General features: G+C 44.6%; 1 long non-coding RNA gene and 2 other non-coding genes across 4 annotated transcripts; all 3 read left to right on the top strand.

Moving 5' to 3' along the window:
* The first annotated feature begins 42,799 nt into the window (after window positions 1–42,799).
* On the top strand, window positions 42,800–52,222 carry LOC102458315 (uncharacterized). 2 transcript variants are annotated; one of them, XR_332736.4, is made up of 6 exons: window positions 42,800–42,899; window positions 43,830–43,885; window positions 47,391–47,465; window positions 47,946–48,035; window positions 49,241–49,269; window positions 49,780–52,222. It is a non-coding gene; the product is annotated as an uncharacterized LOC102458315 (long non-coding RNA). The 2 variants fall into 2 exon arrangements; XR_332737.4 differs by having other exon boundaries at window positions 42,815–42,910.
* On the top strand, window positions 48,241–48,310 carry LOC112547494 (small nucleolar RNA SNORD50). Its single transcript, XR_003091229.1, has one exon. It is a non-coding gene; the product is annotated as a small nucleolar RNA SNORD50 (small nucleolar RNA).
* LOC112547493 (small nucleolar RNA SNORD50) lies at window positions 49,314–49,383 on the top strand. Its single transcript, XR_003091228.1, has one exon. It is a non-coding gene; the product is annotated as a small nucleolar RNA SNORD50 (small nucleolar RNA).
* Window positions 52,223–72,089: the final 19,867 nt, after the last annotated feature.

Raw genomic sequence — 72,089 nt, 5'->3', positions numbered from 1 at the left:
TCCGAGCTGGTCTCCAGCCTCCAAAAATGCCTCTCCAGAGTGGGGTCTGGAAGCCAGAGTGGAGCAGCCACAGCCACGGAAAGGGTCCCCAGGAGGAGCTCAGGGTCTAAGTCCTCCATGAAGAGGAAGGCAGCTGGCAGCAAATGCTGCAGGAACTGCAGCATGGCCATGTGGGGCCATCGCCTGTGCAGAGGCAGCTCTGGCTCCATGGTACACACAGGAAAAAGCTGTGGCATCCCCCAAAAAGAACAGGGCAGCTGCAGCAGGCACTACTGAAGCTTTGCTGTCCCTCAAAGAGGTCTGCAAGTACACAGCAGAAGCAGAGAAACGGCTGTCCGGGGGGTCTCTTTAAGCACATGTTTCTGTAAGGCTTCAGCACCAGCCCTCAGAAACAACTGATGACCTAAAGCCCTGGCTGAAGTGGTTCTCGGTGGCCTTTCATGCAAGAGAGCGTCCAATCAGTCTGGACATTTTCTTTTGCAAAAGCGCATCACTTTTTCAATGCACTTTTGTGTGTGGATGCACTCTTGTGCAAGACGGTTTTTTGAAAGATCTCTTCCGACAAAAGCTTCTTGTGCAAAAACCCTGTAGTCTAGACATAGTCTAAGTGAGCTGAGACTTTTATGTATGAAAAATTCCACTAGGTCAGTTTTATTATTGATTTATATTTAAATAGTACCTATTCACTGAGGGAAGAATTTTAGCAATGGCCTTATATGCTTTTAGTAGAAGCTCTGAGTACTTGTTTATTTGTCTTGTAAACAGATGTACCCAATTACACAATAAATCCAAGGGAGCTGTCTTTTTAAAGTCAGGGTAGGCCATTTCAAGTGAGCCCTTGCTGAGGCCTGGAAGCAGTTTGAGCTATTGTATTAAGATAGCTGCATGCAGCTGAAGACTGGGGAGGATAGCCTGCAAGAGATGAGTCATCCCCCCCCTCCCAAAAACAAAAGTGATCATTCATTAAACTAAAACCTAGTCTTTGAAGTTGTACAAATATATGCAGATATGTATCAGTTCCTCTGCTTACTGAGGTAGGTGGTTCACTAGATAGAAGCCTATAAGGTTCCTGCTAATCCTGATCAGTTCTAGTCCCCATTCTTCATTGAAAAGGTGACATATGTGGATAAGTAAAATACCACTGCTGGAAAGCTTGTGTTTTGATATTGAGTTGAAAGAAAACCCATAAACTTATCTTCAGCAATGTTGTCATCTTCCCTAGTTGTCTAGAGGTAATGAACTTGAACAGCTTCAGTAGCACATTCTGTTTCCTTCCTAAGAGGATTCTCTTCAACTCTAAAATAGGGGTGAATTGGAGGCAGAAGGTATACTCTGATAGCTGCATCTGCCACAGCTGTATAGAACAAAGTGGCATCAAAGATTGTATAAGTAAAACAGCTCTCTCCAGCTAGAATTTTATGCATTTCATGGAAATAAAAGAAGGAGGAATCAGTTACCTGATTCTGATCTCACACCAGTATAAGTCCATTTACTATGAGAGCAGGTCAGAAATTAATTAAATGTTTCTCCCCCACACACAGAAAAGGCTGATTCATTGAAATTGGAACAAATCAGCTTCAAATCGTTCATATTGGGGAAAAAAAGGCAGAAGTTTTAAAATCTATACACACACTTACTTTGACATTTTTGGAATTAAACATTTAGATGTTTTGTTTGAAGCAACTTTTTATTTGGAAAGCTTAGTTACTTTATAGTGATAGAAATGTAGCCATGTTAGTCTGGTGTAGCTGAAACAAAAAACAGGACTATGTAGCACTTTAAAGACTAACAAGATGGTTTATTAGGTGATGAGCTTTCGTGGGCCAGACCCACTTCCTCAGATCAAACAGTGTAAGAAAATTGGCACAACCGTATATACCAAAGGATACAATAAAAAAAATGAACACACATGAAAAGGACAAATCAAATTTCAGAACAGAAGGGGGTGGGGGGAGGTAAATGTCTGTAAACTAATGATATTAGAGGTGATAATTGAGGAAGCTATCTTTGTAATGGGTAAGATAATTAATGTATTTGTTTAGACCTAGACGTAAAGTGTCGAATTTAAGCATGAATGACAGTTCAGAGGATTCTCTTTCAAGTCTGGTGTTAAAAGGTCTTTGAAGCAGGTTCAGGTAATCAAGTCATTGAGACAATGCCTTTTCTGGTTGAAATGGCAAGAAACTGTTTTTTCTTTGTGATCCTGTCTAATATCTATTTTGTGGGCATTGATTCTTTGGCGAAGTGTCTGAGACGTTTGTCCAATATACATAGCAGACAGACACTTTCGGCACATGATGGCATAAATTATATTTCTGGATGAGCAGGAATATGTGTTCTTGATCTTATAACTTACAGTTTGATTTTGTTTTGGTAATTTCTAAACGTTAAAAAGTTAAATAATCCGCTTTTGAAAACTTGGAACATTATTTCTAAATCAAAGTGTTTCAATTGCCCCAAACTGAAACTGGAGAGGGCAGGAGTGTTGTGCACCAAAACTCACTGTTGTGACCTCAGTTCTCTCTAAGGCAGGAGTCGGTAACACACGGCACATGTTCCATAAGTGGCACTCAAGATGATTTTGAATGGCACACAGCCACCTCCTAGGTTGTCTGCAGCTCAAGCGCAGACCCCCTCCCCCACACAGTAGGGAGCCTGTGCTACGGCTCTAGCCTCGTGGTTGCTGTGCTGCATGGCGTACGAGCTGGGCAAGCAGGGAGAGCGGCACGATTCTGTGCTGGGCCCCTGCCTGGCCTGGGCATGCAGCTCCCGGGAGCTAGGGGATTAACACCCCCTGCCACCTACTACCGGGCTCTTCCTCCTGCCCTGGGATGGGGCAGATCAGAGTGGCACAACCAGTCACACACTGCTGCTGCCATCTCCGTGGGATACCAGGGCCTGGGTTAAGCCATTGCTGCTCCCCGCAGGCAACAAGACCTTGCCCCAGTGCACTGCAGCCAGCCCACCTTGGGTTCTGCCTGCCCTAGCCCTGGAGCAGCCTGCTGGTGAGGGGTGTGTAAAGCTTCATACACTACCCAAGGCTCATTATCTCAGTTGTGTTGTTTCTCCAACCTCCAATAATGAAAAGGCTCTTAGATCTTTTGAGCACAAGTGGTATAGGTGCAAAATCCCATACAGCAAACTTATGAAAGTAAAAAAATGGCAACCTTCAAATCTCAACAGCTATCAGAGGATATAAAAGTGTACAAGAGAAAGTGCTTAGCATCTCTGGTTCTTCTGAAAAGGGACATTTTAAATGAATAAACAAGAATGTAGAAAGTTTCTTCTAGAGTGCACAGGATTGATCTCTGGTGTTTGGTTTCTGGGATCACAGTTTCATCTACAGCAAAGCAAAAAACCACTTGATTAGAAAGAGATGTGTGGCTTCTGGGAACTAATTTCAGTTCAGATCACAAACTGAGCTGATACTCAACACAAGCTAACAACTTTATCTCAAAAGATTAAAGAACTTATTGTCTCCTATCAGAGAGAGCAGCCTTTCCAAACCAGAATGATGCAATAACTAAGGCTACAGATTAGATGAATATAGTTCTAGTATCTCTTGCTGATGCACCATATGCATTACATTTATCAGTGTCATTATATGACCTTTAAAACTAAGAGTTCTCACATTAAGACAATAATTTGGTCTTAATGGACGTAAGCATCTGTTTGGTTGGGTCTTTTCCTGCTGTTGGTTTGACAGAGATGCACTACTAAATAAATAGGCATCTGACAGTAGATACTAAGCTAATAGTGAATACCAGGACCAATACCAGGCCACAGAAAAGGATGGAATCTCTGAAGCCTTGCAGGCTGCTCCTCACAAATTAAGTTTTGACAACTTATAATTACCTTCTTCTTAAAGTGGTCCCCATAGTTTCAGTTGGAAAAATGTGTTCTTCAGGTCTCCGCCTTTGACTGGAGCAAAAGTTATTCAGCCTTGTCATTCTACCCAAGAAAGGGCTGAGTTTCCATGGATGGCAAGTTATCCCAAGTATTGACACAGGGTTGGGATTAGGTTTGTAGGCAACGCATTATTACTTTTTTTTTCTTTCCTATTTGATCTCTTACTTTGCAAAAGGTCTGGCCTATTTGATAGTAAGAGTGTTCAGCCTATCCCAATTGCTGGGAATTTGTCCCAGAAATGGGAGTCTTTGTCTAGACATGTTTGAACATGGCTACCTACTTCTTGGAGTCGCTGGTGCAAGTCTCATTTACTGCTGTTCATCCATAAGTTTACAGGAAAAGAAAGATTAATCTTTTCAAGCACCGAAGAAAATAAAATCCTAGCACTCTGCACCTGGTTTTCTGATTACATCTTTATAAGCAGGTTCCTGCCATAACAAAAGCTCACCACTAAACTCAATAATTCCAAGTCTATGGTTTACAGACATTTTGCTCCATAAAAGGGTGAGAACATAAGATCAGCCATACTGGGTCAGACCTAAGGTCTATTCAACCCAGTATCCTGTCTTCTGAGAGTGGTCAGGTGCCCCAAAGGAAATGAACAGAACAGGTAATCATGAAGTGATCCATCCGTGGCTGCTCACTCCCAGCCCCTGGCAAACAGGCTAGAGAAACCATCCCTGCCCATCCTGCATAATAGTCATTGATGGACATATACTCCCTGAATTTATCTAGTTCTTTTTTGAACCCCATTAAAGTCTTGGCCTTCATAATATCCTCTGGCAAAGAGTTCCACAGGTTGATTGCATTGTGTGAAGAAAAACTTCTGTTTGTTTTAAACCTGCTACCTATTAATTTCATTTGGTAACCCTTAATTCTTGTGGTATGAATCATTTTTTTACAATTACAAATTTCTCTTTATTTTAGCAATTTGCTTCTCTTGCATTTTAAATTAAAATATTTGAAATGTATTCTGCCTCGAGGTACTTTGAAATATTGCATTGTGTAATTTAAAGAAACTATTTTTTATTTAGAAATAAGCAATGATACACACGCTACCCTAGCACATATGTTAATGAAAACATAGAAGCATGGATGGAATGTCACCTACTTAACATAATTTTAAGCACTTGAGTATTCTCAATGCACTCAATGCACATGCCCTTGATTAAACATGTGCATAAGAATTTTGTTGGATCAAAACTATGTAATATGCATGCTGACTGGACTCTAAACTTCTCACCTTGTTGGGGGTTTTCTCAATGAATCTGAACATTAATACATTTCCTACAAAGGCATATTACAAAGCTTGTCTTTTTCTAAACTTGGTTCATGCAGAACCTTTGTTTTTTTGCCTTTGTCCCACAGAGTCAAGTGCTTTTATATTCTGGATTAGAGCTAATAAGGCTCACCTGGCCTGGATGACATGGAAAGTCAACAGAATACTGACTATATATGCGTCTATAAACTCTTGAGACCTATTAAATCCTATAATGGTATTAAATATGCATAAAAAGGAAATAAAAGTCCTTTTAAATTGTCGGGGAGCAATTACACTAGATTTTAAAGCCTGTACACACAGTTCAGATGAACAAGAGTCAGGGGGTTGGAAAATAAGCCTTTTATCTCCTACCATTTTGAATTGAGGCCAGGCAGACCATGGCTGCACTGGAGCCTCTGTGGAATGAATTGGAGGTCTTAGTCCTGGCAATTATGGATACCTGTAATAGGATACATCTCTACAATAGGTGTGAAGTAGCTTGATTGTTAACTGTCAGCTGCCAGTTCTGGGGGCATATCTGGGGAAATGAGGCTTGGACAAGAATCCATAGGTTATGCTGGCAATCCCTGACTGCTATAATAGCTGGCAGAGATTAAAGCAACCCTCAAAATATTCTAATTTCTTGTCAGGGACCTGCCTGGCTCTAGGAGAAAGGTGATGTAAGCCACCCATAACAGCCTACTATTCACCAGCACTAAATGCTTCTCAACTGCAGCTCAAATTCTGGGCCTGAAAAGTCATTCAGCAACCTACATGGACAGAGTATGGTGACCAGAGCAGCTCCAGGCAGGTGTATATAGCTTGAGCTTTGGGACTTAAATTGTAGATAAAAGAAAGCAAAAGAATCCCCATCTTTGATTAATACTTTTTATTCTATTCCATCATTATAGAAGATGAGTGCCTGTTTACAGAGGCTATAGAATATTTTGTCCAGTACAAGTTTTAAAAAGCTAGTGTAAAGTGGCTGTACATTTCTTTCTTTTTTTTTCTGCCCTTTCCTTAAGTCCCTATTTCGACGATTCAGTCCTGCATTTCAAACCACAGCACCACACAGCCTGGAAAAAAATCCAGCTATGCAGTTTCCTTAGCAACAGTAAGCACCTGAAATTTTTTGGCAAGTCTGTTCATTCCTGGTGAGGTTCTTAACACTTAGAGCATGTGGTATCCATGTATTGTGTCAGAAACATCTGAAATAAATGCTGATTTAGCCTTTCCAATCAGCAAAAGGTTGCTCTGGCTCTCCAGATTCTATGGTGCTTGGGCACAGCTCTGATAACTTTTAGTATCCATTCTATATTAATGATTCAGAGCTACATTTTAGATCAACCCTTTCTTTCATTCAGACAGCTAAGCTAAAATTGTGCTGGAAATTTCAATTCAGTGTCGCTAAAGGTATTTGCGGTAATTGAAAGCTATAATCGCTGGATCACATTTCACTGATAGCAATCTGTTTTATAAGCTTCAGAAGAGAGTCGGTAATGACATTATATTGACTTTAAAGTGTGTGTGTTTGTGTAGAATATGCACATTCTAATGAACATTCATATAAAGGTGACTTGTTATTAAATACTCCAGTTATATTTTTGTCTTATTGACCAATACTTTTGCTAGGATATCCATACAGACAACCTTTTTAACCAAGTCAGCTTCTTCTTTTCATAATACCCATCTTACATATAAAGTCAGAGTCAACAAAATATTTATTCTACTTATTTTTGCCATTATTATTGCAACTGTGGAAGCCAGATAAAGACAAATACACTGATCAAAAAGGATGCCAAATCAATTTCTTCAGAGCTAATTTTAGTAAAGTTAATTAGGGCCATCTTCTGTACAGAAGAAAATAATTTAACCTTATGGATAAAGTTTTCTCTGCCTTCACAGGAAATTATATGGCAGAATAGAGATACTGTCATTGCAGTGAGAGTCATCAGCTGACAGTTTAAGATGGTTCATTTCGAGCAACTATTTGTTCATTCAGAATCTAGGTAGAAAATGTTATGCTCTTATGAATACAATTCTGCATGAAGCCTATTGCAGAGGTGTGATGAACTGGAGCTTTTATTTATTTTGTTATGTTGCATGTGAGTTCTACTCTCCTATAATAAGATTGTATGTGTGTTTCTCAGGGCACTGCACCAATACCTAGATGGTGATGGGAATTTTGGATGTGGCTGTCCTTAAGAGAGGCTACCTCAGCTTCCATCTTGTACACAACTGCCAACGGCCTTTGTAACCTGAGCTTGGCAGGGGGTGTGACCAGGTGATACCTTTTGCCTGGGAAGCAGACAAAAGATGGAGGAGGGGCCTGGTTGCAAAGCTGGGACCAGACTGCTGGGTGCATGAGTTAGTCTTGGATATGTTGGGGTTCAGGGAGGAAGTCAGGGGCCTTGGCTCTGAGCCCCTTCCCAAGATGGATTGTACTGGCTGTCCTAGTTATTGTGCTAACAAGTCTGTTCTACACTGTGGCCCTGTTGCCTAATAAACCTTCTGTTCTACCTGCTGGCTGGCTGTTCTCCTCTGACTGCAGATGTGGGTGCAGGGCCCTTTAACTTCCTACACCTCAGTGACAAGAGGTAAAGTGTATTTCCTTTCACTTGGATTGTGTAGTACTCCCACACTGGGCACCTCTGAGGTAATATTTCAGTGCAAGCATTGTGTAGGTATAACAAGGAATTCAGCTTTAATTGGAGAAAACAATAATAATTTCAAAAATATGGAGACATCAAGTAAACACTCACCCATAATACCTTGGGCAGTGTCCTCAGTTTCCCACCTTTTGGTGTGAAAATTCAGACACACCCCACGCCTTTTCCTCTGCTACATTGGTCTCAGTTTGTTACGTCAGGTCAGCAAAGCCAGAATTCAATGATGCATTCTTGTAAGGTCACCTCCCACTCCTGGAGTGGATGCAAGTGGAATAATGCCACTGCTACCACTTGCTGCAGATCCCCACTGCCTCTGCCTGTTGATGTAATGCTATGTATGTTCTGAGGTCCCCCCCCCCACCCCACCTGTCCCTGCTTTTAATGATCTATGCTTTGGTCTACACTTTGGGAGTTTAGATCAAACTTAGACACAGGAGACAATTTTCTAGACAGTGAGTCCATACCACTAAGCCCGTTCCATCGACTTTAAAGGCCATTAAAGTCAATTTCTGTACTCCTGCAAGCAAACTTCAGAGCAGGCAGCACACCTGCCCATGAATCAGAGAATACAGCCACATTGTTCAGATAGGCCAAATCCAGCTTGCAGATTATCTACAAGTCTTTGGAAGGCTGTGGGAGCATTGTGCAGCCCAAAAGATAGAACATTAAATTCATAGAGCCCCACATGTGTGATGACGGCTGACTGTTCCTTGTCTGACTCATTCATCGCACTTGTCAAACCAGTCCCTGTATTTGCATTTTTGGAAACCTAATATTTCGACAGCAGTTTTGTAGGTTGTTTCCTTGATGTAGATCCAGTTCTCCTCAATAGTGGATGGCTGCACTGCACTGACTGAACGTGGCTCCCAGCACTGTAGCCCAATTTACATTGGCACTTTATTCTGCTGTAACTTGCTGCACTTGGGGGAGGGTTTGTTTGGGGTTTTTTTTCAGGTCCCTGAGCCAGAGAGTTGCAGCAGAGTAAAGTGGCAGTGTAGACTAATCCTAAGGTAACTCCTGCACGCTGTTCTGAGCGGGAGGGAAATAAAGTTCTGGCCACTGGAATGAGACATAAGTAAAAAGACATCTGACCTGGAGAGAAGGTCACAGGCTTGGGATGAAGGATGCCTATGAATAGTGCTGCCAAGATACAAGCAGCAATCATGAGGAAAGACTAATGAAAATAGTAGGCACAGCAGGCAGGTGCTTACAGGATGAAATACCTGAACTATCGGGAACTAATACTTCTCTGATACTAACAATCCCATTTGAGTAGGATTGTGAAGAAAGCCTCTGCCCTACTATTTTAGAGCAATGTGCATCTGAGTAAGCAACATCTACTAAATGCCTGCCTTCCAACAGAAGTTGGAGTCAGTTGATGAACTATATATTTCAGGAGACCCCAAACAGAAAGCACTAGAAAAAGTCTAATAATAGTAATTAGTTCTCTCAATCTGTGTGTGGCTAAAGTTGCAGAGACAAGCACTCAAAAGTTAATAAATGCAGAATTAAAGCTTCAAAGTACCCCTGACATTCAGTGCAGAGGAAGGACAATTCTCACCTGTGAGCAGCTACTCCATATTTTATTCAATAAATGGTGCCGTGTCTTATTTACTTAACACTATTCATACCCTATTCTGAGGTCAGTATTATTGATTTCCTTGTGGGGGTTTTTCTGCCATTCATCACCATAGTATCTGAGCACTTTAAAAAGATGAACATATCTTCAACAAAACCCCTGTGCAGTGACGGGCTGGCACCATTTTATAGATGGGGAACTAAAGAACAAACAAACTAGGGTCAGAAGTGTCCATTAATTTTGAGTGGCCAATTTGAAATGCCTAAAAGCTGATTTTTCAGAGTACTTAGCATTATATAGCACTTTCTATGTTCAAAACACAGTTCCCATTGACTTCAGTTACAGTTAACACTTCTGCAAGTCAGAGGCTGGATCTCAGGACAGGCAACCACAAAATAAGGCATGTGCAACTAGTTACTAGCTATGAAAAGTTTGGCTTAAGTCATGTAACTAGCACAGAGAAGGTCTGTAGCCAAGCCCACCCACGTGTGGGACAAAGTGAGCAATTGCCCCAGGGCCTGGTGATTCAAAAGGACCCACAGCTGCCATTCACTGTCACTGCAGCAGCAGCAGTAGCAACAGGCAGAGCCCCAGACCCTTTAAATTGATACTAGAGCACCACACCGCACACTTTGCATGGCTCTGAGATCTAGGGGAGGCTGCCCCAACACCGCCCCTTCTGCCCAAGGCCCTGCCGTTTCTGGGGTGCAGATCTAGGCCTCCCCCATCTTGTCCAGGGGGCCTGTGGTCCTGTCAGCCCCCCTGTCCATGGCCTAGGCAGGGATAGAATCTAGTTATTCAAGGAAGCATTCAGTTAACTGTCTTAACATCATGCTTACATTCTACAATAAATGAAGAAGGGGGTCCTGAAAACAGCTTTCTTCTCGACATCATTAGATTCATCTTCAGAATATGTCTATCCTGTGCCCTGAATGAGGCAGCTTCTGTAGGAAAACATAGTCTTTAATTATATGATCATACTATCATACTATGAGATGGCACAGGAAACCTTAATATTCGCACTTCCTAATTTTTGAAAGCATGACTATGCAACCTTAGCACTCTTTTAAGAGTAGTGTATTTGCCAAGGTTTTTTTAAAGTCACTCAAATTCCATCATATGACACAATATTGACACTTCATGCAGACCCACCATATAAGCCTCTGCCACTTGAGGCAAAAACATAGCATTGGAAATTTTGGTCCAAACAGTTTTGCAAATACAAAGTCTTATAATAGGAAGTGTTGAGCTACCTTAATAGGACATGTGACCAGCCCCATCTATAATAATGTAACCCTTCTAGGTTATACTTAGCACTTATATAACATTTTTGAATTTCAGTGTGCTGAATGCTTTTAACTAATCCTATTAAATCTATATGCAGCCTGCAAGTGCCTGTGTAGTTTGTTTCATTGAAATGGGTGGCAGGAGAGGAGACCAGAGAAAGTCAAAAGGAAAGCAAAACCAGTGAGGTTTATTAGATGAAGAAGTGCTGTGCTCTAGAGACAAAGGCTATGTCTAGACTGCAGGCTTCTTTCGAAAGAGGCTCTTTCGAAAGCATCTTTCGAAAGAGCCTCTTTCAAAAGATCGCGTCTAGACTGCAGGCGGATCTTTCGAAAGAGAAATCCGCTTTTTCGAAAGAGAGCACCCAGCGAGTCTGGATGCTCTCTTTCGAAGACGGCCTCTTTACATTGAAGAACGCCTTCTTTCGAAAGAGGAACTTTCGAAGGAAGGCGTTCTTCCTCGTAAATTGAGGTTTACCGCCATCGAAAGAAAAGCCGCATTCTTTCGAAATAATTTCGAAAGAACGCGGCTTGAGTCTGGACGCAGGGGAAGTTTTTTCGAGAAAAGGCTACTTTTCCCGAAAAAACCCCTGAGTCTGGACACGGCCAAACTGTCCAGTCTGCCGGCTCCCCTGAGCTTGCTTATCCCTGGATTCAGGGGGTGGACAAAGCTTATCTTCTGTCTCCTTTTATGCCCCGGCACAGCTTACAGCAATGATTTGTGTCTTGTTTGCCTTCAGCTCTTACTGGGAGGCCGTTCCAGAACTCAATCCTCTGATGGCTAGACACCTTCTAATTTTCAGCTTGAATTTGTTCATGGCCGGTTTATACCTATTTGTTTGCATACCAACATTGTCCTTTAGCTTAAATAGCTTTTTTCCCTCCCTGGTGTTTACTCCCTCAATATATTTAGAGAGAGCAGTTGTATCCCCACTCAGTCTTTTTTGCTATGCTAAACAAGCCAAGCTCTTTCAGTTTCCTCATACACAGTGCACCCTCCTGTCCCGTGATCCCTAGTAGCTCTTCTCCACACCTGTTCCAGTTTAAATGTACCTTTTCTGAACATGGATGACCATAACTTTGCACAGCAGTGATCCCTGTAACCTGGGCACTTGTGCAGCCACTCAGGAAAAATTCAAATGTGGCTCAGCTGATTTGCAAAATGGTCACAGCTAGGTTTCGCTTCCGGGTAGTGGAGCACATTTGCACATGCCTCAATACACATAAAAAAATTATCCTGTACAAGGATGGAAAAAATTAGAGCAGGGTTGGGGAAGCTCTTTCAGTCCGGGGCCATTGACTCAGAAAAATCAGTTAGGAGCCACTCAAAAGTGAGAAGCAACAAAAAATCAAACACCCCTCACTGGCGTGGCCCCCAATTGAGAAGCAGAAAGACACTCCCCACACTGCCTTCACACACCAGAACTTGGGGGGCAGGCTAGTAAATGTTGTGGGCCCTCATTTGCTCTAGGATGGGGCCAAAAATGAGGGGCTCAGTGTGTAGGAAGAATCTGCCAGAAAGTGGGCTTGAGAGGGTAGCAGGATGCAGGAGCTAGCTGGGGAAGGGAGAGCTCGGCTGGAGGTAGGGTGCAGGGGCAGAGAGGGGGTGCAGCAGTGGGCTGAGGCGCTGGCTCTCCAGTGCTAGGGAGGCGGAGAGGGGGAGCCTTGAGGGCTAGATCCAAGCAAGCAAGATTCTGGCCCCTGAATCTTAGGTTCCCCAACCCTGAATTAGAGGGAACATCTAGACCTCTGCCCTTCTCTGTAACTTTCAAATGAAAGTTTGTAATGTAAGTTATTATAAGATAATAAGTGCAAGACTGCACTTTGTACTAACAAATTTCATCCCATTTCTGTCACTCCAGTCTTCATGGTCATTCAGGTCTTCCTGTATAATATTCCAATCCTCTTCTGTAGTTAGGTCTCCCAGCTTTCTATCAGCAAGTTAGCTCCCATCCAGTAGGTTATTTTTTAACGCAACCTGTTTCCTTCTCCCGTCTGGTCAGTTCCTTAGCCACCTTACAACTCTTAATTTATCCCTACCTTCTTAATGTAATCGTTTCCCAATGTGGTACCAAGTGAAATGTTTTACTGAATTCCAAGTACATTAGACTAACTGTACTTTGAAAAAAAAAAGTTGATTTCTGTCTTTGAGGGAAAGAAAACTACCTGGCACAATCTACCCTTTATAAGCCCATATTGTATTCCATCCGTGTTACCTCCATAAATTTTTCTTTCCTTCTCAATTAGTAGTGAGCAAGTCTTTAGAGCAAACTTTAGCTTAACAGGTCTGTAAAAGTCCCCAGATTACTCCTCCTCCCATCCACACCTTTCTTACATATAGGTATAAAGTCAGTTATTCTGACTTTATTCCCTCTAAATTGTGTATTCCCATCAAATACCAAAAAGGGCACGAAAGAGATATAAAGATGGGTACCCAAGATGCAATCGTTGTTTGAGGCTGACACCATTTTAAGTGCCCCAGATTCCGTGCTGAAATATGAAATGCCTTCATTAAACAGTTGTGTTTAGAATCTAGCTAACACTCTCTAATTTAACCGTTACAATCATGCATATATTAAAACACAAACTAGTAAGTGGCATTACACCAGGCCCAAAAATTGATTCCCAGTTCTCTCACTAGCACTCACCAGCCTGTGCAGGAGTTGTTACTGTATCTGGTTCTGCTCTTTGGTGAACTGCAGTGTTCATTGTTTCTTTGCCATTGCTCCCACTGAGCCCCCTTTGTTCTTAGGGAGCCAGCTCCCAGGACCCTGCCCAGGGACAAAAGAGGCGTGCGCCTTCCTGGTCTGGTGTGGAGATCCTGGACTTCATCAAGGTCTGGGGAGAGGAGACAAACCTCCAGACTCTCCGCACCAGATGCAAGAATGAAGATGTCTATGGCTGGATGGCCGATAGCCTGGCCATCAAGGGCCACATACACACCCAGGAGTAGGTGCGAATGAAAGTAAGAGCTCAGGCAGGTCTATGCCAAGGCCAGGCAGCGCAGCTCCCATTCTGGGGTGGCACTGCAGGTCTGCCCTTACTCTACCCATCTCCACCACATCCTAGGGGATGGGTCAATCCCTTCCCCCCTCATTGTGGACTCAGGCTGGAGACACCACCCATCATCGCCCCCCTGGGGGGCAGAGCCAGTGAGAAGGAGGAGGAAAAGAAGGAAGAGGGGGAGCCAGAGGAGGCCAGCACCAGCTCAGTGCCTGCCAGTCAGGAGGTCATGCTCGCCCTGGAGCCAATACCCCCCACCCAGGATGTCTCCAGGGCATCATCCGAAGCTGGAGAAAACCCCTCAGGTGAGTGCCATTACTTTCCCTAGACACACATTTGGAGGTAGTGGGTAGCGAGGGGCAGCTGCATGCTCCTTGCTTGACCTTCTTGGCCTGGGAATCCCACAGCAGCCTGTGCATGTGGGTGCATGTGGAGCGCCCGTCCGGGACACACAGCCACAGAAGGCAGCAACAGAGGACCATTGTGCTCTGGCTCACAGAGTGTCTGGAGAGATCTGACTTACTCCCAACACGGGGCTGGGACAATCTTCCACCACAAGCCACCAGTGGAAGGAAGCTGGAGGCAAGGAGACACACACACAAATACACACACACGCTCAGGAGTGCCGCACATGGGCATGCCCACATTCTTGAGGCAGCATCCGCTCCTGGGGACAGCATGGCGAGGCTGAGGAGCATCTGCTATTCACACACACCTCCCTCCAATGCCCTGCCCTCCTCTCCACCAGCGGGCAGAGATACAAGTCTTCTCCCAGTGGGAAACTTCCACTACTGGACCCAGCATGTGCACAGCATGGAGGGAAGCTCAGCTGCCCTGTGACCCTCCTCCCATTCGCAGGCTCCTGGTCTAGCCAGCACCTTCCCATGCTTACTTGTCCCCAGGATGTGGGGAAGCAGTTGGGGAAGCCCATGGTGGCAAAAGTGGCAATGATGGGGTCCATGTTGCTCAGGTTGATGACTCTGCGCAGTAGGATGGTGTTGATGGCCCTCACCACCTGTAGAAGGAAACAAACAAACAGAGAATCACAGGGCTGCCAGGGCCCTTGGAAGGCCTCCCAAACCGAACCCCAACCCCCCACACCAGAAGCAACTCCAACTTGCCCCATCCCCTGTGAGGGGTTTATGAAGGCAGGTCTGAAAAACCTCCTGGGGAGGGGGCTTACACCCACCCTCCCCACTACCAGTCCCCTTCCCTAGGGAACCCCACTCCTGCAATTCAGTTCACCAACTTCCTGGGACAATAGCATGAGAGTGCCATACCTGCATGACCATGACCACGATGGTTGATCTCCCCATGCCAAACTGGCTCCCAATGATCAGTAGCTGTCTGGCGTGGCAAGCTTCTAGATGGCAATGGCAGCCCACTTCTGGAGGGGGAATGGTGGGTTTCATGTGGGTGTCCCATTGCTGGATGTAGAGGCGAGCCACTCACACAGCTCCAGAAAGGTGGCCTTCCACATACAGAAATTCTGGAGCCACTTCTGGTGGTCCCACAGCTCCTAGATGAGCCAATCCCACCAGTTGGAACTGGTGTCCAGTTGCCAGAAGTGGTGATGCATAATGTACAGGAGAGGGTGTCTGGGGTCAAGCTGCATGAGCAGCACCTGGAGGGAGGTGAGGAATTGCCCCACAATGAGCTGGGGGTCTTGTTCCTGCAGGGCCTGGAAAGCAGCCTGCAGAAACTGCAGCAGGAGGTGCACCAAGACATATAAGAGCCATTGACTACTCGGAGGCAGATCGGGCTCCATGGCTACAGAGCTGAGGTGTCCACAAGGGCAACTACAGCAGGCAAAGAAAAGGCTTTGCTGTCCCTCAATGAGATAGCAAAGAGGAAGAATCTGAGACACAGCTGTGCAGAGGGGTCCCTTTAAGCTTGAGCCTCAGATTGCCTCAGGCAGCAGCTCCAGGAAGAGAGTGCTGTCCTAATGCCCTTCCTGAAGTGCTTCCGGATGGCCTTAAATGCAATTCAGTGTCCAATGAGTGTGGATGTTCTATTTCGAAATAGTTCAGTGCTATTTTAATGGGCATTTGCTGTGTAGATGCATTATTTCAAAATAAGCTGTTTTGGAGTATTTCCTCTGAAATAGCTTATTCCGAAATAAGTGTGCCGTGTAGACGTGCCCGTAGGCTGCCAGAGCAGAAAAGCACTTTAGTTCATGTTGAGGAGTGTGACGGGGTGGCTGACTCCCACACCGGCAGCGCAGGCCCACCCACACTCCATGCACGTCAATCCCCATCCTGAGTGCCGCTTGCTCAATGGCCGTGGCTCAGCTTGGCCGCGGCAACAGCCTGGAGGTGGGGAAGCAGCCAGAAGCTGCAGCCAGGAGCGGCGGGGGACATGTGGCAGGGCCAGGGGTGGAGCTAAAGGTCGGCGTGCAGGGTCACGGACGGAGGGGAGGGGCCAGAGGTGGTGATGCCTGGCAGGAAGGATAAAGAGGGGGCACTTGGAGTGGACAGGGAGAGGGAGAAAGAAAGAAAGAAAGAAAGAAAGAAAGAAAGAAAGAAAGAAAGAAAGAAAGAAAGAAAGAAAGAAAGAAAGAAAGAAAGAAAGAAAGAAAGAAAGAAAGAAAGAAAGAAAGAAAGAAAGAAAGAAAGAAAGAAAGTTAGGTCAGGCCAGGGTCACTGAGGTGAGGGAGACGCCCGGAGCAGAGTCGCCTGGACCTGAGGGGGGTAGGAAGTAGCCCAGGGCAGGGCGCCTGTATTAAAAGTCTGAGGGCTGGTGCATTGCATCCGGAGCCCCACCAGTCGGACCAAACCGAGTGGGTATTGGTCCTTAGGGCCCTGGGCTGGCACCCATGAGAGGGGGCGGGCCTGGGTCCCTCTACCCTCCCTCGTGAGCAGTTTTCGCGGGAGGGAGATGCCTCTGCGTGTCGAGCCAGATTGGCCCAAGGGCCGGTGACTCTTCAGCCAAGGATCTAGGATGGGGGGGGAGGGTGTAGGAGGCATTGAGCAAGGGGTTATGGGAGAGAAACCCCTTAGAAGGAGAAAGTTAAGCATGCATTTAAGATATGCACATGCTTTGCTGGAAAGGAATGCATTCTTGGATGGGCGGAATGTCAGTATTTGCAATAGAAAGAAAAGGCAGCAATGTGAAAAATAGATTTGTCATTAGAATTGGAAGATTTCCTTGTTCAAGTAAGCAATCGTAGAATGCAGAGATTAATTACAGCAATTCAAGACGGGCATTAATTTATTAAATAGCTGGAAGAAGTTTATATTGCTAAAATAGTTTTAGGAATAAAAGATCAGGTAATTATGCAAATGTAGAATCAGATTTGTACAAATAATCACATGTATAGTTGTCTGATTTTTGAACTGATGATTTTAAATAAAACAAGTCCTAGAACGCTGTATTACAGGGTTACTCAGCTTTGGAAACTCCGGGGGCCACAATGATACTCACAACACATACTGAGGGCCGCAACTTAAGTGTGGTTGCAGATACATGCAAATATATTTGCAACTAGCTTCTTTCACACTGATGGGCATGAATACAAAGATTAAGACAAGACTACACAACATGCAGGCCCCATTTAAAACAGTTCTGCTGATATTAATAAAATGCAATATTTACCCGATTTCCACCCATATGACAGCACTATTAATGAGCAATGACAGTCCAGGAATTTAACTACTAAAACGCATATCAACAGAAGAATATTATATTGACTACATTTTTGTTTTGGTTCCCACCCGCAGGCCGCATGTTGAGCCCCACTGAAACCCAAACTTCACTGCAGGCTGCAAACAAACAGGTTGCGGGCTGCATGGGCCGTGAGTTGAGTAGCTCTGCTGTATTAGATGTATTTAAAAAGCTTCTACACCAGCATATTACAATTAAAGGGCCACATTCTCAAGTGCTGTAAATTGATGTATCTCTGTTGAAGTCAATGGTGCCACATCAATTTACACCAGCAAAGGATTTGGATTAAAAAGATTTTTCATTCATATTTAAAGTGTTTTTAAAAAGTTATTAATGAGGTATATTAAAAGTTTGTTATATATGACACCTTCATAATAACACAATACAGCTGTTAAAGAATATACTGCTATAGTCAATGAAGCATCTTCTTGTTAGCACACATGCAATGTGCTTCAGGTGCACATGACCAGGATTCATCACTGAATGTGGCCCGCTGGTCAAATCATTAGCTTTCACAGGATCAGTCATGTACTGATGGGGCGTGTGACGTGAATGTTTAACTATGCCTCACAATAAAGCATATTACAGTAAAGAGCAACAAGACACAAAGTATACTTAATCCAGTTATCTGCCACAGCATCAGATACAAAAGACAACTATCAAACAGTTAAAAAAAAATGGGACCTTATATGTGGCCATAAATCAAGATTTCTGTAGGGGATGTTAGATGTTGGGTAATTGAACAGTCATGTAAACCACATGAAATCTTGTGGTTACAAGACTATTCGATAGTCCCGGGAGGTGGAGCGACTAATCGCTCCCGGGGACCCCCGTTACCCTGCACTGCTGCCTCTGTATCAGTGTGGGATGGCAGGGGGAGCCAGTTTAAAAACCAGCTCCCCATACAGACTGGCTTCCTGCCACCCTACGCAGCTGCTTCTGATACAGAGGCAGCAGTGTGAGGTAGCAGCAGCCCCTGACCATGTAGGGGTCCGAGATCCCCATGGACAGAGGCTGCTCCACGGGATGTGGAGTAACCTGTGTCTGTAGGGATCTTGGACCCCACTATGGACAGGGGCTGATGCCGCAAAGCAGCCTCTGCCCATGGCAGGCCCAGGCTCACCATGGACAGAAGCTGTTCTGTGGGATGTACAGTCTCCCCTGCCCAGTTCTCCCCAGCACCAGCTCCTCCTTTCCTCTCCCTTGCTGCCTCTGATACAGAGGCAGCAAGTGGGGGGAAATGCATGTAGCCAACAAGATTAATCAGTTAATCGTATAGTCAACTACATGTTGACATCCCTAATTTCTGTTCCATGAACAATTTGAAGTATCGACAGTTTGTTTTCTCTGATGTGGAATGAAAATTCAACCATTCAGAAATTGTATATGAATGAACACAAAAAAATCCCAGCTTCAGAACAGCTAAAAAGACAAGTGAACAGGGCACTAGAACATAGGTATCCCATATCCCAGGCGAGTGCCTTAACCACTGAGAGCTATTGACTAATCTGCAGCTCTATAACTTTTGATGGGTAGTGGGGAGAAGGAGACAAGGAAGGTGAGAAATTCTATCCCAGATCTGAGAGAACTTTTCCAATGAAAGTGTTGACTAAAAACCTGATACGGTTCTACAAAATGTTTCAGTTTGGACAAATCGGCACTCTCCAACAAAAAGGAAATAATCAAAAAAAATTTTTACCAGCTCTACTTAAATGAAAAATGTGTGGCTTTTGTATGGAAAAACAAATGAAAAAACTTAAATGGCTTCTAAGGCCACCAGGAAGTCTGGAAATTGTTACTGAAATGGCTTTTAATTTACACTGCTCCACCTCTAAAATTACAACTCTTGTTGCAGAGGAACTAGTTCTGTTACACTGAGTTCTCTGTACTATTTCTAAGAAGAGTACACTAACATCTCACTCAGCACAGCATTATTAACAAAGAACAAGTTGATCTATTGTGAGATGCAGTGCGCAATGTGGTGTACATACGGACAATTAGCAATATCTATATCTGTGTGACGCTATTACATTTGTGTGCTGCTTGCAATCAAACAAACAAATCTTGGTTTCATCTTCTGTTCCAAACTTGACACTTAGCTCAAGTCCATCTAAAAATTCATGAGTCTTTAGAGTACATGGGCCCAAGATATCAATGCCAGGACAAATGAGAGGGTGAAAACAAGATTTCAACCATAGGAAATTGCTGGTGATAATTGTATTTCTTCCCCTTCATGTAATTGGTAAAAGAAGGTAAACAAAGAGGATTGAGAATAGGTGAAACTGTATAATCAGAAGAAAAACAAAACCTAAATGAACTGTACAGATCAATAGAAAAAATGAGAGAATTACCGTAACTACTTACTCCCCTCCCTACCTAAGTTAATTGTTGTAACTTCAACTAAACGATAAACTCTAACCCCAGACTGTAGTGAAAGGGGGGAAAGCCTATAGTTTATAGAACTCCCTTCCCTAGCTATCAAACTTCCACTGGAAAAGGAGATGGATGGATGTTACTAATAATTGCTTTTCAGTGTAAAATAAGAAAAAAGCTCAAATACAAAAACTGGAAAGGAAAGTAAGAGTCTCATTGTAGTTGCCCATGTGCTCTGGCATTCCTCAATCATTATGAAAAATGGCAAAGAGATGAATGATAGCCTTGATATGCTGTATATCTGAGGTTAAGTGCTGCCACCCAGTGCCAGACATTAGTATATGAACACTACCCCAAGAAGGAAGGCATGAAGACAATTGTGGCAAGTGAGCAGGAATTGCAGGTATTTTCTTTTTGAGGCAAGTACATCCTTCTTATGGGAAGTGTGTTGCTTACTGGAACCAATGTCAGCCTTGTGTGCATCTGGCTTTTGTCCGTTATAGTCCTCCCTGCCATTTTAAGCATAGCAACATGGCGTCAAAGTATCGGGGTGCTAAATGAGCCAACACAATTCTATCTTCTCTGCCCTCATCCCCAAGCTGTCTGGTTCCCTTTTAAAGCGACTCCTCCATGTATAGCAGGCTTTCAAGGTTCAGTGGGTTGTAGTCACTTGGGCCTTTAACCCTACTTGTGCCAGTATGGGGTTTAAACACCATCCTCAAAGGCATTAAAATATATGATATTCAAAATATATTTGAATATCTGTATTTGCCTTCTGGCTTTTTAAGCCTTAGGAGTCGTGTTTTCAAGTATATCTCTGTAATCACAAGGGCTGGAAACTTAGCTTTCATTTTTAAAAAAACCCAGAGATTGTTGCATTCATACGACCCCAGGACCTGAGACTTCAAGAAAACTGGGCACAAGGAAATGTATGTGTTTTAATACAGCTAAATGCAAATCTATGCTTCTAGGAACAAAGAACGCAGGCAGTACATACAGAATGGATAACTCTATCCTGGGAAGCAGTGGCTCTGAAAGATAAGGTGATTGTGAAAAATAATCAGTGGCACATGAGTTTCAGTGTGATGCTCTGGCCAAAACAGCTAATGTGATCCTGGGATCACAAACAGAGGAATTTCAGGATGAAGTAAAGATGTTATTTTACTTCTATATTTAGCATTGGTGCAACCATTGCTAGAATATTGTGTCCTGTTCTGGTGTTCACAGTTAAAGAAGGATGTTGGAAAGGATTCAGAGAAGAGGCACAGCAATGATTAAAGAATTAAAAAGGATTAGAAAGCTTTGCTCACAGTGATAGACTCAAGGAGCTCAATCTATGTATCTTAACAAAGAGAAAGTTATGGGGTGATAAATAAGGTTTAAGAGACATACATGGGGAACTATATTTAATAATGATCTCTCATTCTGACAGAGACAGTTCTATCATGAGCCAATGGCTAGAAGTTGAAACTAGACAAACTCAGACTGGAAATAAAGAATATGTTGGAAAAATAAGAAATTCATTGTTAGAACAATCATAAGCCTGTTTGTTCATAAGCCAACACTCCCAAGTTAAAGAAAAAACATGTTAAAAATGCAATGACCTGTTCATAAGCTGACTCAATATTGGCTGTTTGCAAACTTCCGGTACCAGCTTGTCAGCATAAGTCGCTGGCATGTCAGAATATTTTGTTTACCTGGAGAGTCTGTAGGCATGGAGTTTTGCCACTCCCAGGCTATGTCTACATTGGCATGATCTTGCGCAAATACTCTTTAAAACAAGAGTTCTTGAGTTAAAGTATTTGCACAAGAGAGTGTTTACACTGGCATGTGCTTTTGCACAAGAGATATGCTTTTGCGCAAGAGCATCCGTGCCAGTGTAGACGCTCTCTTGTGCAATAAAGCTCTGATGGCCATTTTAACCATCGGGCTTTCTTGCACAAGAAATTCATGTTGCCTGTCTACACTGGCCTCTTGCACAAGAACAGTTGCACAAGAGGGCTTATTCCTGAGCGGGAGCACCATAGATCTTGCACAAGAAGCACTGATTTCACAAATTAGAACATCAGTGTCCTTGCACAAGAACTCCCCGCCAATGTAGACAGGCAGCATGTTTTTGCGCGAAAGTGGCTGCTTTGGCGCAAGATTGCGCCAGTGTGGACACAGCCCCAGTGTCTGTGGCTTGCTGTTTCTGGCCAACAGGAGTGGCAAGAAGTGGCAGCCAGCACATCCCTCAGCTTCCTGAAGTTCCCATTGACTGGGAACAGCAAACAGTAGTAAGTGGGAGCTGAGAGGTTCCATGCCTGCAGACTCTGCAAGCAAACAAATCTCCCAACATGCCAACAGCTTACCCTAACAGGCTGGCAACCAGAGTTTACTGACCCCTGTTGTAGATGCAGTTCAGGACTTGCTTCTTTTTAAAAATTGTATTTTTATTTAAATTATATCCACATGAAATGTGACCCTTTCACTTCACAAAATGCTAGACCTTACAAGATAATCAGAAAAATACAATGAATGATAGCACTATGGCACTGATATTAGTCTGCTACTGTATAATTTGATCTCTTCATGCATGTTGACCAATGGGACTCCTAAGTCTCTAGGCAATCTGAGAATATAATGCATAGAATTGATGAAATCTTTAATAAAATTTAAATAGCCTGTTATCACTACAGACATGCCAATCTGCAGGGCTTCTTTGAAATAGAAAATAATTTATAGATTTTATAGAACTTTATACAGGAATGTCATTTGCTTTATCACTGTCAAATGGTAATTGTTCTTTTTTTAAGATTTTCATACTACTATTTACAATGAACAATGGCTGGGCTGGAGAAAGATCTCAACGATTTGGTTGTTGAATGTTGACAAAATGGGTACCTTATCTCTAGAATTGGAACTCATCTGCATGCCATGCAAATTTCAAAAAATGACAAATACAAGTCAGAAAAGCCATCAGTGTTTGTTGTACCAAAAGGTTGGTGTACTCGCTTCATGAACCATCATGGTCTCTGTCTTTGATAGCAAACAACGTTATCACAAAAGCTGCCGCGAGACCTGGAAGAAAAAATTGAATTTTTCCAACAGTTTATTATAAAATATCAAAAGGAATATGCATTTGAACTGTCACAAATAGGAAATATGGATGAAACGCAGATGGCATTTGATCTCCCAAGCAACAGAACAGTGACTGGCACTGGTGAAAAAACAGTTTTAATTAAAACCACTGGCTATGAAAAAATCCATTTTATAGTGCTTTTATCATGTTTGGCCAATGGATCAAAGCTCCATCCTGTTATCATTTTTAAAAGAGAAACCTTGCCTAAATCCATGAAATTTCCTGTGGGTATCATTGTACATGCACATGAAAAGGGATGATAGTGGGACTATTGAATGGCTGGGAAAAGTGTGAAATAAGAGACCAGGAGCACATCTCAAGAAACTGTCTATGCTTGTTTGGGAAATGTTCAGGGCACACAGGATGGATGTGGTGAAACATGTGGACAAAAAATGAAAACTACTTAGGCCATAATACCTGGAGGATTAACTTCTGTTCTACAACCACTTGATGTCTGTCTGAACAAACCCTTTAAAAACAGGCTACGCAAAATGTGGTATGAATAGATGTGCCCAGGCATGGTGAAGTTGACAAAATGCACTTAATGGATCAGAAAACGATGCCATATTTGCTGACGACACAATGGAGGCTGATGATAAGGAATCAGAGTCTGAGGATGACATTGCTGACATTTATGATGACAATGCAGGAGCAGTTATAAATGAAGCTGAGTTTAATGAACTATTTGGTGAATTGGCGACTGATTCAGAGTTTGAAGGGTTATAAATAAGACTTTAAATAAGTGCATTAGAATATGAGATGTTAAAACATGAATTATAATTTTGAAGGTATGTGAATACACATTTGTTCAGTTATTATAACAGGTATTTTGTTAAATTGCTTTAAAATAAATCTACTAAATCTTGTGTTTCTTTTGTCTCCAAATTTTAAAATGCAATAGAGTTCACATCATGGCCAGTTCCCAGCCCAGCAAGGCAAACTGCTGGAGTACCGGGATGTTTGTGTACTTGGGAGCATCTGCAGACATGAAGCCTGTCAGCTCCCATTGGCTGCTGTTTGCAGTTTCCAGCCAATGGGAATTGTGGGAAGCAACGTGGGCCAAGGGATGTGCTGACTGCCACTTCCCACCACTCCCATTGACTTGAAACACTGAACAACAGCCACTAGGAGCTAAAGGGCCCCATGCCTGCAGACACTTCAGGTGCTTAAAACATCCCAGCGCCCCAGTGGTTTGCCCTGCTGAGCTGGGAACTGACCATGCTGCAGACTCTGCTGTATTTTAAAAGTTTGTTGACTTCCCCTCAGTTAAAAAAAAAAGTAAAATGCAATGACCTGTTCATAAACTGACCCCTGCTCTTTGCAGCGTGATTATTCATCACAAAAATTTGGCTTATAATCAAGTATATACAGTAAACATTTTTACAAAATGACTGATCTCTAAACTATTGACATTTAAACAGCCTCAATTTTGCTCATCCATACGGAGGAAACTATACAAGTAGGGTGTTTTTTCCAAGACTACGTCTAGACTGCAAGCCTCTTTTGAAAAAGAGCATCTAGACTACAACCAGTACTTTCGAAAAAGCAAGCTGCTTTTTCAAAAGAGAGCACCCAGGCAGTCTGGATGCTCTCTTTTGAAAAAGCACAGTTTGCATTACATAGCACCTTTTTTCAAAAGAGCACTTTCGAAAAAAGTCGTTCTTTCTTGTAAAACGAGGTTTTCCGCAGTTGAAAAAACTGCCATGTTCTTTCAATTTACTTTCAAAAGAACATGGCAGCAGTCTAAATGCGGGGGAAGTTTTTTTGAAAAAAGGCTACTCTTTTCGAAAAAACCCAGTGGTCTAGACACACCCCAAGTGTAAAAGATCAGGTTTTAGTTCAGTTTGTTCCTCATGACAGTTATTGAGAACATAATGTAATTCTCAAAGATTGTTCATCAGTTTACTAATAACCAGGTCTCTTTTCCACATTTGTTTGTTACATGTGTAATGTTCCATGGCACTATGTATCCCAGATATCACATTATGTATTTATCAGCAAACTTGATTTCAAATCAGTTTGAATTCATCAGAGCATTTATTTTTGTCATTAAATTGAGTTTACCTGGCAGGAATCTTCCCTCCTTATGAGTTAATACAGGCTGAATTTAATTAGTTCATCTAAAGCATTGTGGAGTTGTAATAATTAGAATTGTTTCCTGAACCATTCTTCAAGCACACGGATAAGATTGCCAAATGAACAGTAAATTGTTTAGACCCTTACCACAAGGAGCCAGTGTTAAATAATTTAGAAGGATCTTTCAAGGGATTACAGAATTTAAGATCTAATTCTCTAAATACTTCACACAGGACTAACATTACATATGTAAGTAAAGCTAATCACATGCAGAAGGCTTTTCAAGACAGAGAACTGTATGTGTAAATATTAAATAAATAATAATAATTAATAATTTTACTTATGGCCCTGTGAAATCCCATTACAATCTCCAAGAGCATGGTTGCCACACGAGACTGAAAGATCTCTATTGTTGAGAAGGGGGAATTTCAGAAAGCCTAGTGTGTTTTTCTGGAGCTATTGAGAAAGACTGACATCTCCCTGCAAATATGGATCAGCTTTTGTGCCCTCATAATCCAGGAGAATATTGCAGAGCTTTCATGAACCAGCAGCCCCAGAAACTAACTTTGGCTTGATCAACTCCTTTAAAGGAGAAATAAATTCTTCAGCATCTGCTGCAAAAACAGTTCGTTTTCCACTGTACCCTCCCATCCCTGCCTATTCTAGATGTCGAGCCTATCGGCTAACTATTATATAGCTTGTGTTAAACTGCCCTCCAGAGGTGACAAAAACTGATAATACTAAAAATCAATACAGACAAACAAATAACACATTTATGAAAGAACTAGTATGAATAGGTAATTGCACCCTGTAGGTATTCATCTATATTTCTTTTTCTAGTAATTGAAAAAGAAGTCTAATCGTTCAATAATGCTGTATTCTATTTTGTCAAGAAAATAACTTTTTCAAAATCAGATAATCTGATATCTATCTATCTACGTATTATATTTTTATATCCACTACCTCTTCTTGTTTTCCTCCCTCCTCCCATTTTTTTCCTTCTTCCTCCCTCCCCCCCTATTTATTTTAGTTCTGGATATCCAACACTCTGGTCATCTAAAGAAGTGGGCTGTGTCCTCAAAAGCTCATGATACCATCTACATGTTTTGTTAGTCTTTAAAGTGCTACCGGACTATTTGTTGTTTTTAAAGTTCATATATATATATCCATATATATTAGAGTATGTCTGTTTGTTCAAGAACTCCTCCTAAACCATAAGAGTTAAGAGCACCAAATTTGGTATGGAGCTTCCTCTTATCCTAATTTAAACCAAGCTCAGGGTTTGGTTGTGCCTGGAAAACATGAAGTGCCAGGAATGGGACTATTTCCCATAACATGGAAAGGGAGGAGGCAGGAATGTGAAAGGAAGGAGCACAGAGGGATGTAGGAGAGTCCCTGGCGGGGCTGCCTCCAGAGACTCATCCCCTGCAGACAGCCTGCGAGTCTTGCCGGGAGGGGGCGGTGCTGCAGGAGGGGGCAGCCTCCATAGCCTCGCCTCCCCCCAGATAGCCTTCAGGCCATGGAAGAGGGAGTTCTGAAGGGGTGGCAGCCTCTGGAGCCTGGTTTCCCCCAGACAGCCTGCAGGCTGTGAGAGCAGAAGCCTCTGGAACTTGGTCCCTCCTAGACAGCCTGCAGGTCACGGGGGAGGGTAACTGGAGGGTCTGCTGGTAGGAGAGTTCTGCCCCAGCCCCTTGGGAGGAGTCACTGACGAAGCAGTGCCACCCTCAACACCATGGGCTGCCCCAGTAAGCCCTCCCCTTCTTCCCAGTCCTGAGTCCCCTGCCCACCTGCCTTGACTTCAGCGCCCTCTCCCCCTGCTCAGGGCCCCCTCAAACAACCCTCTTCTGTGCCCTGGCAAACCTCCCAATCCTCTAACCTAAGCCACCTACCCCCTGCCTCTCCTCATCCCTGAATTCTCACGCCAGCCTTCATTTTTTGAAATATACAATCATTGAAATAATGCATGTATATTTTTCATTTTCTCCCAAAAAAGGAATTCCTTCAGTTACAGACCTGAGCAATGCTGGATACATCTGATAGTGCAAAATAAAAATCAGACATATTTTCAAGATTAGACAAAGCTACATTGATCTAAGGTAGGTAGTTCAATCTGTACTTTCTTCAGCCAACTGCACAAAACAGTAATAATTAACTTTACAGAGGTGTCTAGATCAAGTAACTCTGATTAGGTTGACCTTAGATGTTTTTACCCTTATAAAGCTGTTTCACCTTGAGACAATTCTTTAAAGATTTAATGTGTCTCCTTGGATCTGTCAATGGACAACTGGCATTACAGAGGTAGTCCCCAAGATAAAAACAACCATGAGATATTTATAGCTCTTTGTTTCTGTATCTGGAATGTATCATTTCTGTCACAATTTTTAAATGGGTTTATGAAAAGTTTTTTTATTTGAAATAATGAATTAGCCCTCATTTAGATCTTTACAGTGTTGTGTAATCAGATTGTCTGCATGTATCAAAAAGAAACTAGCATCATGAAAAGAAAAGATGCATTTGGGAATAAAATGTTTTCCATTTGTAAAAACAGCCTTGTACTTTCAAGAAGAAAAATGGAAACCACAAATTTCACTGTTTTGCAAACCTTTGAAAAATCTTTTTCTTTTCTAGTTTCGTTGTTGAGAAGAATTTTGTTTGAGTAGGTCTAGCTGAGGGTATATACTACATCTAGGAAAAGGAACATTCTGGTTAACGGGGCTAAAGGGACCACAGAATGATAACAATTATTCATAGACAGCTTGGGCAAATTCACCCCTAATGTATGCTTGCTGCTTTGGGTTTACACTAGGGATGAATTTGGCTCACTTTGTAAATCACAAAGGTGCACATTGTTAGATAGGCTAAAATAAAGCATTAGCCATTTTTTCTTACATGAAGCAAAGAACTCTATCAAACTATCTAGCACACAGGAAGTTTCTTCATAACTGTACCAGCTTGTAAATTTTAACATGAGGGTTTATATTCCTGTCTTTAAAATTCTATTTATCCTAATAAAATTCTTGCTATTCCCTTGATCTTTAAACCCTGTTAAGCTGCTGACCTGTAAACCTGGTAGCAATGAATTCCACAGTTGATTGTACATTGTGGCATAAGAAATACATCTTTTGTGTTTATATAATACTTACCCCAATGAAGCTCCAGTTCTGACTGAAGTGTTTTGAAACAAACATAATACAAAGTTATTCGTCAATGAATAATAATTAACACAGCACTATCTTTTCAAGTATCTCAAACAGTTTATAAGTATTAGTTAAACAATTAAGTTTCACATGTTCACTCTGTGGGGTACATACATCCTACCACCATAGGTAACCTGAGAATATAGATATTAAAACGCAGATTCTCAAAAGGTATGTAAACATCTAACAGAGGTGGAGAGCCGGTCAGCCTAGTGCTTGCAGAGCTTGATTTCCTACCCCCTTCTTCTGTGGCTGAGGTGCCTTAGTCTTTAAGGCAGGGGCGAAGAACCATTTTTTGGCTTTGGGGGCATTGACCCCCAGAAAAATCAGTCAGGGGTTGTGCAGGTTTTTTTTGCACGAGTGAGAAGCAAAAAAAAAAGCCCCTTACTGATGTGACCCCTGACCTAGAAAGAGAAAGACACTCCCCATATTCCCCTTGCATGGGGAGATTTTATGTGCTCCAGCCCTGCGGTGGGGAGGCAGGGGACTGGAGTGCCAGTGCGGGCTCCCCAATGCTGGGGTGGAGGGCCAAGCTTCAGGGTTTCATTCAGAAAGCTGGGAACCATATCCAGCTCCCAGCCCTTGGGTTCCCCACTCCTGCTTTAAGGCAAAGTGGTGCGGGATCTTGGGCCCTCCCACTCTACCAGGTCCCAGCCCAGAGCACTGTATAAGTTAAACCCTAAGTTTTGAGGAGCTCTCAGAGAGGAGACTACGTTCACTGTCCTGGGCTACTTCCTACTGTTGACTATGTAGTTTGGGTCATGGCTGCTATGGTCAAATCTGTAGTATTTTGTCTGTAGTAATTTCAGAGAGATGTTTGTAGAAGGCTATAATTTAGAGACACTCCCTCATAAACAAAGTATTAAGCTATGCAACTGACATAGCTCAAGTTGCGTAGCTTATTACGGCTTTAGCACTGCTGCGTGGACTTACCCTTAATGTCTTTGTTCAGCTTCAGATATAATTTTTTAATGTCAGCATTTTAAAGTGGGCTGCAGATAAGTTATTCACATGATCACTATGTTGGAAACAGTAAACTAAACAATTACTAAATAGGCTCTCTGCTTGTCTGTGTGAGGCAGTTCTTATATGGAAATAGAAGAACACAGAATTTTGAAACCTGAAAAATCATAAATCAGAATACAAGACTCAGGCCTAAAATCTGCTCTGACATAAATATCTCATTGTTATCAATGTTTTTGATACCTTTAGCAGCAGAGGGCAAGTCATACTCTCTAAAACTACATTCAAGTGTCGGTAAACATGTCTCCTGTGCATATTACATTTCAAACACAGCAATGTAACAAAAACACGCCATCTTGTTACTATGGGGGCATAAGCACTGATCGTCCTTGATACCTGCATTAAATGTTATGGGGCTACTTCTAAAATTGTTCAGCATCTCAGCTGGAAGCCTATGCCATGTAATGTGTATGATGGTGGTGTGAAAAATGCATAGAGGAGCACATTCTAAAGCATATTAAAATTCAAACCATATAAGATAGTTCAATAGTTGTAGAAAATGCACACACAAAAAAGGAAAAGATGCTCTATCTACACAGCTATTTCTTCACTACAGGGTTACCTTGAGTTAGGCTAACTTCAGTGAGAGCATCCACATTGCAAATGGTAATATGAGTCACACTCAAGTTTCTGAGTGTGCTGGTGAGGCACTGAACCAAGTGAGACACTAGGGGTATGTCTACACTTGCACCCTACTCCTCATTTTTTGAAGAGTAACATTACTTCGAACCAAGGGGTTTGGTTTGAACTAACGCTTCCCGGGGCGCACTTTCACTTTCGAAACAGTTGTTGATCAGAGTAACGGTGAGATCATGCTAATGAAGCGTGGGATATTTAAATCCCCGCTTCATTGACTATTTTGAATGCCTATATTTGCATCCCTAGTTCAAACTAGGGTGCAAGTGTAGACATATCCTAGGACTTTTACGAATATATCCCTTGGTGCTTAGCATTGGGGAGTTGCTCTTTGAAATCTGGGGGTTACGACAGGAAATATCTGTGATTCCTGGGCAAGTGGGCAAATTGGTATTAGCTTTGCAACTCGTTACAGCTCACCTCTTCTGGTTTTGTGTTGTGGAAAGTCATGCATACCCTAGAGAACAATGACCTGGATCAATGTGGGCATTAATGGAATTTTCTTTTCAGGTACAAGGAATGAAACACAATAGAAGGTACAATAAGTTAAACTGGTACTTCGTGTTTTTTCTAGAGTAACTAATATTAGGCTTATAAAGGTTATATTCCCTGTAAAATGACAAATTAGCATTATTGTTTGTGCTTCTGACTTGCATTTAAAAACAAAAAATTCTATTTTATATTTCTGAGTTTTCATTTATTGCACTGGATACTTAAAAACACAGTGGAAAAGCTTCAATGGGAAATACTGAAGGAGCCCCACTTCAAGCTGTCCCCTACCTCAAAGGTTAGGGTGATCACTTGAGCAGTGTTCAGATTCCTTCTCATCACGCAGAAGGGGAACCCATGGTTCATTCCCATCCTGGCTAAAGACCCTACCTAAGACCTGAGCTTAAAGTTGAGGGAACTCTTCCTTTTCCTCGGGTCCCCTCCCACCGCTTTCAGGAAATCCCTTACTTAGCTACCTCCAGGCCAGAGTTCATGGCTGAGAATTGCAAGCAAAGCTTGGTAGTTCCCAATTGCTTGGACTTAAACACCTAACTATATGAGAGGAGGAGGGCTTAGGACAAATCCCTTTCATCAGCATATCATACTGTCTAGTTTAGGTAGTGTTCTGTTTTAGTATGCTGGCTTTTGTAAATTGCAGGTGGCTATCTCTCACTATTTATTGTATACCGAGGCTTGGTATCTAAAGCTATGTCCATTTTTCTGAAAAAGGTCTATAAAATCATGACTGGAGTGGAGAAAGTAAATAAGGAAAACTTATTTACTTGTTCCCATAACACAAGAACTAAGAGTCAACAAATTAAATTAATAGGTAGCAGGCAAACAAAAGGAAGCTTTTCTTCACATACGAAACAGCCAACCTGTGGAACTCCTTACCAGAGTTGTGAAGACCAGGACTTTTATGGGGTTCAAAAAAGAACTAGGTAAATGTATGGAGGAAAGGTCTCTCAATGGACCTATTAGCCAGGATGGACAGGAATGGTGTTCCCAGCCTCTGTTTGTCAGAAGCTAGGAATGTGTGACAAGGGGTGGATCACTTGATGATTACCTATTCTGTTCACTCCCTCTGGGGCATCTGGCATTGGCAACTGTCAGCAGACAGGATACTGGGCTAGATGGACCTAAGTATGGCTGTTCTTATAAATCACAGTGCTATTCTTGTAGGCATCTAAAATGTCACAAGTTAGGTATCGTAAGGCTTAGTGTCGCAGCACCTCAGTCCCTTTATGCATCTCCATAATGCATTTAATTTTCAAATTTGCTGCACACTTTACAAGTGAGAGATGAGTGCCCTCTTGTGTTTGAAAGAAAATTCTCTGCAATTTTAAAACTGAAAACCCAGGGTCTCAAACTCCTGGCCTGTGCACCAGTCCCAGCCAGAGGTGTAGCGAAGGCAGTGCAGGGGGGGGGGAGGGAGAGTGCTGGGTCGGGGTGAGAGCAAGCGCATGCTGCGCAGGCTCATCTTGCATGGGTGGCGAGTTATATGGCCGTCCCCACCCCGGCCCTGGGCCGGCCCTGCCATGCGCAGCGTTCAGTCAGCTCCCCCTTGCCTGCGCATGCTGTGCACAGCAGGGACGGGCCCGGGGCTGGGGCTGGGAGGGGCGGCCATAGAACTCGCCGCCCATGCCAGTGTTCAGTCAGCTCCCCCTTGCTTGCATACGCTGCGCAGCATTTGCAGGTGACTGGGGAGACACGTGGGTGTGACTTGACATCACGGCCCAGGACTTTAAAAGTGTTTGGTGCTGCGTGGTGCCGGCCTAGCTTCCAGTTTGGAGTCTGGGAACTTTTGGGGCCCGAGCACAGACTCCGTCCCCACAAGTGGAAGACAGAAGGGAAGGGAAGAACTAGGGGAAAGGAGTGGGAGAGGAAGGAGCTTGTGTGGAGGTGGAAGGGAGAGGGAAGATACAAATGTCAGGGGGACAAGTGCAGACAATGAGGAAAAGGGCAGGAGGGGAGGTGTCAGGAGAGGGGAGGGGAAGGGCATTGGGGGCTAGAAGGGGAGGTGCTGAGAGAAGGCTTGAAAGAAAGGGTGGGCATGAGAAAGGTGGGGATGGAGCAAGTCATGTGTGAGGGGACAGGGGCATGAGGGTAATTGGGGCAGAGAGTGGTGACGGGGTGGGCATCAGGGAAAAAGAGGGCAAAGGGGGCAAGGGCAGTGAGGGAAGGGGGAGGCACCAGATGGGTACAGGACTAAGGGAAGGGGCAGGTGCCAGGAGATTCTGGGGGTGAAGCAGAAGGGCAGACACCTGCAGGGGAGGGACCAGCACCAGAGGAGAGAGACAGGGCAGGTGTGTGGATGGAGGTGTTAGAAGAGGGGATGAGAAGAGGTAGCTCACATGATCAGAGTGGGGCTACTGGAGAAGTGGGCACAGGAGGGAGAGGAGGGCTGGTGGAGGGGGGTAGGTCACAGGAGGGCTGAGGGCAGTGAGAAGGGCAGGAGTTAGGACAGCAGAGGAGGGTGAGGAGTTGGGGGGTAGCAGGCACCAGGGGAGATGATGGAGCAAGGAGAGGAGACATGGCAGCAGAGAGAAAAGGTAAAGGTTTAAAAATATTTATTAATAACTTGGTATGCTGCCCATGGCCAGTTTGTTTGTGCCCCACTGTGCAGTTTGGATTTATGTTGGGATCAACATGTGGCTGGCGAGTGGGAGCCAAAACAAAAAAGTAGTCAGTGTAATGATCTTCTATTGATATTCATTTTAGTAGTTAAATTCTTGTACTGTCATTGCTGATGAAAAGTGCTGTCACAGGTAGAAATCAGGTAAATGTTGCATTTTATTAATATCAGCAGAGCTGACTTAAATAGGGCCTGTGTGTTGTGTAGTCTTGCCTTAATCTTTGTATTCATGCTTGTCAGTGTGAGAGAAGCTATTTGTATATATTTGCTTGCATATGCAACCACACTTAAGTTGAGGCCCTCACCATGTTCTGTAAGTATCAGAGTGGCCCCTGGGACTTCCAAAGTTGAGTTGCTCCAGCTTACAGGTGTTTGTCTAACCTGGTCTTAAATAACTCCAGTGATGGAGATTCTGCAATTTCCCTAGGCAATTTATTCCAGTGTTTAACCACTATGATAGGCAGGAAGTTTTTCCTAATGTCCAAACTAAACCTCCCTTGCTGCAATTTAAGCCCATTGCTTCTCATCCTACGCTCAGAGGCCAAGCAGAACAATTTTTCTTCCTCCTCCTTATGATACTCTTTTAGATACTTGAAAGCTGCTCTCATGTCCTTTTTCAGTCTTCTCTTTTCCAAGGTAAACAAGGCCAATTCCTTCAGCCTTGCCTCATATCTCATGTTCTCTAGAACGTTCATCATTTGTGTTGATCTTCTCTGGACTTTCTCCATTTTCTCCATGTTTCCTGAAATGTGGCACCCAGAACTGGACATGATACTCCAACTGGGGCCTAATGTAGATGGCTCAGTCCCTGCCTAGGGGACGTGAGACTGGGCAGGTTAATTTCCAATCCTCCTGTTTAGTCTTTTCCTAAGCCAGGAGGGCACAGTAGTTCTGATGGGGGCTCTGCAGGAAGGCAGCCCATACTGCTCCCTGCCTGAAACCTTGTGCAGGTGTTAAACAGCTGTCCAGCCCACCCTAGAGGTGACTGCATTTCAGCGTGCCTGAAGCAACACAGCACCAGCAATGGACAGGAGAATGGCTCCCGGGCATGGCTTGCTCATGACTGCTTCAGTCCCGTTGGATGCGCCTCAGCCTCTTTTCTTCCACTCCCCCGGGGTACGTCTACACTACAGCGCTAGTTCGAACTAACTTAGTTCGAATTAGTTAATTCGAACTAAGCTAGTTCGAACTAACGCATCTAGAACTAAAAACTAGTTCGAACTAGCGTTTTGCTAATTCGAACTAGCAAGTCCACATTGAGTGGACTCTGAACAGGGCTTAAGGATGGCCGGAAGCAGTGCTGGCAGGGCATCAGAGGAGGACTTAGAGCGTGGAGATGCTGTCTCAGGCTAGCCGAGGGCTGCGCTTAAAGGGTCCCGACCCCCACCCCGGACAGACAGTTCTCAGGGGTGCCCCGCTTACAAACCAGTCCTGGCTTGGAGTGCCCGAAGTACCCACACTGGGCACATCACACCACTCGGCCATCAGACCGGCTGCACTTGCCGCATGCTGCCATCTGGGGAGAGGGGACAATCGGGGGGCTGCAGGAGAGCTTCCACCCCCAGAACCCGCAGAGCCAGCCCAGTCCTCCCCATCGGGGGCTCGTGCCCCATTCCTCCCTCACCTCCTTCCACTTACCCTTCCCTAGCCCCCCTTCTTATTGATGTACAAAATAAAGGACACATGTGTTCAAAAATAGAAACTCTGTTTATTTAACAAAACTCGGGGAAACTGGGAAAAGGAGGTGGGAGAGGGGAAGAGAGAGGCTGGGAGAGGGGAGGGGGAAAACTGGGAGGAGGGAGCTGAAAGGGGGAAGCAAGGGAAAGGAGGGGGTGGGGAAACTGAAGGATCAGGGGTGGGGGTCTCGCCGGGCCGACCGCCTCCCAGTACAGCGAGGGAGGGGGCCTCGGCGTCCCCGGGGCGATGGGGTGGAGGGTGCGGAGGTTGAGGTGGGGGGTGTGGACATTGAGGAAGAGGTTGTGGGGGTTGAGGAGGGAGAGGTGGGAGGGGGAGCAGGAGTGGGAGGAGGGACAGCAGTTGGGGGGACAGCTGGTGCAGGATCAGCACGGGGCACCATGCTCTGCAGCAGGAGCTGCAGGTTGGTGCTCAGCCCTCGGACCTCAGACAGCAGCTCGTGGCGGACCTGCAGGTCTTCCTGCATCCATGACCGTAGTGTGCGGTGCACGGCTTGCAGGGCCCCAAGGTGCTGGTCCCAGTATTCCTGCTCCGTGCTGGCAGTCCGGAGCAGGCCGCGGGTGCGGGAGCATGTCCCAGGCGGGGTGGTGCGCCCTGCACGAGCAGCTGGTGCAGCTGTAGAGAAAGAAGAGAAGGGGTCAGTTCTCCCTGGGGACGCAGAGGATGATGCCCAGCCCCCTCCCCAACTCCGCAACGTGAGGGTGACCATGTCCTGCACCGTCACAGCCGCTGTGCTTGTACAGAGGCCATGGTCAGGATGTCTGGCTCTCCCCGGGACTGGAAGCTGCCCCAAGACCGCACCCATGTCCCTGTGCCATGTATAGTGTGGCCGGGGCGGTGGGGGGAAAGGGGAGATGTCCCCTGCCTCCGTGTAGAGGGGACATGTGAAGGGAAATCATCCTGCTGGGTCCTGCCCCGGGGTCGGGAGCATGTCACGTCTCTTTGCACAAGCATGTGCCTATTGGGCAATGGCCCCTGGGTGTCACGCAGCTGGAGCCACCTGCCCAAGGGTGGCATGGCACGTGCTCGCACGTGTACAGGTGTCTGCGTGATCCGTGGAAGGCATGGCCCACGCGCGCGGTCCCTGGTCTCCCTGCCACCTCCCCCCCCGAACTACTTAATTCAAACTACTTACCCGGTACGGTCTCCCTGGACGACCCTGCCGACTCCGGTGCTGGGACATCCTGCGGTGGCCCCTCCGGTGTGCCCGGGTCAGGGCCCTCCAGTCCCGGCTCGCTGTCCCCCAGGCTGGCACGGACCGCCCTGCCCCCCAAGAGTCGGTTGAGGGCAGAGAAGTAGGGGCAGGTGGCAGCCCCTGCTGTGGCGCCACCCCTGGTGGCCCTGGCGTACGCCTGGCGCAGCTTTTTAATTTTAATGCGCACCTGCTCCTGGGTGCGCCTGTGTCCCCTGGTGGCCATGGCGGCTGCTATGCGCCCATAGACGGCCGCATTCCTCCTCCTAGTGCGGAGATCATGGACGTTGGGGGCCTGCCCCCAAACCTCAATGAGGTCCATGACCTCCGCACTAGTCCAGGAGGCCGCGCGCCGTCTACGGCCCCTGGCTGGCCCCTGGGTGCTGGGGGACTGGGCAGGGGACATGTCACTCCCACTGGCTGCCTGGCTCATGGTGGGGCCACTGGTTCGGGGCAGAGACTCCTGGCAGGGCTGGCTGACTCCAGTGCCGTCTGGCCAGAGTCTACCCCTTTAAGGGCCCGGGGCTGGGGGAGAGGAGAAGAGTTTTCCTGGTTGTGCCCAGAGAGGCCACCAGGGGGAACCTGGGAAGGGCTAGCCTCCCACTAGTTCGAACTAAAGGGCTACACAGCCCTTAGTTCGAACTAGCTAGTTCGAACTAGGCGTTAGTCCTCGTAAAATGAGGTTTACCTAGTTCGAACTAAGCGCTCCCCTAGTTCGATTCAAATTCGAACTAGCGGAGCGCTAGTGTAGCACCTATTAAAGTTAGTTCGAACTAACGTCCGTTAGTTCGAACTAACTTTGTAGTGTAGACATACCCCCGCTTAGCAATGGGACTGTGTCTACATTGGTGCAATCTTGAGCCAAAGCGGCCGCTTTTGCGCAAAAACATGCTGCCCGTCTACACTGGTGGAGAGTTCTTGTGCAAGAACACTGATGTTCTAATGTGTGAAATCAGTGCTTCTTTCATAAGAACTATGATGCTCCCGCTCAGGAATAAGCCCTCTTGTGCAACTGTTCTTGCTGATGGCCGAGTGCTGTGATGTGCCGAGTGTGGGCACGCAGGGCACTCCAAGCCAGGACTGCTTTGCAGGCAGGGAACCCCTGAGAACTGTCTGTCCGGGGTGAGGGTCAGGACCCTTTAAGCACAGCCCTCGGCTAGCCTGAGACAGCAGCTCCACGCTCTAAGTTCTAATCTGATGCCCTGATGCTTCCGGCCATCCTTAACCTCAGTTCAGGGTCCACTCAATGTGGACATGCTAGTTCGAATTAGCAAAATGCTAATTCGAACTAGTTTTTAGGTCTAGATGCACTAATTCAAATTAACTTAGTTCGAATTAACTAATTCGAATAAAGTTAGTTCAAATTAGTGCTGTAGTGTAGACATACCCATATAGACTGTTATACACAAATGTTGATTCCTCAGCAGAGCTGCAATAGCACTTTTTAATTCTAGAACATTTTCCCAGAGCACCTTTTAAGGAGCTGCTGGTCTTTTACATGTGCAAATACAAACAAATGTTGCCGGAAGCAGCCAGACATTTTATAGCTGTGTGTCTGCTGTGCTGTATGTTTTCCTTCTCTTCCAGCTGGTAGGTAATCTTAGCTCCTGTTTACTTATTCTTTAATATTTCTGAAGGTGGCAGAGTCTCGCAAGCTTGAGTACCCTCAGTAAATTTCATGGAGGTGATGTTTATACTCTGAGATCCTTAGAGCAACACAATAGAAACCTCCTTCCACTCCTTTGTTGTTATCTTCTTCTTACATATATTTTAGAAAGTGCATCTGTCCATCTGTAAATCCATTTGTTCAACAACTCTTCCTAAATGGTAAGATCCAGGAACACCAAATTTGGTATGCAGCTCCTCTTACTGTAACTTAAAACAAGGTCAGGGTGTGATTGTGCCAGGATAATGGGATGTGCGTGAAATTTGATTGCTTCTCATACAATGGAAAGGGAGAAGTCTGGCAGGAGGGAATTATACTGCAAAATGACCACACAAGGGCAGCAATCAGCCAGAGATGAGGATCAGGACAGCTATCACCCCATTGGGGCAGCAGAGGGCAGGGATGGAGAAAGGGAGAGCTATCTACTATATATTTCAGAAAGTGTGTTTTTCTGTGTGTCTGTCTGTCCTCCCCCCCCATGGAGATATTTAAGAACAGGTTAGATAGACATCTGTCAGGGATGGTGTAGACGGAGCTTGGTCCTGCCTTGAGGGTGGGGGGCTGGACTCGATGACCTCTCGAGGTCCCTTCCAGTCCTATGATTCTATGACAGGTGCTTCTCACCTGGCCCCAAGCTGCTGTGATGACAGAGTGTTGGGGTTGACCTCTCTGCCTGGGGAAGCCTGCATACAGAATCCATTATCCCCAGTCCTACACCAAAACGATGATTTACATGAAGAAAAACAAAACTTATTTGAGTTAAGTTATTTATTCATAACTAGAGGATTTATTCAGCATTGCTCAGGTCCTTGTGTGGGCTCAGGACAAGTGTGGGGTGCATGAATTAGGTGGCTGACAGATGTGGGGGGCTGGCTGGCCAGTGGTGGTGGCTTCTTAGTGCTGCCTGGAGTGGTGGGGGTTGTGCTGGCTGGCCAGAAGATACTCCTTGAAGTTGATGGGGGTTGTGGGGGCTGCACTGCCTGCCAAGGCTCTCTCTCTCCCTGGTGTCCAGTGCTGAGGCTGAGGGCTGGGGGCGGGGGGAAGAGAGGGATTTCTGTCCTCTCTGGTAAGTGTTTTTTTTTTAAACTGTCTCTCATTATTTGGTCTTTTTTTTTTAAACCAAGCCAAAGTAAGAGGAAGTATAATTTCTAAGCATTCCATTTAATTGAAAAAAGAAGGAAATAAAGTAAAATCAGTTAGCCACCATTTTATTTTTTCATAGTGGTTTGATGTTTTTGTTTCATTAATTGCACAAGTATTCACTGTCTTGTTGAAAGATACTGCATGGTTGCTTTAGAAATATATTTAATTTAATGATTATAAAAGATACGCTATTCTTATTATATAATTTTGTTTTTATGCTTAAAAGTTAACTTTTTCCAGAGTCAAATGGCACCTGGACCATCACAGCAGAGGAATATATTATCATTTTAAAAAAGAAAGACCCTTGGTGACGCCAACAAAAATTGTGACAATGAAGTAGCAGTCTTGAAAATGAAATGTGTAAATGATTCCTCAAGGAACCCTGCCCTGCATTCAACATAGAAAAACAGACTGGATAGTGATCCATGTTCCAGTATATCCATCGCCACCAACTATGCTATCAGAGGATGTCCTGCTGCTCTGACATCAACAGCCAGGCACAGAAGATTGTGTTAAACAAAGTTTACCTGTTCATCACAGGAAAAATAAAATCTTCACAGCCACAGATATTTCACCACACAATTTATACCTGTGATGAATATGAGGAGTGCTGGCCAGCACTGGTGACTTAGGGGTTAAACTCAAGGGTGCTGGCAGGGAGCCAGAAGATTCAATGGGGATACAGTGCTGAAATCTGAATTGGATATAGATACCTGGTCTGCTTTTCCTTTGTGGGGATTTCTGAGAAAAGGGCTAGAAAGAGCAGATGCGGGGATCAGAATTACCATGCTTATAAAAATATTGGACATGGGAGTGAACTGGACCTTGAAGTACAGATCAGCATGTATCATGAGCATGTATCTAGTTTCAATCAGGGTATTTTTCTTTATTTTGGTTGTTTGGTTTAAACTTCTCTGGGTGAATCCATGCTTTCCCTCCCCCGTTCATTATCTAAGAGTTGTTCCCAGAGATTTTCTCTGTTTTAATTTGTTTTAGTTAGTTGCTCTGTACACCTACCAATCCAGTATGCTTTATCAACTATATCTTCTGTTTGTTAATAGAAATCACATTTTTTAAGGTGATGATTTGATTCTTGTGTCCCTGAAAGTAACAAGGGGTCTGTTTGTGTATTTGCCTGCCTAAGACTGAGCGGTCAGCTACCAGAGGCTGCAGCTTGTTTCTCTCTTTTCTTTTTTTCAAGCTCTTTGGGGTAAAAGAGCATGGGGTACCTAGGGAAGGAATTCAAGTGTTCCCTCCTGTTTTTTAGGGTGAAATCACTTGATGGCGGCAGCATTTGGTTTTTTTTTCTCAGACCCAGTGCATCTGTGACTCTGGGGAGTTGTTTTTTTTTAAAGCAAAGCCTATAGAGGAAAGATATTTAAGGTCTTTGCAGGCCCCTACCTTCAGCACTCAGAGTGCCAGAGTGGGGAACAGCCCTGACAATACCCTTATACAAATGGTCAGTGTTTCAACTATAGCTGAAATTTTTTTGTACCCCTTCACTGAATACTGAGTAGTAAAATATTCTGTTTTTTGCTTTCTGTGCCATTACTTTGCTTCTCAAAACAAACTTGGACCAGGAGAACAATTCAGCAATAGAACATTCATTGAGCATGGGTTTAAGAAACTGAAAGATGTTCATAGTTTGTTAAAACAACATTCACTCAGTTCCAAACATAAAGCAACTTTCACAGCCCCTAGCTACCACCTGCCTTCTCCCTGAGCTAGCTGTCTAGCCACACATAGATGCTAGCTAATCCTTCCCTGAACCCTGAGCTACCCCCTACCCACACACAGTTGCTGAGTGCTATGATGGAGCTTCTGTGCATAGTAGGCATTTAACTGTAGTGCAAGATCACAAACAGGAGAGGATAACACATGCCGTATATTTGCACTCCCGTGCTCACAGACTTAATCTTATTATTACAGATACATGTTTCAACATCACTAAATGTCAGGAAGTCCTTGCATTTGTCCAGGAACTGTATATCTTCTTTAGCAGTAGTTACAAACATCATGAGCTGTTTGTTAAGGCACAGCAGAAGCTAGACCAGAAGGTCTTTGGACTAGGTCAATTATGTGAAACTCCCTTGTCATGCTGGTACCATAAAACAAACAGATTTTATTTATCTCTACTAAAGATGGTATACAAAGTATTCAACTTGTATTAAGGCTCCAAAACTGAAATGTCAAGATGTGGGATGAAAATATCTTGCTGCTGATTGTTCTAAATGTACAACTAAAATATGACTTTAAAATATTTCTTTAATAGGTATTTGTTGTATTTTTTTCTTCATATAAGAATTAGGACCGCTGTTCCTGTCAGTTATCACCTGTTTAAAAAAAAAAGTAGTTTTCAGGTGGCTTATAGCCTCAGGAATGGAATCATGGTTAAAGCTGCCTCCCTCATTCAAATCTGAAATGGTGCCACTGCGGACAGGTCATAAGAATAGCAGCCCAGAGCCCGAGGCCCTTTTAAATTGCCAGTCCTCCTCTTTGTCCTCCTACCTTACACTACAGATGTAATAGTATAGCCGATTAACCGATAAGCAACATCTTATAGGTTAATGCTATAGGCCAGGCCGGGCATGTCAAACAGGCATCTGCAGGATGCACATAGCCTGATCTAAAATTTTTGCAGCCCCGCCACTACATTTTTATAAAAGAATTAAGTGTGGCCTGCTGGCCGCTTGGAACACATGGCCGAGTGCAGATCACAGCTGGCCGCTCTGCACACGGTGCCCAGCACGTGCTCACGGCCAGCTGGACCACTCTGTGTGCATGCTCATGGCTGGATGGCTGCTCTGCACAGGCATCAAGCACCTGCTCACAGATGGCTTTGAGTTTGACATGCCTGCTATAGACTATACTCATTTCCCACACATACACCCTCCCCATCCTCCCACCAGTAAATTTTTTAGCAAACTGGCCAACAGCCCGGCTTATAACAGTCCTGGCTTGTGATGGTTCCAAGCCCACCACTGCAACTCTACATTTAAAGTGTATTAGGAGCTGGGCAGGCAGGCAGTCCAGCTCAGTTCTGGCTCATACCAGGTCTGGGAGCTCAGAAATCCCGCCCCCGACACGGGATGCTGCCACCCTATGCTGCTGCCTTTGTATCAGAGCCAGCACAGGGCAACAGGGAGCTGGTCCGCAAGGGGAGCTGGTTTTTAAACTCACAGACCAGTTCTCACCTGGCATCCTGTGCTGCTGCCTCTGATACAAAGGCAGTAGCATAGGGCGGCAGCAGCCTCTGTCTGGGGGAGATTTGAGCTCCTTGACCTGGCACGAGTCGGAACTGAGTGTGGAGTGGCAGGGAAGCCCTCGGGAGTGGGGCTGGAGAACACTGGCTGCCCACCCTGCCCCCTGGTATTATAGAATAGTCATTTAACCAATAAGAATTCATGAGGTTACTCAACTATTCAATTAACCAATATTTAACATCCCTACCTTGCACCTGCTTGTTTCCCCATTGACGGCCCTGACAAACCACTCTGACCCTTGTAAGATGAGTATTAATTAGACCAGACATGGGGAACCTCAGGTCCAGGGGCCAGATGTGGCCCCTGGCTTGCCTGGATCTGCTCCTTGAGTCTAGTTATTGGAGAACCCACATGGGTGTTCCAGCTCCCCTGCCACCCACTTGCAGGGCTAGAGCACACAAAGTCTGCCCCTTCCACTGCTCTGGTGCTTGAAGGGAATGTGAGGAGTGTCTTTCTAATTCCTAGTCAAGGCTTCTCACTTGTATGCAGCCCAGATTAATTTTTTTTTGTGGGTCAGTAGCCCCGACCCAAAAAAGGTTCCTCACCCCCCTGAATTAGACAATGCCCACATTAGTTCCTATTTAACAAGATATTTTTCTCTTGCATGTTTTAATTTTGAGAGTTGGAAGTTGGTGGAGGTCAGGCAGTGGGAGCTTTTATGAGCCCAGCTTCTAGGAAGGACACGTTGTGGCACAACACAGCACTGGTCTCTACGGCTGCAGACCGAACCACGCCAAGCTCTGGACTGGATCCACCCACTCTGCGCGCGCCACCTGTCGCGCTCTCTAAGCTAAACCCTCCCTCGCGCCGCTGTGACGCGCGCGCCCGAGAAGCGAGAGGCGTGGCCTCCGCTGCACAATGACGTGACGGGACTCGAACCCTCCCGCACAAAACTCCGCCCCAGCGCGCTCTGCCCAATGGGCGGGGAGGGGGAGTCGGCCTCGTTCTGGCTTAGGCAGCTGCTATATAAGGATCTTCGTGGGCTGGTCTCTTTCTTTTCCTGCGGAGATTCGGAGCTGATTGGTAAGGGGCTGGTGAGTTCGGGGTGGTCGGTGCGGTGCGGTCCCGTCCGGTCGGGGAGGAGCCTTGCCTTGCCTTGGGTCACTGCTGTCGGGCGAACCGCACCTCGTTTCAGGCCTTCCTCGGAGGCTGTGCTGCGTTCCCGGGGGGGGGGGAAGGCGTTGGTCGCGGGCCTGCCGCAGCTGCAGGGCCGGGTTGTGTGACTCATGGCGGTGGCCGGATGGGGGACGCAAGGACTCCAAGTCCCAGGATGCATCGCTCCTCTGAGCCGCCGCCGCCGCCTCGTGTCGCAATGCACGCCGGGATGTGCGGGTGCGGGGAGGCTTGAAGCATGGCTCCGCGGCTGTGAATGGGCGCTGCGCGGATCGCCTTCATCCCTACTTCTCGTGGTGGTTGAAGTATTTCACGTTTAAATCCTCTGTTAGGGCATTTGCAGAGGCGTCACTCCCACCCCGTGTAAACTTAGTGGCGGACACAGCAGCTGGGAAATATTACAAATTAATCTTTAGTGACTTGAGATTACATCCAAGAGAACTTAATATGAACACATAAAGGTCCAACTCTTCTAGGCAATAACCTGAACCAGTGATCCTAAGGAAATTCAGATCCTGAACAAAGCATATTAATTTTTTCAGATTCAACCAAATTATCTGTTTTGATAATTTTAAAAAATGAAATGTTCTGTAGCACTTTAGAGACTACTAAAATATAGGTAGTATGAGCTTTCTTGGGCATAACCCACTTTTTTAGATGAATGGAACACTAGTGCCCACTGGTTTGGTTCTTTATTTTGTGAAGTAGCCCAATAGTGCCAAGTCCTCCCAACATTTTTTCCTTGGGAAGCTGCAGTTGTAGACATTTCCTTGATGGGTATGAAAGCTATTCATGATCTTCATATTTTAACTCCTTCTGTCGTAATCTTATTTGTTCTAGGAACTATGGATATAAACTCTGTAGTGATATTCTGGAAGTTGTGCAGAAAAACTAAGGTGAATGTTTTGAATTTGGGCTGGAAAGTTCCATGTGTTTTTGGGGTTGGTCAGGATTTGAAAAATCCAACATGCGTCCGTTTCCTATAACACTCTGCATGCCTTAATCTATTTGAAATTAATTACATCATAGAACATGTGCCATAGTCAATTACAGAAACTTCCAATAAATAATCTGGCACCTTTAGGACCCAGGGGGTGCTGGATTATCAGATATGCTGGAGGGGGGGGGGGCTTTGAGGGGACTGGGGTGGAGGGGGGGGAATGTGCCCCTTGGTACTGTGGAACCAACCTGGCAGCACCCCCAGCTGCTCTGCCCCGAGTTTCCCCTATTCAGCCACTGGTCAGTTTCAGCAGTGGCTGACTTGGGAGTCTTGGTCAGAGCAGCTGGGATGCTGCTCTGCCCCAGGTATCCAAGTCAGCTGCTGCTGAAACTGACCAGTGGCTGAATCAGGGAAGCCAGGGGCAGAGCAGCTCCAATTGTCCGGCTGCCCGGAGCACTTCTGGGTTCCAGATGGTGCTGGACCACTGGAGTTTTACTGTACTCTAATTTTCTGTAGCTATTTTCCATCAGCCCTACTCAGTAAAAGCATTACAGTTAGCTAGTTCAGGCCACATGCTCTTCCATTTTTCAGCTCTGATATCTTACTGCTTCTATTTACTTGTTCTCAATAGATGAAAGTACTTTTTCTGGTGCTCTTGTAACCATCACTGGCGGATTTGAACCTGGGACCTGTGGAACTTAGTATAGGGGCCTCTATTGCAATAGGCTCCAACTTTAACCACAAGATAACCTTTTCAATTTAAGTGCAATGTAAGATCTACCTCAAACTTTTGTGCCCCTGCTCTGAGGCATCATCCTGCTCACTCCGTATTCCTTTTTCTCCCATCCTCGCTTATGGTATGTCTACACTAGCTTGTTCGAGCTAGGTAGGGTAATTAGGGCAGGCAGAGTTGCAAATGAAGCCCGGGATTTAAATATCCCGGGCTTCATTTGCATGTTCCCAGGCGCTGCCACTTTTAAATCCTCTTGTCTCCTCCCCCCCCCCCCCCCCCCTTAGTCCGAACTCCGTGCCTGCGGCTACACATGGCACAGAGTAGGTAGTTCGAATTAAAGATCCTAATTCGAACTACGGTTATTCCTTGTGGAGTGCACTCTGTGTAGCTGTGGGCTCAGAGTTTGGACTAAGGGGGGATTTAAAAATGGCAGCACCTGGGAACATGCAAATGAAGCCCGGGGTTTTTAAATCTGGGGCTTCAGTTGCAACTCCACTTGCCCTAATTACCCTACCTAGCTTGAACTAGAGTTAGTGTACACATACCCTTACTTTCACCAAGTGGGGATGGGGAGCAGGCTCTGGTGTTGAGCCAATGGGTTTGGAGTGTGGGAGAGGATGGGGGATTGGGGTTCAGGAGCGGTTTCAGAGTGCAAGCTTTGGAAAGGAGTTTGGGTGCAGGAGGGTGGGGTACATGAGATACAGGGATTCAGGAAGCAGGCATTGGCTGGGCACTGTAGTTGACTATTTCTGGGTGGTGGGGTTAAGGCAGGCTTACTCCTGCCCTAGCCTTGCACCACTCCTGAAAGCAGTTGGGGCATGTACAGCAATGGCTTCATGTGTTCCCCCTTATACACGCACTGAGCCTATTTGCCACAGTTCCTTTTATTGATCAATGGGAGCTGCAGAAGTGGTGTCTGCAGGCAAGGACAGCATATGTAGACCCTGCTCTGCCTTTCTCGGGCTACAGGGACATGCCAACCAGTTCAGGAGCAGTAGTAGTAAAAGTAAATCCACGTATGTTGGGTTGGGAGATGAGTGAGGAACAGCGTGTGTTGTGAATGACAAACATGGTGTACGTGAGACAGACTTGCATTGCCAAGCTCCCTCCTTCATTGTCGATCTGTGGAGATAGGGTACAGAAGTTGGGGAAAGAGGGGCACCCTGATATCAGGCCCCTCTTCTCACTCTCACACTCTGCACAGCAAGCTGGAGGCTCCCAGTGGGACTGTTCCAAGGCAAAGGGCAGGAGCAGCATGACAGTATGTGGAGGGGCAACTGGAGTGCCAGTGCTTGATAGCTTCCTGGCCAAACCAGTCAGGATCACCTGTCAGGGTCTCAAAATCTAACAGTAGATCCAACATTTTGGGGCTGCACATGCGCCCGGGGCGGAGGGCAGGGCCTCCCATACACTGCGTGCCCAGTGCTGGTGCCACCCATGTGATGCACTCCCGGGGCTGGCGCTGCTCCTATGCTGCAAGCCAAGAGCTGGCATCGCCATGGGGCTGGTGCCGTCCATGTGCTGTGCGCTGGGGGGGTGGGGCTGGCCCCAATCACTCAGTGGGCGCACAGAAATGACCCAACCAGTGCCATGGTGCACTGCATTGGGGACCACTTCAGTAGATCCTGATCTACTAATTGGTGGCCACTGCTCTACACTTGAGTTATAAAGCCAGCTGACTCTCAGCTTAGGCTGTAGAACTTCCTTGTTCTTATCCCTTGCTGTAAGTGGTTTAAGTGCCACTACATGGGATAGTGAACCACACTATTTGTGGGTTACACTGTCACCAACACGATATCCTATATTCTGGACTTTGGAGCACCTGTTTGTCTTGGCACTGTTCTACTTGGCTTTAGACCTGTCTTACAGCTGAAGCTTAGATCCAACTTGCCACACTGCTCAGGGTGGTGAAAAATTCCTCTGTTTAGGCATTGTAGCTAGGTTGAGCAAGCCCCCCACTGTAGACAGGTTGACATAAGGATTCTTGTATTGAGTTGGTTGCTGCTTTTCAGGGAATGGACTCAATTACAGAACTGGGAAATGTTTGTTGTACTAATTGTCTGAACTACAGAGGTCTTTGCAGCTCTGCTGTGGTATTAGACATGCCATTGGGGATATGTAAATTAACCATGTTAAGCTTAAACTAGGTAGCTGTTACCTGTGGTACTTGAAGGATTAAGGCTTTAATTATGAGCATGTGAGAAACTAAGGGAATATCTACTCAGCAACATTATTTCGAAATAATTTAGTCCAGGTCTACATAGCATGCAGTTACTTTGACGTTTCAAAATACTGTCAAGTTGAGGACTTCTTACTCAGACTCTTCATTGTATGAGTAAGGCAAAGTCAGGGGAAGGGTGCTCTATTTTTAAATAAGTGTGGTATAGACACTCCCAGTTTCTAAATAAGCTACACAACTTTGAGTTAAGCCTTCCTGTGTGTATGCACCTTTAGTTATTTATATGCATAAGTGTTTGTAGGATTTGGATCTGAGTGCATGTCTTGTATGTGTTGGCTTTTCAGAAGTCCCACATCACATAATTAAGGTTAGCTTAATAGATGCTCAGGCATCACCTTTTTTAGATATAAACTATTACAGTTTATACAGCAGAAGGTTTGTGACTTCAGTTATGAATTATTTGGGGAAGTTCAGTTTTATGGTACTTGTTCTAACAGTCTTATGGCATCCCTATATTAAAACTCGAATTTGCTATTTTTTAATCTCCAGTCCTTCATGAAAACAGCAGCTCTAGAAGAGTATATGATGTACAATTGTGGATGTTCCTGAATATTCGAGACACAAGTATGTTTGCTTTGTGACTGATCAAATGGGAGGAATAAATACTAAGATGGGGATAAGTGGATTAGCAAAAGAATCTAGGCTTTAATGTGTTAATTGGATTGGATTCATATTTAGCTAAATAGTTGAGAGGAAATTGCTTTTAAGTCCTTGGAAATAGTGAACCACAATCATTTTCAGGAAGCGGAAGTTAATTACAGCCTCTCTCAGGGTTATGAACCAAACACTTGGCCGTAACTCGATCTGTTTGTAACTCGGACCGCATTGAGTTGCACATGACCGTGCTGTTAGTAAGTGCGGGTAGCGTTCGTAACTTGGGAACTGCCTTTACGACTGCTCCATGGGAGCTTTGGTCATAAATGCAAACAGTTGTAACTTGACCATTCAACTCTGGGAGCGGTTGTATTGTGGCTGCTTTCAAAATGCTGTATTACTTGATATTTGTTAGTAACACTTAAAATGTTACTTTATTCTTATTTCTAGTGTGACTCTCTAGCAAATATCCAGCGAATAATGAATAACTGACAACACAGTTGAGAGCTACATCTGCTTGCAACTCTGGTACTAATACAGGTATACTTGCAATTTTTCAATTGCCTTAAATTAAATTGCAATACCTTCTAGGTAAAGGGGTCTGGTCCAAATGGCTAAAGAGCACTATTCAAGGCATACACCTTGTTTACAAAACTTCATTCTACAATACTATTTAATTTTGCATTTTAGTTCCAAAAGGAACATGTGTATTCCAGTATACCAATGTTTCTGGATTTTAGTGGTCTATCAGTGATGAAACTATCCCGAACCTGACTTAATGACGAGAAATTTTATACGGATCTGGCTTCTGAGATGAGACCACTGTAGTTCAGAACAATGTACTTAATTGCAACTCTGCTTTGTGGTGCACTACTTGGACATTTAAAGGGTATGTTAGCACTAGGGAATATTGAATGTCGGGTAACTGAATACTTGAGTAACTGCATAAATTTTTATTGGCTACTTGACTTCTATATCCGTGGGGGGCAGGGCCAGCAGCCAGTGTGCTCAAGCCCCACTCCTAGGGTGGCAGGAGCCCCTGTCTGTGGTGGATCCAAACTCCCTGTAGATGGAGGCTGCTCACTGCAGAAAGAGGCTGCTTTGCAGTGGTCGCCCCTCTCCTCCCCCCTCCCTGCCCCAATGCAGAGACAGCAAGGAAGGGAATGTGTGTGTGAAGTTGACACAAAACCAATAAGCCAAAGCTTTTATGGATTGTAGGATTCTTTTAGCAAACCTGGGAAGAATTGGATTTGATCCCTACTTTTCTCAGAACACCCCCAGTAGTGAAGAAAAGAGACTTTTTAAAATCCTAGTCTAAGTGGTATTTGAGAGTTTAGTGATTCAACTTCTCTTAGTCTAGAAGTTTGGATGTTGGATAAAATATTTCTAAATCTGCAATTCTGTACCAGATCTGTACTACTGTTTGGTTTTTTGATGTTTCTAATCGTAGGGCAAATACAGTCCTAAAACGTCATCACAATGGAAATGAGATTGGGTCTTTATATCCACAAAGTCAAGATGTTAAGAGGCAGCATGATGATGATGATGATTTTGGCCCAAGTTTACACAATTACATAATCCTAACTTCCTGTGCTGTGAACTTGTATGTGTTAAAAGTGCATCTGGGCAGATAGCACAGTGGGAAAGCTCATACACACAGTTTCTCTAAGTAGACACATCTCTAAACTAATAAACATGTTAACCCTTGGTGGTATTTAATTTCTGTGTAACTTGTCTTATTGCAGACATCTCTGAAGGCCGACAGCATTAGAAGGTATGTATTCTAAAAGTTGATTGAAGTATGAGTAATTCTTGTCTGATCAGTGATGATGCTATCCCGAACCTGATTCCTTGATGAAAAACTCAATACGGATCTGGCTTCTGAGATTAGACAACTGTGATTCATAATGCTTTAACACTAGAGCTGTGACAGTATTTTAACTTAATTTGACTTGACTTGCCTAGTGTATCGTAATTTACTGTTTTTCCACAACTTACCTTGAATTGGAAAGAGATCTCTTCTCTTCCTAAAACCCTTCATGTGGCAGTATCCTTAATGAGCCTTGGAACTAATGAATGCTGTTCCTCTAATCTGTAGAGATCATTCTGAAATATCAGCAGGCCTACTGTTTGGGCTGATAAGAAACCCAAACAGTGTAATAACTTAAATGTGTGGACCAGAGAATGTATACAAATATGAATGAAATTGTAGTTTACTGGGGTTTATTCTATTTCATTTGCGGTTTCAGTTTCTCATGTAAGATGGTTTGTTTTCCCTTTTTAGTGAGGAGGGGGGAATTTTTGTATCCCCTGACAAGTATGGATGGTATCACTGGAAGAAAGTATGACACCTGAAGATACTCAGATACCAAGTAAAGACTCCACTCTAATGAAATCAAATCTGTCTTGTATCATGGAAACTGCATGTGGAATCCATAAGAAATGATGCAGATTTACTAGATGAATCAGTTTAACATCTGGTGGAAGTAATGCCTAGAAACAGAAGATTAAGAAAACAAAATTCAAATCCTTGCATACATTTCTGCCATTCTCTAGGAAAAGCATGCAATTTTGTTAAAATAGAGCGTAGATAACTATTTTACTCTAATCAAACATGCACATAAACTTTAACTTTTAGTAACTTGTGGCTTTGTAAAGAAACTATTTAAACAGTTGTTACCAGTCTGCTGTACCTTAATGTGTACCTTTTTTATCCTGTCTGCTTTGACTCTGACTCTTCCATTTGGGGAAATACTGTTAGCATTCCTGAAACTTGCATTATTTGCCTCGCTTAAAGCAAAGAACAGAACAGACCTAATCTTCCTCTGCACATCATTCATATTAGGTTAGGCACTAAATTTAGTGGGCAAGAGTAAGTTAATGATTGGAATATACATTTTTCAAGTGGAATATATAGCAGATCACCTAGGTGAGAAGTTTAATTGCAAAAATCCTATAACAGGACGCTGCTTAGATTCTTAGGAGGTGAATGGAGGCCCTTCTGACAAATTTTCTCAACTTTTCACAATGCAAATAGTGAAAAGGATATTAAAGGCAAAAACTGTTCAGGTATCCTTCATAAGAAAATATAGAATTCCAGATATGTAAAAGCTTAACCTGAAGTATAATTACTGATCTAATCACCTGGTCCAGCTTTTAATAGGTAACAAGGCTCAGGGCCTAAATTTCTATGTAATTTATAAAGCATAACAGTATTCAGCAGCAGCCAGATTCTGTCACCCTTCTGCACATTGACTAGTGCCATGCATCATGAATGTGTGCTTTTTTTTTTAACAGTGCCTGCCCCAGAAGGGCATATTGGCACTTGTTTCTAGAGGTGGCTTGATAGAAACCTGCCTGGGATGCCTGGTTCTTAAAGGAACCATGACTGCATTTCAGCCCCTGGGTGGCACATTTTTTGGCTCAACTTCTTTGAGCCTGGAGTACTGGCACTTTTTCACTTACAAATATTCAGTACTTTTAGGTATTGCTTTTTGTGTAAACATTCCAGAGGAAGGTTCTTCTCAACCCGAGAAGATACAGATAGTAAAATGTTCACTGCCAAACATTTATTTGGTTTGGATAATTGAAACTAAAATTAAAATCAGGCAATTTTTCTAAATACTTTAAGCCCAGTGAAACTAGGAAAGTCAGGTGAAATTGAGTGCATGCATGACTATGTAGAGCAGGGGTGTCCAAACTTTTTTCAAAGAGGGCCAGATTTGAAGAAGTGAACATGGGTGAGGGCTGACCATTTTGCCTGACATTCTTTGAACCATTAAAATTAAATGCAAATCAACTATTTTATGCAAAGTTTATTGCAAATGGCATACTTTTCATTTTGTCACATGGATGATAAATCTAAACAGGTGTTAAATCACTCTGCCTTTCATATCTGAAGGCCTGATGGAAAAAAAATCCAGGAAGCTGAAATGTCAGGAACATTGTAAAGTACATTACATATTATTGGTAATAAAGGTTGTCTGTCAACTTTTAAGTTCAAAAAATATGAACAGGAACATAACACCAAGTATACATGTTGTGTCCAAATATATTTAACTGACTTAGACCAACTGACATTTTACAATGTATTCATCTCAATTGGGAAAAAAAAAACTTGCCTGCACTAATGTGACAGGTGAAACTGAGATCTGGACTGCAGCATAGGCTAGGTCTGGTTCAAAGGCAGTGGTTTTGATGCACAAAAGGTCACGCAGGTGAGAATCACTTAGTCTTGTCCTCACGTAGTTCTTGTTAAAGTTCATAGAGAATGTCTTCTCACACACATATATGTTGAGCCAAACAAGCTCAGCATTTTCTTAGCCAATGTTCGAATCTCTTGAAACCGGCTCTTATCCAGTTGGCGGTAAAAGCTCACGAGAGAGCTGTTGGTGATGACTGTGTAACTCGCTGTCACAATGCAGCTCAATGAGCTGCAGCTGATCTGGAGCATCAGCGGGGTCAACAGAGAATGGAGAGGAGAAAAGGCTGATCTCCTTTTCAATAGCTGCAAAATCCTGAAAGCGCTGTTTAAACTCCCCAGCCAGTGATGCGATGTCTGCTGCATACCTGCTCGTTTGTACACTGATATTGTCCTGTGGAAAACTGTTCATTATTTCCTGCAGTGCTGAAAAATGTATGGTATTGGGCTGTGTGACTGCCTTATGAAAAGTTGAAGCTTTGTTCCAAAGGCTTTGAGGTGTGAATAAAGCTGGTTCACCGCTGCATCTTTCCCCTGAAGACTCATGTTCAGTACATTCAGATGCTTTGTTATGTCAACTAGAAACCCCTAATCAACCAGCCAAATAGGATCAGATAGTTCTCACATTGGTTGTCCCTTTGTTTCCAAGAATTCTCCGATTTCCTTTCTGAGAGTAGAAATGCAGTGCAGACCCCCGACTGAGCCATCTTACATCGTTGTGATATAAAACATCTTTGTATTCAGCCTGGATGTCCAGTAGAAACTGTTTAAACGCGGTGGCACAGGGCTTTAGAGCGGATAAAATTAATAGTCTTTAGTACCGGTTTCATAACATGATCATATTTGAGATGTTTAGCACAGAGAACTTGTTGATGAATGATACAATGGAGTTTAATAGCTTTGCCTCCTTCGATCACCTTGTTACAGATTAGGGTTGATAATCCACTTTGTTCACCAGCCATGGCAGGTGCCCCATCAGTAATAATCCTAGTAACTTTGTTCCAAGGCAGTTTCATGTCATCTATGGCGGAACTAACAGAAACAAATCTTTTCCTCTTGTTTGGTCCGTAAGGCTCTGGAGGTCAAGTAGCTCTTCAGTCACATTCATTTCATCGTCCACCCCTCATAAAAATCAGCAACTGAGCTGTGTCAGGTCCGTGCTTTCATCACAGGCTATTGAAAAGAAGTTAAAATCCACTCCTTTGGAAGTCAACTGTCTCTTAATATCTAATGAACTCTCTTCAATTCTCCGTGCTACAGTGTTACGAGCCAGGCAAATGTTGGCAAACTCTTGCTTCTTCTCGGGACAGATATTCTCAACCATTTTCAGAACGTATTCTTTGATAAAGTTACTCTCAGCAAAAGATTTGCAATTTTTAGCAATTAACGTTCCCACCTCATAGCTCGCCCTTGTGGCATTTTCATTTGACTCATGGGCTCTTGTGAAAAATCGCTGTTGTGACATTAAAACAGCTTCAAGTTGCTTCAACTTTTCACTGCAGTCGCGCCCTGTTAGCTTGTCGTATGTGCTATGTCTTGACTGGTAGTGTCTCGACATTAAATTCCTTATAAACAGCCACAGTCTCTTGGCATATCAGACAAACACCGTGATTCTGTATTTCAGTGAAGAAATATTCCACTTTTCACCTCTCCTGGAAGTGGCGGCCCTCACTGTCAACTTTCCTTCTCTTATTTAGTCGCCATTTTTTAAATTGACCAGAAGGGGAAGGGATCATGTGAGCGCAGTGCCAGAGGTTTTGGTCTAAGTGTGTTTGTCCGAGCACTAATACACTGCCCAACAAGAATTCTCTTGCCTTTGTGGCTGTGTGTGGTGAAGAGTCTAAGGATGAGCTCAGGCGTGTTCGCAGCTCCATGTGCCCATGCCCGCCAGGAAGCTAACAGCACGCAGCGCCAATCACAGGTACTGAGACATTTCCCGATCTCTGCAGCTGCGGACCGGGAAAATGTCTCAGTACCTGTGATTAGCGCTATGCGCTGTCAGCTTCCCGGCAGGTTCGGGTACGTGGAGGTGCAAACACACCCGAGCTCATCCTTAGTCCTGAGCAGCGCTCGGGGATTCGTTGGGGGCTGTGACAAGGAGGTCCGTCCCTGCACTCTCAGCCCCGAGGCAGAAGGCCCGCGGGGTCAGAGGCGGGCGGAGAGCTCAGGGCACGGCGGCCCGGGGTCAGGGCGAACCCGCGGATGTGCCCTGCGGGGCTGCGGACGTGCCCTGCGCGGCAGGCTCTAGGACCGCGGAGGCCATAGGCGGCAGCGGCGGGCGCGCCAGTTCAAAAGAGCGCCAGGGGGCCAGGAGAGGGGGAGGAAGCGGGGGTGAGGACGGGCGGAGTTCTCCCTCATCCCACAGGCAGCTCCAGGCAGGCAGCGGCCGGGAGACGCGACCCCGAACCGGGGAGCACGGCAGGCCGACCCCGAGGGCGGCAGAACCGGGACAGCGGAGCGGGCCCAGGGGGACGGAGTGAGGCCGGCAGGACTGGACACCCGAGGGCCGGGTGAGGGCATTCCGAGCCCGACGGCCGGGATACTCAGGTGGAGCGCAGGGGGCCCCCGAGACTAAAGGACCGGAGGAGGGAGCTACCCTCCCCCGGTGGACTTTACAGGACTGAGACGGGGGTGGGCAAGAGGCGAGAGACGGGCTGGGGGAGCACGTCTTGTCACAGGGGCCATAAAAGATACTTCGTCTAGTGTTCCCTTTAGTTTTTTCCATCCACGTGTAGAATAAATGGTATGTCCACTAAGGCACATGCAGCTGTGAACCACCCCTAGAAACATGCTGCTAGCTGTAGCTGCTTTGCCAGTCAGCTGGGCAGTGCATGAATCTCTCCTGGAGAGCTGCCCAAGTGCTCAACTTACAGGGAACACTTGTTTTGTCCATTTATTACCACAGTGAGGTCTTCCAGCCTTCCTTAACCTAGAATAAGGGTTTTTCAAGTGACTGCATAAGTGCATTCTGGGAAGTGTCAGTGTGCTCAGTGAGCCCTGTTGGGCAGCACAAGCTCCCTCTTCTACTGTATCCCAGCTAACAGCTCATCTGAAGAAGTGTTTTGCCTGCAAAAGAAAGATTCTAACCACACTACCCCTCTAAGACATTAGGCACAAGAGGAGTAATTCCCAGCCTTCCCCAGTTCTTGCCCTAACTCCAATTCAAGGGAAATAGGAGGGCAGCTCATGGAATGGCCATGTGCAACACATTCAGGCTACGTCTACACTGGCCCCTTTTCCGGAAGGGGCATGTTAATTTCAGAGATCGTAATAGGGAAATCCGCGGGGGATTTAAATATCCCCCGCGGCATTTAAATAAAAATGTCCGCCGCTTTTTTCCGGCTTTTAGAAAAGCCGGAAAAGAGCATCTACACTTGCCCCGATCCTCCGGAAAAAGCGCCCTTTTCCGGAGGATCTTATTCCTACTTTGAAGTAGGAATAAGATCCTCCGGAAAAGGGTGCTTTTTCCGGAGGATCGGGGCCATGGAATAAGCTGAAATCTCTGAAATTAACATGCCCCTTCCGGAAAAGGGGCCAGTGTAGACGAGCCCGCAGGATTTTAGTCTGTTCCTTGAGTGGCTGCACTTGTACATTCATTCTTGGTGACTCCCAAGTTTCAGCTGTTTCCCCCCCCTTTTTTTCTTTTCCCTCCCCCTATTCACAATACCAGAGTGTGCCCTGCTCACTGGGTTTCAAGCTTGCTCCATCCCTATGCTAGTGTGTAATTCACATGTACTAGCTGCTTGAAGTCTTTTGTGGTAGCACTTGGAAAGGGCCAGATCTGGAATAGGGAGGCAAGGCTGAAATTCCTGCTCGTGCTCAGTCCACCATTGGAGCCGTCGCACTCTGACACAATGCTAAGTTCTATCAATAACTTCATTGAGATGTGCAACCACTATTTTAGTGGAATTCTGACACTTTTCCTCCCTCGCCCATACTAAGGAAATACAAAGCTTCCAAAAAAGGTGCTGGTCAGGGAGAAATCACCTTAATCTGATGTGTGGAGTAGTGTACACCTGAAACCTAATCATGCTACCAAACTGGTGCCCAAGTCAGCACAGTTGGCTCCAGCTCTTCATATCCCTTCAGTGGGATCTCATGGAAATATGAGTAGAGTCATAGGGCCCTGCTCCATGGCAATGGCAGTTTTGGAATCCTTAGGATTTTCCACAGTTTCTAGATCTTCCCTAGACCATGGCTATGTCTACACTCTCAGCTTTGTGTGTGAGTAATATGCAAATGAGGCTAAGTGTGGAATATCACCAGGCCTCATTTGCATATCTAATGAGCTGCCATTTTTTTCAGAAGAGGCTCTTGCACAAGAAGGAGCATCTACACTGGCCCTTGCGCAAGAAAAACTCTTGTGTAATGCTGTTACACCTATTACTTTTCAGGAATAATGGCATTGTGAAAGAAGGGGCAGTGTAGACACTCCTTGAGCCTCTTCTGAAAAAAAAGGTGGCTCATTAGGTATGCAAATGAGGCTTGGCGATATTCCACACTTAGCCTCATTTGCATATTACTCGTGCAAGAAGCCACGAGTGTAGACATAGCCCATGTGTACTCAGTGCCTTTGTGTAGAAGGGCAGTCTGCTCCAAAGGGCTAGCGCACAGAGTCCACTTAACAAAAACTTTTGTCTAGGACAGGAGTTCCCAAACTGGGGGCATGCCCCACCTGGGGAGCGTGTGAAGAAATTCCGGGGGTGGGCACAAGGTGACCCAACCACACACACCCCTGGTCAATCCCACCCCAAGTTTTGCTGCTATTTTTTTGGGAGAGGGGGCGTGATGCCGAAAAGTTTGGGAACCACTGGTCTAGAACAACTTAATTCCCTTCTGATGCTTTTTAAAGTTTATCAGATGTAAACAAGAGTGGTACAGACTTCAGGAGGAGATATGGGAGTGCTTACATTGCCTGGTGAGCATTTTGGGTTCTTCAAGGGTAGCTCTGCCAATTAACAAGGCAATATTAGAACCTATACACACCTTTGTCTCCTGTCTCTGAAAAGTGGGAAAAAAGGCACTATTCAAAGCCTTGGGAGGGTATCTTTCTACTCACCCCCATCTAGGCTCATTAGTCAGTACAGTGGCTAGTGAAAGCAGAACAGGACACACAGCTGCCATCCCCAAATCAAAAGATAGTCAGATGGTAGGTTTGTTCAGTAGAAATACTCATTCAACAGGGGCCTGCAACTGTGTATTGCTAACCAATATAGATTCTGTTGGAACAGTAAAATTTTTAATTTTGGGGGCTCCATTGAAAAGTTCTGAGACTTGCTCTAAGAGAACATGAGGAAGAAGTTTGGCTTCACAGTTGTCATTCAGAGATCAGCCTGATTGCCTCTTTTGATGTTCCCTAAGTCTGGAATGCTATCTAGGACTTGCTATTTGAAGATCATTCTTTGATCTCAGACCAGATCGACAGCAAGCTCCATAGACTTAGGGAAAGCTGTGTTTAAGTCCATAGGTCTGCACACACCTGTCCTAGTGAGAAACACTATCAGACACAGTAAATACACCTTAATAGGACTAGTCAAAAAAGAGGTCCAACGGGTTACAGGCATAGATCTTCCTGCTGGTTTTGCTTGTCAAGGTAGGGCCATCTAGGCTCCCCCACATATATTCTCCAGTTTTCTTCTACCCTCCCAGACTCCCTCATTGTCTCTCTTGAGCAACCATTCTGAGAAACTCCTTATCTAGGAGGTACAATTGCTCCTTCACTTGCTAAGGAGCTTCCATATTTCTCAAAAGGGTTTTACTCTCAATACTTCCTAATCCCAAAAGCAAGGAGGGGATGGTGTCTCAAAACTAATTTTAGACTCGTCTCGTCAAATTCAAAACACAGAATTTTCATGGTCCCATGGCTTCTATTAGCTCTTTCATGAATTCTAGGGAATATGTCACCCTTTACTTAAAAGATGCCTGCTTTCATGTGACAATCATGCTCCAATTTCAGGATTGTCGGAGCATTCCTAACTGCAAGTAAGGAACAGTGTTGCCCTAATCCAGTCAATGGTCAAAACTCAACACAAATACCTCTCTTGGTAAAAACTGTAGGCTACATCTAGTCTTCCCCCTCTTGCACAAGAAAATATGCAAATGAGATGATGTAGTGAATATCACTGCACCTCATTTGCATAGTTATTAAGCTGCCATTTTTGTGCAAGGGGCTTTTGTGCAAAAAGGAATCGTGTAGACAGATCCTTTTTTGTGCAAAATCCCCTTGTGCAAAATGGTGGTTCATTAGTTATGCAAATGAGGTGCGGTAATATTCACCACTTTGCCTCATTTGCATATTTTCTTGCACAAGAGGGGGGGGTCTAGACATAGCCATAGAGTTTATAGGCGATACTAGACTTATCCTGAAGCCAGACTTCAGGTTCCAGGCTATCCTGTCAATTGTTACTGATTTAAAAGATCGGCCAGTCAACAGCATGAAACAGGCTTCTGGTCACATGGCCTTTTGCACCTATGTTCAATACTCAGGACTGCACCACAGAATTCTGCAGAGCTGGCAGGCATTAGTTAGACCCTCCCAGGTCCTCACATTCATAAATTGATGGGCAAATCTAGCCAAAATATGTGTAGGCATTCCATTTACCATGCACAAGTGACTCTCACACTCATGATAGATGCTTCTGCTCTGGATGGAGAGCCTACTTAGGTTCTCTAAACACAGAATCTGGGGTCTGTAAAGGACTTAATCTTTACACATTAGTGCCGAAGAACTGAAAACTGTCAGACTAATGTACAGGAGGCCTCCCACATGTGACCACCAGAGTTCTGACACCCTTCCACCCCCCCCCCCCCCGCACTTACAAACATTTATAAGTGCGGAAGGGGCCGAAAACCCCTGACTTAAGTCCTCGGCCCACGTTTACGACAGCACATGGCACCTATCGTAAATGAGGGCTTGAGTTACAACACCCCCAACTTGCGACATTTCCCTAGGAACGGATAGTGTCGCAAGTTGGGGGCCTTCTGAATCAAGTATTTCTATCACAGATCAGGAGAAGCAGCTTGTTAGTCCTCAGACAATAGGATGGCAATGTTTTACAACTACGAGGAGCAGAAAACTTACTTTTCTCAAGTCTGTCAAGAAATAACTGTTCTGTAATGTCAGCTCAATTGATCTAGGAGCATCTGACCCACCAAGGGTACAAGACGACCTGGCTGACCACCAAAGCAGATTGTTTACAAGTCTCTTCACTCAGATGTGGCCACATACATCTTCCAGCAGTAGATTTATTTGTTAAAAAGTCCAACGGAAAGCAAAGTGTCAACTGTTGTGCTCTCGGTGGGGTCATAGACCACGTTCAGCACATCTTGAAGAACATCAGCTACTGAACAGTTTAATAATAATTTTTTTCTTTGAAATCTTGATATAAAATTTGTATAGTATATTTTATAACACCATGATCCTATTTTTTGTGTGGTTCCATTATGAGAAGTATCCACAAAAATAGCATGGTGGGAATACATCATCTTTTAGAAATGTGCATCTATCTGTGAGTCCGTTTCTTCAAGAATTCCTCCTAAATGGTAAGAGCCAGGACCACCAAATTTTGTATGCAGCTTCCTTTTATTATAAATTAAAGCTAGGTAAGGGTTTGGTTGGGCTAAGACAGTGGTCACCAACCAGTAGATCGGGATCTACTGGTAGATCTTGGAGCCTCTGACACCTGATCCTGACTGGTTGGCTAAGGGGCTATCAAGTGCCTGCACTTCAGCTGCCCGTCCCCCACACTGCTGTGCAGCTCCCCTTTGCCTTGGAGCTGCCTCCCCCCATCTCGGAGAGCCTCCTGCTTACTGTTCAGAGCAGGGAAGGGAGAGGAGGGGGTGCTGATAACAGGTTGTCCCTCTTTCACCCTATATTCTACCGTGTCAGAATGCAGGGGAGGGGGGGGCACAACAGGGTTTGAGATGGAGGGAATTTGCTGGCCACTTTTGAAAGTGGTGCAGGGCCAGGGCAGGGGTGAGCCTGCTTCAGCCCCACTGCACCACCACCCAGGAGCCACATGAGGTAAGCAATCTCCAGCTGGAGCCAGCTCCAAACCCCTGCCCCAGTCATGAACCTCCTTCTGCACCCTAGCCCCTGTCCTAGTCATGAGCCACCTGGATCCAAACTCATAGAGCCTTCACCCTGCCCCCCTGCCGCACCCCAACTCCCTGCCCCAGGGTTAGCTCAGAGCCCCCCTCACACTACAAATCCCTTAGCCCCAAACCAGAGCCTCTGCCCCTGGCCTGATGAAGGATGGAGTGAGTAGGGGCAGGACCTTGGAAAAGAGGCACGAAGGAGGTGGGGCAAGGGTATTTGGGTTTGAGGTAGGTTCTGGGTTGCACTTAAATTTAAAAAGTGATCTTGTGCTTAAAAAGGTTGGAGGCCACTGTGCTAAGAGAATGGGATGTGCCTGGGATTTGATTTTCTCATAAAATGGAAATAAGGGGTCCGGTACAAGGGAGTTACACTATAGAATGACCTCAGGGAAGCAAAGGGCCAGAGATGGGGACCAGGACAACTACAATTGGACCAGCAGGCGGCAGAGGTGGAGAAAAGGACAGCTAACTATTGTATATTTCAGATAGTTTGTGTTTCTATTTGTACATTCACCCCTCTCCCAGCATCAGCTGCTTAATCTGCAGCATCCATGGACAGGTGCTTCTCACCTGGCCCCAAGGTGCTGTGGTGACAGAGGGCTGGGGGTGTGCTCTCTTCCTGGGGCAGCCTGCATACAGAACACCCCAGAACAATTATTTAAATTGAGAAAAAACTTATTTGAGGTAAGGACCCAAGCAATACCATGTGAATGTAGTAGGTGTAGTACAATACTACAATAAAAGATGATAAAATATCTAAGTGTCTATTATCTGTCTGTTTTGCTGGATATGTAATTGGGGCTATTACCGGTAGTTTTTCCATAACTTCCCATATTTTTAACCATTTTTCAATGGTTGGGCTATTTTTTTTCTATGAAAGGCTACCAGTAGTGGAGCAACTACTAGCAAGTGAAAGATTATTTTTTCATGTCCTTTTGTGTGACTATTTCCACTAGAGTACCCCAGGAGTATTACCAAAGGATCATTTGGTAATAAGTATCCAACAATTTGTGACATTTGGTTACAGATTCCATTCAGTATTTTCCAATCACTGTGCATGTCCTGCATACATGCATGAAATCTCTTTCACCACAATTTCACCAACATTTATCTCCATCCAGTCTATACATATTACTTTCTTAACAGATGAGTAGTTAATGCCCCCTTCTACTATCAGAACTTGTATTTGGGGTATTTCTGTTATTTGGCCGAAAACCCTCATCCACATCCTTGTGATTTGGTGGTCTACAGTAGACTCTTACTATGGCATCACCCACTTTCCCCCTTTTATCTTCACCAAGAACCTTTCAACTGATCTGTCTCCAATCTTCTGGATCTTAGAACAAGTTTATATATTCCTGATGTATAATGCAGTACCTCCATTTTTTCTCAGCATGTCCTTCCTGAACAAGTTATATCTATAATAATAGTCCAGTTATGAGATTTATCTCACCAAGTCTCAGTGATCCTATTTAAATCATAATTTAGCTTGAGAACTAAGACATCCATTTCTTCCTGTTTTTTGCCCATATTCTATGAATGTGTTATAGACATCTAAGATGTAGAGAAGATTCATCCGCTGTTTTCCCTTTTGTCACTCATATGACCCTACTTTAGCTTTCTACCCCCAACATCAGCAACTAGCCCTCTGTTAAGATCACGTTTTTAGACTTAATTGTGGTCTTTTGCCAACTTCCTCCTTTGAACATAGTTGTGACGGGGTGCAGTCACAGCCTTGGGGCTGGTTCCCAGTGTGCTGATAAAGTCACTGACATTCGCCTCCTTGCTCTCTGGATCTTCTCATCACCGAGTCCTGCTGGGCCAGATCTCCTGGTCTCTTCCAGCCAAGGCACAGAGCTGAGATCACCACCCCTCCCCTCCCAAAGAGCAATGCAGACATTGAATCACTTAAGGTCTGAGGAGAATGCAGTTTCAGGCACAAAATCTAGGAAACTCTTCCCCTAAATGGGATCAGAACCCCAAATAAACTATTCAGGCAAGCCCCCTTTAACAATAAAAGCAAAATGTACACCTGATTGCTTCCCCAGGTAACAATTATTTACTGGGCTTGATAGTAAATAAAAGTAATTTTATTAAGTACAAACAGTAGAATTTAAGTGGCTGCAAATGAAAACAGACAAAATAAATTACAAATTTAAAATAAAAGAAATGATATAGCTAGTTTTCTAACACATTAAAGTTGCAAACTTACCCTAAAACTCTTCTTATTTCAGCTAATCCTCCTAGTGTGAGGGAAGATCTTTTCTCTCTGGAGTCCCTGGCTATATCCTTGGGTGTGTCATGCCAGACACAGGGACATTGTTTTATAGATTTCACTTTGGATGGACACTTATTGTGTTCTCACCCATCTTCCATGGAAAATTACCTTGTCAGACCCTATGAGTTGGGGTGATTACATGTCTTCCTAAGACCAACCATTGCTTAGACTTAAAGGAGAAAGGATCACTCAGACACTGAGGTGTCTGAGCACTGGGAACATCCTTGATGGCTTTCATTTGCACATTTAAAACCATACATTATTTCCTACCCCATATCTCTAACCTTTAAGAGTAATACAGGTATCAAATAAGGCTGCGTTTCTCAAACTGTGGGTCCCAACCCCACAAGGGGTTGCAAGCAACTTAGAGCGGGGTCGCGGTATCACAAAGTTTGAGAACCCCTGAAATAAGGTGTATCGATCCAGCAGGTATTTTGTCCAAAGAATCTTTGAGCTATGCATATTTGTATCCATAAGTCAATTTCATAAAGCATGGTGGGGAGGATCATCACAGTAGTTTAAGGACCTATTCACTAAGTTGTCAATTTGGTGTCAGAAATCCTGTTGAAACTACTTGTGCAGCTGTGCATTCATTTCTAGGATGTGAGTCCTTTTGCCCTTGACCAGGGAGATTGATGAGAACACTTCTGCCCCAACTTCTCCCTTGCTCCCATAGCCCTGTTGATTGCTCAGATTTATACTTGGCTGTATCATTAATGCCCTTGTGGGTAAGCAGTGGTCACAGGGATAGATAAGTCTGAACAACCTTTATGCAACACAGCACACCTCTCAGGACATCATGTCTCCCCCCTTCTCAGAAGGCAGTCCACACAATGCTACGACTCCTCTTGGATATGGGGACCCATGAGTCTCCTAGTCTTGGAGGCAGGTTTGCTCCTTTTCCTCAGATATCTGGGACTGCTCCTCTTCTCCTTTTGCCAATACAGCATACCACTTCTTGACCTCAATAAATGTGGAACTGGGTCGGAGAGTGGACCACCATCTACTGCCTGCGGTGGTAAGCAGACAGTCTCTTTGCCACAGAGCAGCCAGTGTAGTCTTCTCTAATCAGCTAGCATCCTCTGTTTTGAATAGTCTCTTTTCAAAGTAGATCTGCATCTTAAGTTACTGTGTCTCCAGTATCATCTTGTTCTATTCACAGTTCTGTTGCTTGTCTTTCTTTCCTCTTATATCTGCCTATATTTGGGCTCTCCTGCTATCTTTTCTCTTTCATCCTCCTAATTCCTTCCTTTGATTCCCCTTCCTCTGACCCCAATCCCAGTCAAAGCTGCCTTCTTTCTTGACCCCTTTCCCTTCCCACCAGGGGTTTTCTACCATCATGGGTGTCTCAAACTTTCTTTCCTTCTCTTGGAAGGACCATATTTGGAGTCTTTTGTCCCCAACTGAAGGCTGTTAAGTTCTTGTTGGAGTGAAGAGCAAAGGGAAAGAGGTTCTTTTCTTTCTTTTGGTCTCTTCACTCTTGCCTCCTAGTAATTTATCTTCTTGAGTCTTCTTTCCCACTGCCTCTTAGACAGAATCCACCCTTCTTTGGGTCTCACTACTCTTTCGCTTTGTGGTCTGAATAATTTCCTTTCTGTCCTAATTATGCTTTTCATCCTCTACTTCAATCTTCAGACCCACTGAATCGCACTCTGTCCCAGCACTCCCTCTACCATACTTCTTCCATCCCTCAACTCCTAACTTCTTGGAGTTTCATGGAAAATGTTAAGCAAATTTTGCTCAACTAAAACTGAAAACTTTCCCCCCTTTTTCCTGCTTTTAGCCTTTCCTAGACTCCCATTTTACAGAGGCAAATTTGGAAAGGGCAAAAGAAAAGATGAAAAGGTGAAAATTTTCAATAAAAAAATTTAGTTAAAAAAAAGATCTAAACAAAACCAAACATTTTAACTTCTTTGAACATTTTTGTGAAATGTTTATTTTTCAACAAGCTGTGATTTACAGATTCATGAAGGAACATTAACTTAACTTTGTTTTGCTCATTTGCATGCTTGAGTTCCTTTGGTGCTTCTGTTACCTGATCTCATTGGCTGAAGAGATAGATTGGTAATGGAAGAGAGGACCTGCTAGGTTCAGTTTCAAATGATGACCAATTTACTAATGACCAAAATTTGCTTCCATAAATTATGCTAATTAGGATAATTAGTCACTTGAAAGAGAACAAAAAGTCTCACCACACAAGAGAAGCTCAAAAGGTGAGTGAACAGGAAGATAAGGATATCAGGGTTGCAAAGCTAGCTGTACCTCTATCCTCTTTGTGGTTTTCAGGTGTTAGGCCATATTTCTTCCCTCTTCTAGGATGGAAACTATGATTCTTCTTCAAGATGTGTATTCTACTCATGAACATGCATTCACACCATGGCTGTGTCCAGACTCAGGGGTTTTTTCGGGAAAAGTAGCCTTTTTCCAAAAAAACTTCCCCTGCATCCAGACTCAAGCCGCGTTCTTTCGAAATTAAATCGAAAGAACGCGGCTTTTCTTTCGATGGCGGTAAACCTCATTTCACGAGGAAGAACACCTTCTTTCGAAAGTTCCTCTTTCGAAAGAAGGCGTTCTTCAATGTAAATAGGGCTTCTTCGAAAGAGAGCATCCAGACTTACTGGATGCTTTCTTTCGAAAAAGCAAGCCGCTTTTTTGAAAGTTCAACGTACAGTCTAGACGCTCTCTTTCGAAAGAGGCTCTTTCGAAAGTATCTTTCGAAAGAGCCTCTTTAGAAAGAGGCTTGCAGTCTAGACATAGCCCATATGCTCAAGATGGAAAATTCTAGCAGGTAGCATCTGTTGGTCAGTGCCTGCATCCTGATCTCTTCATACTCAGTACTCAGGGCAAGGTGTGGACCAATGCCTCTGCAGTTCCTTCTTACCTTCATATGGCCTGAGTTGGAGTCCTTTGTGTCCAGAGTTATCCAAACATTGTCTTAATCTCTGTAAATATAGTTTCACATGGTTTGTTAATGTTCTGTAACATCTAGGTAGTGTAGATTAGTGTTTCTTCACTCTGGGTGTCTCTCTACCTGCCCCTCTCTTTGGGAACAAGAGTATCCCAGTATTTAAAAACTCTGTCTCATGTCCTACTAGCTCCTTCTGAGTTAGCAGTGACCTGGTATTTATTGCTCATTCCCACCCCATACTCAAAACGGATGAGAGCTCTGAGTGAAGAAGTACCTAACTGAGAAACAAAAGACAGAACTATGTAGCACTTTAAAGACTAACAAGATGGTTTATTAGGTGATGAGCTTTCGTGGGCCAGACCCACTTCCTCAGATCAATTTGTGGAAGAAAATTGGCACAACCATACATACCAAAGTGATACAATCAAAAAAATGAATGCATGTGAAATTGACAAATCGAATTTTAGAACAGAGTGGCTGTGAGGGGGGAAGGTAGTGTCAGTGAGGTAATGACATAGGGGTGATCATAGGGGAACTCAGAAAGGTAGCAGCACGGAAGTGAGGGGAGCAGGCAACTCCAAAGGATCTGGTGCTCATAGGTAGCTGGCTTTTAACCCAGCTTTCTATAGGTACCAGCTCCCATCTCATGCCCCGTGCTGCCTCTGAAGTTGACAGGATTAACCGATTTAGTTGTGTAGTTGACTACACGTTGATATCCCTAATGTGCATTACTTTTCATTAATCGGCACTGAATTTCATCTGCCATTTTATTGCCCAGGCACCGAGTTTTGTAACACTTCACAGTCTGCTTTGGATTAACTAGCCTTGAGTAATTTTGTATCAGCTGCAAACTTTTCCACTTCATTGTTTTCTACTTTTTCCAGATCATTTGTGAATATATTGAATAGCACTGGACCCAGGACAGATCCCTGGAGAGACCATTATTTACCTTTCTCCATTTCAAAAACTGACTATTTATTTTTCACCTCTGTTTTCTGTTTGTAAGCAGTTATAATTGGGAAGTATAATTTCCCTATACAAAAGCTGTGTTCACTCTTCCCCAAAAAATTGTGTTCCTCTATATCAGGGGTCTCCAAACTACGGCCCGGGGGCCGGATGCGGCCCGCGAGGCCCTCTCATCCGGCCCGTGGAGACCTTTTTGGATTCAAAGGCAGAAGAAGTGAGATTGTTTCAAAACCCATTTGAAGCAGATGTGGCCAGTTGCCCAGATGAACTGCAGCTGGAAGTCATTGAGTTGCAAGCAAATGATCTCCTTAGGGACAAGTTCAAAATAGGACTGGTGGGTTTTTACCAGTTTTTGCCCAAGGAAGACTTTCCTAATGTCAAAAGTTTTGCATCAAGGTACCTTTCAATCTTTGCAACAACATACCTGTGTGAACAAACATTTTCAAGAATGAAATACGTGAAGAACAATTTGAGAACAAACTTGTCCGATGATAATCTCAGGTCACTGTTGATGTTAGGGACAACAAATCTAAAGCCAGAAATGTCTGCTATTTTGGCATCCAGGAAACAATTTCACCATTCACACTAATACAGGTGTTCATGTGTAGTGTATGAATGTGTTATTAAATAATAACTGAATAAAATAATATTAAATACATAATTAAAAACAACATCCATGTTTTGATTGTTTTTTATTTGGACCTCAAGTGTGTAGTCGGCCCCCGAACTGCTGTTTGATAGTTAATGCGGCCCTTGGGCTGAAAAGTTTGGAGACCCCTGCTCTATATGGCTGAGAATTCTGTTGTTTACTGTAGTTTCAACCAATTTGCCTGATACTGAATTTAGGCTTACTTGCCTGTAATTGCCAGGATCATCTCTGGAGTTTTTTTAAAAACTTGGCATAACATTAGCTATCATCCAGTTAGCTGGTACAAAAACTGACTTAAGTGATAGGCTACATACCACAATGAGTAGATCTGCAATTTATATTTGAGTTCCTTCAGAAATCGTGGGTGAATACCATCTGGTGACTTATTACTGTTTAATATAACAATTTGTTCCAAAACCTCTTTTAACGACAACTTTATCTGGGACAATTCTTCTAATTATTCACCTACAAAGAATGTCTCAGGTGTGGGACTCTTCCTAACATCCTCTAAAGTAGGGCTCAGCAACCTTTTCAAACCAAAGAGCCAGACTACATCAAAATTCAGAACAAGTGAAGAGCCAGTATAAGAATGCCCATGTGCATACTGACAATATACAGCTTAATATTATTGATAATTGACATGATGATTAATAATAGCATAAATTAAATATTGTACTCACAGACTTTGTTTAATGGGACTTCTGCTGCTGGGAGAGTGCAGTTTGTGGATGTGGGGGTGTAGGAGTCAGGGTTTAAGTGAATGAGAGGCTAAGGGCAGGGGTGTGTGGGAGGTTTAGGAGGCAGGGCAGGGCTCTAGGATTGGGAAGTACAGTATGTGGGGGGGGCTGAGGCTGGATTACCTTACCTGGTTGGGGCTGGGATGCTGCACTTGGGCAGTAGTGGCTGGATGAGGGGTAGGGCTAAGATTGCTGTAGCTGGATTGTGGCCTCCCCTCCTACTCATGCTACATCAGGAAGGGGGCTGCTCCCAGCCCTTCCTGCGGTTAAATGGAGGCCAGACCGCAGGGCCTGACCCAGGATCAGGGCCAGGACACTGCAGCCAGACAGGGACTGCGCTCCAATTGGGGCCAGATGGCTGGAGCCCAAGCCGGGCCACCATGGCCAGGCTGTTGCAGCAGTCGTGAGGCTGCCGTGACTGGGCCATGGGGTCTGCCCCGGGAGCATGACAGCTGGGGACAGACTGCAGCAGTAAGATGGGGGCTGGAGCCAGGCTGCCACAGCCAGTTGGAAACATCCTGGCTGGGAGTGCACAAGCATTACCTACAGCGCACCATGAGCCAGCTTTTTAAATGAGCAGAGTACTCCATTTGGCCCATTTTCCGTGTTTTAAAATTTTAAAATTAATTTTTCATTTTAATTTAAAAAGTTGAGTGTATATGGGGAATGACGAAAGAGCAGTGGTTCTCAGATTTTTTGACCCGAGTCCCACCCAGCTCAATGCAAACTTTTTCGTGGACCACCAGCTCCTAATGGAAACTCGCCGTTAATTATATAATTATACCTGAGCCATTTTGCTAGTGCTGCAGCTAGGGAGAACAGTTTAATTTAACCAGTAAGAAAGGAAACTTTAATTGAAATCATTAACAGATAATACACTCTAACTTTCTCATGTTAGTTTACCAAACTTCATTTTAAATAAAGTAAAGTAAAATACAAAAGGTTTCGACACTCGTCTTTATTTATGGCAGGGATGGGGAACTTTTTTGGGTTGGTGACCATTGATCCACAGAAAAATTAGTGGGGGACAACACAAGTGAGAAGCCAAATTTAAAAAAAAAACCACCAAAACTCCCCACCCCTCACTGACGTGGCTCCTAACTGAGATATCCCACTCACAGGGGGCTGGGGGGAAGGGCAGAGAGGGCTGTGGTTCAACGTCTCAAGCCAGATTAATTCTTCCAGGTTTCCAGGGCAATTGGATTTTGTGGGGCACCCTAGGCTCTGGGGTGAGCCAAAAATGAGGAGTTCAGTGTGTGGGACAGGACTGCCAGTGAGTGGCATAGGGATGGAGGTGTAAGATCTGGGTGGGAGGTGGGATACAGGAGTGGGTGAGGGTATGAGGTGTGGGTGGGAGGTAAGGTGTATGGCCAGGGGGATGGTGCAGGAGCAAGGTGGGGGTGTGAGGTCTGGGCATGACAGTGTCAGGGCAGGCACTTACTTGTTTTTGTGCTCCACGCCACTCCCAGGCATGGCCTCCCGCTGCTCCCATTGGACGGATTCTAGCCAATGGGAGCAGCGGGGAAAGCCTCTAGGCAGCCTGTTCATGCAGTGCTGTTTCCCCAGCCAGGGAAGGGAGAGCAGTAGCACGCCCCGATTGCCCAGCGAGGCTTAGGTCTTTGTCTTCCTCCTGCATGCCAGGAGCCAGTGCTGGCAGGGCGAGAGGCTGGAGTGCCACCACGGGCTTCCCATTACAGGTGATGGGAGGTGGGAGGGGGCTGAGCTCCAGTTGTGAGCTATATTTGGCTCTGTATTGAGTTGTATTTGGCTCATGAGCCATAAGGTGCCGACTGATGCAAAGAACTCATTTAGTTTCTCTGCAATGGTCTTGTCTTCCTTGAGTGCTTCTTTAACACCTCAGTTGTCCAGTAGACTCACTGATTGTTTGGCAGGCTTCCTGCTTCTAATATACTTCACATTTTTTTGCTATTTTTTGAATTTGTTTCTAGTTCTTTTTCAACATTTTTTTGGCCTGCGTAATTATACTTTTACCCTTGGCTTCCCAGGCTACGTCTACACTGGCCGCAATTTCCGGAAAAGCCATGCAAATCAGGTAAGTCAGGATAGGGAAATCCGCGGGGGATTTAAATATCCCCCACGGATTTAAATAAACATGTCTGCCGCTTTTTTTCCAGCTTGGGGAAAAGCCGGAAAAAAAGCGTCTAGACTGGCGCGATCCTCCGGAATAAAGCCCTTTTCCAGAGGATCTCTTATTCCTACTTCAAAGTATTGCCTACTTCAAAGTAGGAATAAGAGATCCTCCGGAAAAGGGCTTTATTCCGGAGGATCGTGCCAGTCTGGATGCTTTTTTTCCGGCTTTTCCCCAAGCCGGAAAAAAAGCGGCGGACATGTTTATTTAAATCCGCGGGGGATATTTAAATCTCCCGCGGATTTCACTATCCTGACTTACCTGATTTGCATGGCTTTTCCGGAAATTGTGGCCAGTGTAGACGTAGCCCCAGAGTTTATGCTCCTATTTTCCTCAGCAGCATTTGACTTTCAGTTTTTGAAGGGTGCCTTTTTTTCCTCTAATCACGTCATTTATTCTGTTGTTTAACCATGGTGATATTTGTTTGGTCCTCTTACTATTCTTTTAAATTTGAGGAGTATTTATTTAACTTGAGACTCTAATATGGTGTTTTGGAAAATTTTTCCATGCAGCTTGCAGCATTTCACTCCTGTGAGTGTTCCTTTTAACGACAATATAACCAGCTTCTTCACATTTTGTGTAATTCTCCTTTCTGAGGTTAAATAATGCAGTTCTCGTCTTCTTTGGTATTTTCCACCTCACAAGGGTGTAAATCTAAGAATATTACGGTCCCTATTAGGGATGTGAACATGTACCTGTGTATATGGTTAACTGATGAGCTTTCTTGGTTACATGCAGCCCCCAGCCCCACTACCTCTGTATCAGAGGCAGCAGCTGAAGGAGGCAGGAAGGAGCTGGTGCTTGTGGGGAGCCAGCTTAAAAGCTGATATAGAAGCAGTAGTGCAGGGTGGGGGTGCAAGCGGGAACTGGTACATGCAGGGAGCCGGCTTTCAAGTCAGCTCCTGCTGAGCCAACTGTCCTCCCCCAAAGCTTTTAAGCTGGCTCCTCATGCATGTTGGCTCCTGCAGCGCCACTGCCCGCCCCCCCCCCCCCCATTGCCACCTCTGCTGCTCCTACCTGCCCCCTGCGTGTAAATGTATAACTGCCTGAAATTTCAGCGGTTTAAAAAAATAAACACGTTTTAACATCTCTAGTCCCTCTTACCAAGCGGTTCAGCTGTACTCTCCTCTTGGAGCAGATCCTGTGCTCTTTAAAAAAACAAAAATCAAGAATCTTCTCTTTCCTTGTGGATTTCAGGACTAGCTGCTCAAGAAGCAGTCAGTAATGGTATTTAGAAACTTTATTTCTGCTTCTCATCCTGATGTGACATGTACCCAGTCATATATACCGTAATCATTATCCTAATCAGTTGATCAGTAATATAGTTCTACTGGCAGTACTCTTTATTATTCAAGCATGGAGTTACTATTCATAGAGATTCTGTGGTGCGGTTTGAGTAACTGAAAATGTTTACTATATTTGAATGTGCTTTCTTTTTCATACAGTGCCAGTCTTCCATACAGTCATTCCTGTATATTTTGTACTGTGATATTCCTGGGCTGTGGGAATAGCTTTGCCCCTTCTGGCTCAGCTCCCCCCCCCCGCCTCCAGAGCACCACGGAGTGGGCAGGAGGTATGCAACCCCAGACCCTGGCCCCTGAAGCATGGGGAGGGTGGGCGCTCAGAGGCAGCAACATTCTGCCCCCAGTATGCCTACTGCAGGGCTGTGTCTACACTGGCATGAATTTCCGGAACTGCTTAAAATGGAATACTATTCCGTTTTCAGTTTTTCCGGAAAAGGAGCGTCTACATTGGCAGGCTGCTTTTCCGGAAAAGCCCTTTTTCCGGAAAAGCAACTGTGGCCAATGTAGACGCACTTTTCCGGAAAAGAGCCCTGATAGCCATTTTCGCGATCGGGGCTTTTTTCCGGAAAAGACTACTGGGCTGTCTACACTGGCCCTTTTCCGGAACAGTGTTCCGGAATAAGGACTTATGCCCGAGCCGGAGCAGAATAGTTTTTCCGGAATAGCGGCTGATTTTGTACAGTAGAGCGTCGTTGCTTTTCTGGAAATTCAAGGGCCAGTGTAGACAGCTCGCAGCTTATTCCGGAAAAGTGGCTGATTTTCCGGAATAAGTGGCCCAGTGTAGACACAGCCTTAGGTGTTCTAGGGGTGGAGTATGGGTGAGGCTAGGTTAGTGGCTAGGGAATGCAATACCTTCCCCTGCCTCTTATATCCACAGCCCCTACTGGTATTACATTGTCCCATTGATTGTTGTAATTCCAATACGTTTCTGTGATGCCTGACATGACTTTGTTACTGAAGTTTCATAATTTTGTATTTACATTTTAAATCATAAAAGTGAGCTGATGCTAAATTTGTGTAGAACATTATGTAACATGAACTATAATAGGTTAGTGACAGCGTTTAATGAGATTCATGTAAGAGGTATCACAGTATTGATGTGGGGGGCTGTTTGTCCTTCTACTTTGCTAATTGTAGAACTCCAGTTGATGTTCATGGGAGCCTTGTACAGAAAGATTAGACCTAATTGTTCTACTAATTCTATATTAAATTAAACAGCAAAAAAAAAATTAGTACAGACTTAAGGTTACTTGTGATATGTCAACCCCCCGCAGAACATTAATTGAGCAAATCCAGGAAAATGTC

This window comes from Pelodiscus sinensis, chromosome 3 (genome assembly GCF_049634645.1).
Source record: "Pelodiscus sinensis isolate JC-2024 chromosome 3, ASM4963464v1, whole genome shotgun sequence".
NCBI classification, from domain to species: Eukaryota; Metazoa; Chordata; order Testudines; family Trionychidae; genus Pelodiscus; species Pelodiscus sinensis.
Note: the sequence above shows the minus strand (reverse complement) of the source record. Positions and strands in the feature narration are given on the sequence as shown.